We start from the raw sequence: 72,089 nt of genomic DNA, 5'->3' as shown, positions 1-72,089 counted from the left end.
TGTCCAATTAAAAGATAATTGTCAAAGTTTCAAGATTTGTATTAGTTTATATGATTAGCTAATTTCTTGAAAATTGTTGATGTGAATTATCTTTGCTCGTGAGTTTAGCTAGATCATAGATATTATTTGACACTCCTTGTTAGTTTAATTGTTGATCTAAATGCCTTTTAATGGACTCCATAACTTGTCCTCAAGTTATGGAAAACCAAAAGTTTTTTTTTCCATAAAAGCTATTAAAGTCATAAGATAAGAAAATGAAAAGTTTTGAATATATAGTGTCAAAACTTGTCCTCAAGTTTTGGAATTTGTAAAGTCACACTTAAGAATACTTTAATTCCAAACCCTAGAATTTTAAAAGTTTAAAATTCAACCCTTATACAATTATAATATTGCAAGTTTAATAATTATATATATGTATAAGACAAGTCAGTCTTACCGTTAGTAGGCCTCATTCACGAAGCCGGTCTATAAGGGGGTATAAGGTTACTGGCTATAAAATTGTGGTTTAATGGGTGTCCACTCTCACCCACCACTTCCTTGACTGGTGGAGGTTCATTAGCCGAACGCGTAGGATAGGACATTAATTCTCGTTAAAAGTATAATGAAAATTATAAAGTAACTAAATGTTTTATTAAATCCCCAATCTTAGTTACTTTAGGAAAATGTGAAATTGATGTTAATCCATGAAATTGCACTTTGCACCTTGCCAAGTCGTTAATGGAGCGTGTGTGGTTAACCGGCACATTAATTTGGACTAGTAAGGGTGGCAAAGGGTAGCTTGATGTTTATCATAGATCGGTTGAGGGTGTGTGGTTAACCGGCACATCGATTAGGTGATAAATGACATCGAGTGTACCAAGTTAATTTGCATGGTTATTCACACCTTGTTTGTGATCCTCGGTATCCCAGTCACAAACCTGAAGGGCATAATCGAGATTTAAGCATGCCATTGAATTGTTCAATGAATCTCAAAGGATCTAGGAATTTCAATCCAATTAAAACTAAATAATCAATTTTGTTTTTAATGGTGGAAATTGGTAAATCATCATTTACCTACCTTCAGATATTTTGCAAATTGGATTACGGCATCCCTCTTCCAAATTGTAAAATATTGTGTTGGGTCCTAACCTTAATATTTTATATGGGTGTTATATTAAGGACTCTTATCTAATCTAAACTTTGTCTTTCTTTCTTTTCAGATGTCTTCCAACACTGCTTCTGGCTCATACCCTACTGGCTCCTTCTCTCCCATGAACTTGTGTGGGAGAGTCATCTTTGATGGTTCCAACTTCAATGACTGGATTAGGAACATCAGGATGGTCACTCGCTATGAGGACAAGGAATATGTCCTAGACAAGGAGCTTAAGGAAATCGACGAGTCTTCTACTACTCCTGAGGAGATCGCTGAGTTTAGGACTCATGAGAAGGATGCCACCAAGGTGTCTTGTATCATGTTGGCCACCATGACAGCTGAACTCCAAAAGTCCTATGAGGACTTCTACCCTTTTGAGATGCACCATGACCTGATGGAAAGATACCATCAGAGTGCTCGTCAAGAGAGGTATGAAATCATATCTTCCATGATAACAACAAGGATGAAGGATGGTGAACCCATCACGGGCCACTTGCAGAAAATGCAAAGGTTTGTGGACCGGTTACTAAAGTTAAATGTGGACTTCCCTGAGGATCTGGCTATAGATATCATTCTACACTCCTTACCTCCATGTTATGATCAGTTCCGCATGACCTATCATATGAAAAAGGAGGAGGTCACACTTAGCAAACTTCAAGGGCTTTTGAGGACTACCGAAAGTGGTCTCAAAGGTAAAAATGTTGTTTCTACTCCTACCACAACTGCCCCTGTTCTGGAAATTGGACAAGGGAAGGGGAAGAAGAGGAAGGCTCCCTCAAAGAGTTGCAAGGGAAATTCTCTTGATGGATCCTCTTCAAGTGGGACCAAGGCTGGTTCTGCTGCTCCCTCTTCCATTCCTAAGGAAGTAGAGTGTTTCGACTGTCATGAGAAAGGGCACTGGAAGCTAAGCGGCCCCAAATACTTGCAGGATGTCAAGGATGGGAAGGTTAAACCCACCCATGCATGTATTTATACTATTCTATCTAAAAACTCATCACATTCTAACTCTTGGGTCCTTGATACAGGTTGTGGATTTCACATTTGTTCTGATGTACAGGGCCTAAAAGGAAGTAAGGATGTGGAGCACGGGAAGATAAACTTGATCATGGGGAATAGGAAGGTTTCACCTATCACCAAGATTGGAGTTTACTCTTTATTGCTTAGTAGTGGGTTAGAAATAGATTTGAATAATTGTTGCTACTCGTCTGATATGGCGAGAAATATTATTTCCTTTCATGGTTTGTACAAAAAAGGTTTTAGTTTTTCATTTGATAATGAAATTGGTGCTATTAATGCTTATTATAATGGGTTTTTTATTTTAAAGCATTACCTTGTAATGGTGTATATGAAACTGTGATGGTTGTAGACAACTTAGGAAATAATGTGTTGCACATTGATTCTTCCAATGAATTGGATAAGGCATGCTTGTGGCATTATCGTCGTGGACATGTCAGCAAGAAGCGCATAGGCCAACTCCAAAAGGCTGGAGTTTTGGAATCATTTGACTTAAGGTCGGATGACACTTGCAAATCTTGCTTACTTGGAAAGATGACCAAGTCACCCTTCACTGGTACTTGTGAAAGGGGTGAAGGTTTGTTGGATCTCATACACACAAATGTGTGTGGGCCCTTCAGAACCGCCATAAGGGATGCTAACCGCTTCTATGTGACTTTTACTGATGATTACAATAGATATGGCTATGTCTACTTAATCAAACATAAGTCAGAACCCTTTGAGAAATTCATAGAGTTTAAACAAGAAGTAGAGAATCAGTTGGGCAGGAAGATAAAGATGCTCCGATCCGATCGGGGTGGTGAGTATCTTAGTATCGAGTTCCTTGACTATCTTAAGGAATGTGGGATTGTTTCACAATTGACGCCACCTAGGACACCACAGCTTAATGGTGTGGCTGAGAGGCGCAATCGAACCTTGTTGGACATGGTTCGTTCCATGATGAGTCGAGCTTCGTTACCTATCTCGTTCTGGGGGTATGCCTTAGAGACTGCCGCCCATATCCTTAATCTTGTCCCAATCAAGAAGGTTGCCAAAACACCTCACGAGATGTGGACAGGGAAGGCTCCCTCGTTAGCACACATCAAGGTTTGGGGTTGCGAGGCTTTCGTGAGACGTGAGACTCACGACAAGCTCGAACCTCGAAGTAAGCGGTGTATTTTCATCGGCTACCCACAGCAATCCTTTGGTTATCTCTTCTACAGGCCGAGTGACAATTAGGGATGGCAAAAAAACCCGAAACCAACGGGGAAACCCGAATCCCGAAGATTTCGGGTCGGGTCGGGTCCCTTTTATCAGGTTTTGGGTCGGGTAACAGGTCATTATTGGGTATTTTATTCGGGTTCGGGGTAGGGAGTGGGATATACATGCCCCGACCCGCCCCGCCCCGAAATATATATATATATATATATATATATATATATATATATATATATATATATATATATATATATATATATATATATATATATATATATATATATATATATATATATATATATATATATATATATATATATATATATATATATATATATTGCATTTCAGCCCCTGAAAGACTAACCCTAAAATCACGAGAGTCTCTTCAAGCCGTCATTGACTCATTCCGTCTAATCTTGTTCATTTTCATCGAAGTCGAGTCCATGTTCGTTTTCCTCTGTGGCAGGCAGGCACCATCAATAGCAAGCAGCGACCAGCAAGGCAGCAACCACCGTTTGGCACTTTGGCTCATTGCATATTTGGAGCTGCAGGTCAGAATCGGCGAGAATCACAGTCCCAAAATCGACGAGAATCACAGCAACCACAGCTCTCCTTGCGTACCTTCTTCATGTGCTTGCTTCAAACGATCACAACCCCAAAATCGTACATTCTTCGTCGTAAATCCCTCTAATTCTTTGCTAGTTTAATCGCATACTCACTGGTTAGTCCTTCCTCTTTGTTCACGTATGATTCTTCCCACAAAATCTGCTCAAATACGCAAGGAATTGATGTTTTGCACTACTAGGGTTTTTCAATTGTGGGTTCTGATGACACTAGTTGTTTCATTGATCCATTGTTTACTTACTTGGTCGTTTTCTCAAAATACGTATTAGAAAGATCGGAATTCCGAAGCTATGTTTTGCTTATTGATTAATTTGATGATGAAAATATCATTTGTTTGTCGATGGAATATGGTTTACATTAGGAGAACGTTTATCTGGAATTTTCTCTGCTAAGTTGTAGTTGGTAGACAGGCGTTTGTGTGTTGGGACTACATTGTGAAATTGAAACAAAGTGTTAGGACAACAAGTGATGGAGCGAGCAGAAAGCCGTGAGGACAATGGGCATGTGATTGATATAACAACTGAACCTACTTCATTATCTACCTCAACACAAGATTACAGTCCATATATCTTTTAAGCTGCTGATTAGTTTGTTATACGTTTCTGATTTAAAACCATGTATATGATATATTGTGTTGAAGACTTACTGTGTATCTGATTGCAGAAGTATGATTAGTTTATTTTCAGGGGAAATGAGTACAAATAGTCCAAATCCTGCTCCAACTGTAAGTAGTCAAGGTGTAGGAGGTTCATCATCTACACAAAGCGGGACAACAAGTTTGGATAATTTGGTTTGATTTTGAGCTTGTTTTAATGGTTAAGTGTAATGCACTTTATCTTATTCTTGTTCAAATACACATATGGTTACTGATTCTTGATTCAGATGGACATATAATTATTGATTCTAATTCAAGCCTGTATCTGATATTCTGTTGATTAGTTTATTGCATCTATGTATCTATTTATCTGTTGGTTCAAACTTGTTTGTTGATTCAAACTTTTTGTTGATCCACACCTGTTGCATTCCACCTGTACCTTTGATTTGAACCTCAAATCTAATTAGTTTGTTATATGTTTCTGATTTAAGACTATGTATATGATATTCTAATTCAAACTTGTTGTGCTCCATGTATATGCTTTTGATTTAAAATCTAAAACCATTTATATGTGTTATTGACTTATTGTGTATCCGATTGCATAAATATGGTTTGTTTATTTTCAGGGTATATGAGTGAAAACAATCCTCATACTAGTCGACTTCATGTAAAGATATTGGAGGCTTTAATGTGTGCTCATAGTTTGTTGCTGAATGAAATTCCAGGGATGATATTTAGATGATTCTGAGAGTTTTAATGTTTATATGTAGTATACTATCATGATGAATTTAGTTTTTCATATTTTATACCTTTGTTTCCTTGGTTGGTTGTTTTTGTTATGATATTAGACTATTATTAATTTCTATTTGGTTCAATGATGATAAGAACTTATTTGGTATTGTAAGTTTATGTAATGTTTTAATTTCTCATTGTTCAGTTGTAGTTTTTTGCAAAAAAAAAAGCATAGATTTTGGTTTTTGGGTCGGGTTTTCGGGGCTATGTCGGGTTTCGGGTTTTGGGTCGGGTTCGGGGAAAGTTTCAGACCCGACGGGGCGCCCCGATAAGAAACCCGTCGGGTATCGGGTTGGGGTCGGGAATAAACTTAGATATCGGTTTCGGGGATGGGATTCTCTGACCCGCCCGAACCCGCCCCGTTGCCATTCCTAGTGACAATGTTGTCTTCGTGGCGAGAAAAGGAGTCTTTCGAAAGAGAGAGCTTATAAGCCAAGGAGACAGTGGGAGGCAAATTGACCTTGAAGAGCTTCAAGAGTCAAGCGGTGAAGGAACCTCAAACACTAGCGATCAACCTGAGGAGGAAACTCCTGTTGAGCCGATTGACGAGTCTGTACCTCTGTGGCGTTCCAGTAGAGTTAGAGTTCCACCTGAGTTTTATGGCTTTCATATTACTGTAGAGGGTGATACATTTATCAGTGATAGCACACTGGTAAATTTGGATGAACCTAACAACTACAAGGAAGCCATGGCAGGCCCTGAGTCTACTAAATGGAAAGAGGCGATGGACAACGATATTCAGTCCATGTATGACAATCAAGTTTGGAACTTGGTTGACAATGTACCGGGTCGTAAGACAGTCGGGTGCAAATGGATCTTCAAGAAGAAGACCGACATGGATGGAAAGGTACACACTTATAAGGCGCGACTGGTTGCGAAGGGCTTTACTCAAACTCCGGGAGTTGAATATGATGAGACCTTCTCACCAGTAGCGAAGATTAAGTCTATTAGGGTTATGTTGGCCATAGCTGCATTTCATGATTATGAAATATGGCAAATGGATGTCAAAACCGCTTTCCTTAATGGAAAGTTGGCTGAGGATGTTTACATGAGTCAGCCAGAGGGTTTTGTCGATGCAAAGTACCCTAATAGAGTGTGTAAGCTTGAGAAATCCATTTATGGATTGAAACAAGCATCTCGCAGATGGAATCTTTGTTTCGATGATAAAGTCAAAGAGTTTGACTTTTCGAGAAGCGAGGATGAGTCCTGTGTATATGTCAAGGCTATTGGGAGCATAGTTAGCTTTCTGGTGTTGTATGTGGACGACATACTACTCATAGGAAATGACATCCCAACCTTGTAGGAGATTAAGTTCTGGCTTGGGAAGTGTTTCGCTATGAAGGACCTCGGAGAAGTTGCCTATATTCTGGGGATAAGGATATTGAGAGACAGGAGTAAGAGACTAATTAGACTTAGTCAAAGTACCTACTTCGAAAAGGTATTGAAAAGATTCAGCATGATGGATTCCAAGAAAGGTGACTTACCGATCCAGAGCAATGCCAAACTGAGTAAAACTCAGAGTCCGAGTACAGAGGCTGAGATAGCTGAGATGAGTCGAATACCATATGCTTCCGCGGTTGGGTCGATCATGTATGCTATGACTTGTACTCGCCCTGATATGGTCTTTGCTTTGAGCATGGTCAACAGATATCAAGGGAATCCTGTTAAGGCTCACTGGACTGTGGTAAAGAACATTCTCAAGTACCTGCGCAGGACTAAGGACTGGGTCCTTACCCTCGGTGGGAGTGATGACTTTAGAGTGGTGGGGTATAGTGACGCCAGCTTTCAGACCGACAGAGATAATTTCCGCTCTCATTCGGGCTGGGTCTTTACCCTGAATGGAGGATCAATAGCTTTGAAAAGTTCCAAGCAGGAGACAGTAGCTGATTCAAAGTGCGAATCATAGTACATAGCAGCAAGCGAGGCGGCGAAGGAGGCAATATGGCTGAAGAACTTCATCGGAGATCTTGGAGTTGTACCAGCTATAAAGGAGCCTATGGAGATTTTCTGTGACAACGAGAGTGCGGTTGCCTTAGCCAAGGAACCAAGAGATCATGGCAGATCCAGGCACATCGACAGAAAATATCACTTCATAAGACATCGGATAGAAGAAGGACTCCTCGTAGCAAAGAGGGTATCGTCAGAGGAGAACCCAGCAGATCCCCTCACAAAGGGACTGAGTAGGGTTAAGCACTTACAGCATGCGAGGCGCATCTGTCTGAGGGACGATATTAGTTTTAATGATTAGATAGTTTTGAAACTTGTAATAGTTGAAATGTAATTGACATTTGATGATTAAATAAAAGGTGTTTTTTATTTATAAGTAATGTTACTATCATGTGTCAATCATTTACTATTGTTTCACTTTGCATGTTTTGACTTCCAGAATAATTATATTATTCAAACTATCCACAGTCGATCATACGTTGGAAGTAGGTATTGAGGCAAGACTGTCATGAATTTGGCTTGTAGATTGTGTGAATTGTATTAGACATAGCAAAGTTTGCTACAACATTCATGAGTGCTCATAAGGTCTGAGTATTAGATTAAACTCACGCTCACTTGTATCACTTCATGGAATTTATCTCGAGTGATCGTGAGACGATAATATCATATAAGTCTTCAAACCAAGAGATGTGAGTTGTTGACTATGAGTTGGTTGTGCATTGATAGTACGAAACCGCTTCAGTAACTTGATGCTATAAAACGTGTTGTTGCGTACAATTTAACGAGTAGTTAGTACAAGCATATGAGTCGAAGTTTATATGTTCCTTTTAGTCCTTGGAGGATTGAAAGCGATATCTTGGGCCCCTCGATGATTTTGTTTTGACTTATGTGTCGGGCCCGGTCAGAACTAAATTTATGTGTTCGATTAAGTTCTATGTCAAACAAATTGGAAATCGGGAAACAAACTGCTGGACAATAAGTATGACGTTGTTCCATGTATTTGTCCGGCTGATATCTTGAGAACAGAGGATTATATGATCACTTATCTAAAATGGTGCGTCTAAGTTCGACAAAGGATTTTTAAGAGCTATGATTGCTAGTCGGTGTTTTAGGTCATACTTGCAGCTATAGTTATTAGACTTATCCAATTGGGAGACTGTTGAATAAGGTGTCTATGTCCATAACTATAATTGGTATGTACTTGACCCGAGAGTAGCATGGTCCATTTGGGTTGCATGGCACCAGAACAATTTGAAGGATGGACATTTGAGAAGAGTTATTTATGATTTATTACTATATTATATATTAATATGAAATCATACTATTTAATTAGTATTGATCAAGAATTAATTTGGAATTAATTTAGTGATCAAAAGAGACTAATTAAATATATGGGGATTGATTGTGTAAATCATTGATTCTTATAATGTGGGCCAATGATCCATAATTCTTTAGGTTGGGCTAAACCAATGTGACAACCCATGGATGATCCATGGAGGTATAATGTGACATCCCCATTTTCACGGCCAAAAAAGATTGATTTCGTTTATGCTTTGTTTGAAAATCAGAGTAGCATTTCAAATAAAAGTGTTGCGGAATTTGTTCCCAAAATAAAATATGATAAAGATTTATCAAAGCATTTTCGAAGAAATGTATTTCACTAAAAACATCGGGATGTCATGTTCGATACAGATCAAAAGCATAAACAGTACAATATAAGCCTTACAACATTTTTTTATATCTACAGGCCTATAATCTGTAATCCCTCATCCAAAACATCACATCTATGGTCGAGTGCCACTACCTGTAATACAAGAAACTAAGTGGGTCAGGCTTGGGAGCCTGGTGAGCACATTGGGTTTTCAACCCACAATAAATAAGTTTATTAATTTCATCAACCAACAATAACCCGATTACCCGTTCCCGTTATCCTCACTTTACATCCCTAAACACCTATCATAAGGGACCTAGCCTAAGCATCATTATCGGGATGGACACTACTGCTAAGGGGATTCCTCAACAATGAATATCCTAAAGGCAACCATGAGGGGGATGGAGTACACCGGTGAACACATCGTTCACAAACACCTACAGGTTGCGAGCCTGCTAGCGTTCCACTGGACTGTCTAGCAAATTCTGTGGTCGTCATCTATACTCTGCTAGATGATTGGAAACATCGTCAACATCGAGGCCTCTCGTCATTTTATTTCATCACACCCAACTATTACATCTACCCATGTTTTACCCAACACATTGTGTAGATATAAAATACATATACAGTTTAAATCATTTAAAACATGTATAAAATCTTTCATCCAGCATAGACAGCAAGTATTCAGACAATACGCACACATAGCACGTAATTTATATAAAATACTTCATATCTATGTGTAAGATGAAATTAACTATGCACTCACTTGTTAAAGTGACGACTCGAAATTCGAGCAGCGCTTCGCTTCTTAACAATATGATTTCCTTCGACGAAACCTAGTATTATTACCACTAGATTTTAGTCTAATATTTATTGCGACTAATTATTAGTCTAGATTCGTCATTAACTCAGAGTCTACTTCATGATCTATCAAGTAAGGATCAGCCATGCAGGACAGTTGGGAGGCAGGACCATTTCGGCATGTAGCTTTTCTGAAATCCAACAACCAAACCCAACGTGACCATTCTAGACACCTCTCCCGTAAGTAGTTCAATCAGTATAACGACTTTGAATCACCGATAAATCTTATTTATAGGTTCATAATAACGATATTATATTTATATATATGCTATATTTAAAGTATGGTAGGCGTATCTCACTTACAATGGGTTTTTATTAAAAATCGGGCTTCGCTGGAGCAGTGTTTCCGAGCCGAAACGCTCTTTTTCTCGGAGCCGTCGGGGGCTCCGGGGCTTCCTTCTCGTGCTAGGGAGTTACCCTAGGCTGTGGGGGGTGGTTGGGGGTGTTAGAGAGTGTTTAGAGAGAGAAAGAAGTGGGAAAAGGTGTGCAGAATGAGGCAGCCCCGCACCTCTATTTATAGGCTTCCTGGAGCGACTCCACGCCGTGGTCTTGCGTAGGCTCCAAGGCTTCGTCCTGGTGCTGACACGTGGCACTAGGCGCAGGTAAAACAGTCAATCTTTAAAAATTCGTAACTTTCGCATCCGAGCTCCGTTTTCGACGTTCTTTATATCCACACGTAGGTAAGGACAAGATCTACAACTCCCCTCTGACTCAGTCAGCTAATTCTCGTCCGATTCTAAATTTAACAGTATGAGAATATTATATACTGTTAAATGACTGCGTAAAATTCATAACTCCTTCATACGGACTCCGTTTTCGTCTGTCTTTTTATCGTTGAGCCTATTAATGAGATCTTTAATTCTCATTTAGGTTATGTAGGCCAAAAATCGATCGAATTAAAATTCGAATTTCGGGTTGTGCACTGTTATGCCAAATCTTAGAAAAATCATAACTTCCTCATACGAAGTCAGATTTGGGCGTTCTTTTTATGTATCTTCTCGGTTTAACGTACAATACAACTTTCATTTAAAACTCTAAGGCTAAAAAGTATTTTATAAAAAAAATCACTTTTTACGATTCTCGGTGTTGTGCCGGTTTTGCCGTAAAACTTCGACAGGTCATAACTTCTTCGTTATAACTCGGATTTCGGCGTTCTTTATGAAGGGTTTTGAGCATTCTAACAATCCTATGGTGTACATGCAACCCTATAAACATAGGATCTATGTTTTCTCTAAAATACATGCAAATAAGAATTTCCAAGGTTTACATCCTAACTAGCATGGCATGGGGAACTTGAATCATAAAATTACTAGTAGAATGACATACCTTTTAGTGGTGGTTGATTGCTTGGAGTTTGAGAGCCTAGCACCAATAGTGTGGATGCCTCAAATGGAAATCACAAATCACCACAAACTTTGGAAAACTCTTGAGAGAATAATGCACACTCTTGAAATCGGCCACCACTCTTGTTCACACACAACTAGTGCCAAATCAAGTGCCAAAGAGTCCTTTATATAGTGTGGAGGATTATGATTACATCCATGTAAACCCTAATACCCATGACTCTTCCTTTCCAAGGATCCATGGGTTAAAAGCTCCATGGACCATCTATGGACTCCCATGCAAGCCTAGCCCATACTAAATAAGCATTAGCCCACACTATATAAATACAAGAGCCCATATTTAATTAGTCACCTTTTGATCACTAAATTAATTCTCAATTAATTTAAGATCAATACTAATTACATAATATGATTTCATATTAATATATTATATCTTATAATATATTAATAAATCATAAACATACTATTCTCAAAAGATTATCCATATAATTTGTTCGGGTGAAGTGCAACCCAAATGGATTATGCCGGGTCGGGTCAAGTGCATCTCAAATACTGTTATGGACTTAGACACCTTATCCAACAGTCTCCCACTTGGATAAGTCCAATAACTATATTTGCAGATATGACTTCAGGAGCCAACCGGCAATCGTAGCTCTCAAAACTCTGTTGAACTATGAAGTGCCATTTTAGATAAGTGATCATATAATCCTCTGTTCTCAAGATATCAGTCGGACAAATACATGGAACAACGGCGTACTTATTGTCCAGCAGTTTGTTTCCCGATTTCCGATTTGTTTGACATAGAACTAAATTGAACACATCAATTAGGTTCTGACCGGGCCCGGTACATAGGTCAAAACAAAATCATCGAGGGGCCCATATATCGCTTCTAATCCTCTAAGGACTAGAAGGAACAGATAAACTTCGACTCATATACTTGTTTTACTACTTGTTGAATTATACACAAAGGCATGTTTTATAAAATCAAGTCACTTGCATCACTTCATGGAATTTATCTCTAGGGTTGAAGACTTATATGATATTACCGTCTCACGATCACTCGAGATAAATTCCATGAAGTGATGCAAGTGAGCGTGGGTTTATTCCAATACTTAGAACTTATGAGCACTCATGAATGTTGTAGCAACTATTGCTATGGCTAAACACCTTTAGTCATCTACAAGCCCAATTCATGACAGTCTTAATTCATACCTACTTCCGACGTATGACCGACTGTGGAAGTTTGAATAAAGTAATTTATTCTGGAAGTCAAAACATGCAAAGTGAAACACAAGAATAATCGAATCCAATATGGTCTCAGAACTTATGAATATAAATAGAACACCTTTTATTAATCACCATATTGATTACACATTATTCATTACATAATGTTTCAAATAATCAACTTAATACTTGAACTAAAACAACAACTGTCCCATGCTCTAAGCATGTACACTATGTTTTCTAAACAATAGTCATGCCATACTCCAAGTATGCAAACTATGTTTGTCTATGATCCTTACCTTGTGAAGTAGATCAATTGAACATGATTCCAATGATGCTCATTTCACAATCCCAAATCCTTACCGTAAATGTAAGAATATCAAATTCTTGTCATTTACTGTAATCTGTTAGATTTTAAACTCATATGCATTGATCCTCTTGCAATGACTATGCACAAAAGTCACAAAGACCCGAAAACAGACATTACAAAGTATTCCAGTGGATATCAATTCCATGGAAACGAAGTCTCACATTCAAAGTACATTCCTTTGAATATCCTTCTTGCATAAAATTTCTAACTTTCTCATAGATTCTTAAAATCCAACTCCCAATATGGAAAACATTTACATATTCCCATTTTGACTATCACTTCTGAACAAGAGCTACCTCTATTCAGAATATGTCAATATGGCCCTTCCAAAATTTAACATCATACTTCCAACTGTCCATGAGAAACCAATCTTAGGTAAACCTCAGATTGTTCTCGACAATTGCTTAATCATTTCAGTCATATCCGGTTCTATTCCTTTTTCCCTCTTAATGCTCTAGGCATTTTGAAAATTTAGAACGGATAAATATTATAGCACATGTGATCGACCCTATACCCGAAGCATATGGGACACGATTCATGATGTCTCACATAAAGACATGATACTAGATCAGTCTTTTGCTACAAAAAATTTTATTTGCCATGTTTTCAAAAATCGACTATGAAGAGGGATGCCGTAATCATAATCGAATTTTGAGAACGCAATATATATAGAATACCCTTATGTTGAACCATTCCAACATAAAATTCATATATATATCCTTGACTAAAGATGATTTGAAATCTCAATCTAAACTTTTAGGATTGAAATGAAGTATAATCTTCTCTCCCTTAATTATAGCAAAACAACCTTTTCCAAGGGGAACTTTTGTTTTCTATAATTAACAATACTTATCATAATTGATTATGCTCCCACTAGCATAATAATTATTTAGCATAACAATTATGCTCCCACTAGCTTTGACATATACTCAGAAATCGACTTCTAGAAATCAATACTTTATTGACTTTCATCACCAAAGTTCAGACTTCTGATACGAGATGCTTCGACAAAACTTTATCTAAGCTTCTCATACTCATACATCTTTCCTTAGATAGATCACATGTATGTCTAAACAATTATGAAGAGGGATGCCGTAATCATAATGTTTAGACCTTTTTTCCATTTCTCACAAGTCCATGTTAGTGTGTCGGTTAACCACACACGCTCCACTAACGACTTTGAGAATGCAAATATCACAATTGCTATCTACTTAAAATATTCTTAGTGAAAGCGTTTCCTCACCATAATTTCCATGAATCGAAAAGAAACCTTATGACACTTAGATTTTATGGTGTATGTGTTCCCATACATAGGAATTTGTCACAACCATAATTACAAGACAAGGTTAGTGACAAACTCAAAACCATATGGGTTAAACTTGTTCAATCTTGATTTCTTGTCTCTTGGTAGCACAAGGGTCCCACCATTGCTTCCAAGTTGTTATGCACACAATTGATAACTTTGAACAGATGTGGGTAGTGACTCATCATGTCACTCTCTATTTCCCAGGTGAGATTCGGCCCATTCGTATGTTTCCAGCGCACAAGCACTAAGTCGACCATCTTGCGTCGTAACTTCTTAGTCTTATGGTCAACGATTGTCTCGGGCTCTTCGATTAGCCTCTTATTTTCACCCATCCTTAACTCTGAAATTGAAATTATGTCGGGAACGTCTCCCGTGAACTTCCTCAAATAACACACATTGAACGTGTTATGAATACCATCTAGTTCTTTGGGTAATTCAAGCTTGTAAGCTTGATTCCCAATCTTCTGAAGAACTTTGAACGGTCCTATAAACCTTGGACACAACTTTCCTCGTTTCCCGAATCTTATAAGTCCCTTCCATGGTGAGACTTTAAGCAAAACTGAATCTCCAACTTCAAATGTCATCGGTCGTCTTTTCTTGTCAGCATAGCTCTTTTTACGATCCTGAGCTGCTAACATTCTTTCCCTAATCACCTTCAGCTTTTCAGCAGTCTGATGGACTATCTCGGGACCCATAAACTGCTTTTCTCCAGCCTCAAGCCAACAAGACGGCGTACGACACTTCTGTCCATACAAGGCTTGATAAGGTGCCATCTCGATGCTCGAGTGGAAACTGTTATTGTAGGAAAACTATACCAGAGGTAAGTGCTCATCCCAGTTACCTTGGAATTCCAGGGTACATGCTCTTAGCATATCTTCAAGTGTTTGAATCGTTCTTTCGCTCTGACCATCAGTCTGTGGATGGTAAGTTGTACTTAAACACAATTTCGTACCCAATTCCTCTTGTAGACTTCTCCAAAACCTTGACGTGAAACGACTATCACGATTTGATACAATCGTTAGAGGAACACCATGAAGTCTTACTACCTCCTTCACGTAAGCGTTTGCGAGCTTATCCATAGACCATCTCTCATTGGCTGCTATGAAGTGTGCACTCTTAGTGAAACGATCCACGACCACCCATATCATGTCGTGACCGTTCTTCGTCCTGGGCAGTTTAGTCACAAAATCCATGGTGATGTTTTCCCATTTACCCATGGGTACAGGTAAAGGTTCTAAACTCCCATACGGTTTCTGATGTTGTGCCTTAACCCTTGCACAAGTTACACACTCGGCCACATACTTTGCAACATCAACCTTCATCGTCGGCCACCAGTAGTAGGGTTTTAGATCCCTATACATTTTAGTGCTGCCGGGATGAATCGAGTACATGGACTTGTGGGCTTCTTCCATCAGAAGATCTCTTACTACTCCTGTCTTAGGTACCCAAGTCCTATCTTGGAATACCTTTAATCCTTGACTGTTTGTACCGAACACTAACGTTTTGCCTAAATGTTCTTCCTTTCGGTCATTTTTCTCTTAAGCATCTTCCTGAGCTTTATTGATACTTTCCACAATAGTAGAGACAACTTCTATTCTCAACGCTCTTGGCCTTTTTCTTTCAAGGTTGACTTTTCGACTTAGAGCATCAGCGACAACATTTGCTTTACCAGGGTGGCAAAGTATCTCACAGTCGTAGTCCTTGAGTAACTCTAGCCAGCGTCGTTGTCTCATGTTCAATTCCTTCTGATTAAAGAGATACTGGAGACTCTTATGATCAGTAAAAAGTTTGCACTTCGTGTCATAGAGATAATGTCTCCATATCTTTAGGGCAAATACTATCGCTGCCAACTCCAGATCATGAGTGGGGTAGTTCTTTTCATGCTCTTTCAATTGTCGAGATGCATATGCTATCACCTTCTCTCTTTGGGCCAGAACACAACCCAACCCGACTCCAGATGCGTCACTATAGACTGTGAAGTCTTCAACTCCATCGGGTAGAGAAAGAATCGGTGCTTCACATAATTTCTTCTTTAACTTCTTGAATGTTTCTTCGTGCTTCTCACCCCATGTATAAGTAGATCCCTTATGGGTCAAAGCTGTTAATGGAGCAGATATCGAAGAAAAGCCTTGGATAAACCTTCGGTAATATCCAGCTAATCCCAGAAAGCTTCGAATCTCCGTGGGACTTTTCGGTCGTTACCACTTCATCACAGCTTCGATCTTTGTTGGGTCAACCATTATCCCTTCTTGGTTAACCACCTGACCCAAGAATTGGACTTCTCGGATCCAAAAATAGCATTTGGAGAATTTTGCATATAGCTTCTCCCTCTTCAACACTTCCAACACTTCTCATAGATGCTAGCCATGCTCCTCCTGGATTTTTGAGTAAATCAGAATGTCATCTATGAACACGATCACATATTTATCGAGTAATGGCTTACAAACCCTGTTCATCAAATCCATGAATGTTGTTGGAGCATTGGTTAGTGTAAATGACATAATCAAGAACTCGTAGTGTCCATATCTTGTTCTGAATGCACTCTTCTCAATATCCTGCTCTCTCACCTTTATCTGATGATATCCTGACCTAAGATCGATCTTTGACAAATAGTTCGAACCTTGCAGCTGATCGAATAGGTCATCAATCCTTGGCAATGGATACTTGTTCTTCACCGTTGCCTTGTTCAGCTCTCGGTAGTCTATACACATTCTCATGCGTCTGTCCTTCTTTTTCACGAATAACACCGGAGCTCCCCAAGGTGATGAACTAGGTCGAATGAAACCATTGTCCAACAACTCCTGAAGCTGCGTCATGAGCTCCTTCATCTCCGTCGGTACTAATCGGTATGGTGCTTTCGCTATTGGTGTCGTTCCTGGTAACAAGTCTATTCGGAACTCCACTTGTCTATTAGGCGGTAATCCGGGAAGATCTTCGGGAAAGACTTCCGGATAATCACACACCACTGGTATACTCTGCACCTCCTTTTTATCCTTCTTTGCATCAATCATGAATGCCAAATATGATGTGCATCCCTTGGACAAACATTTCTTGGCTTTCATCAGGGAGATGATTCCAGAATTCACTGTGTATTTGTCCCCATACACCATAAATGACTCTTTTCCGGGTGGGTTTACTCTTACTATCTTCTTTCTGCAAAGTATCTCGACATCGTTGGCGCTAAGCCAATCCATTCCTAGAACGATGTCAAAACCGTTCAACTCTATGGGTAACAACTCTTCGTGGAATTCGTTTCCGTTTAAGTCGATGACGATGTTCTTAATATGATCACTAACAGGTACGAACTTGCCACTGGAAACTTCCACAACTAGGGCATTATCAAGTTTTTCTACAGGCAATGCTAGTTTCTCACCAAATTTATGTGATACAAAGGAGTAGTTTGCTCCCGAATCAAATAGTATATTGGCAGGTAATCCATTTACAAGAAAGGTACCTGAAGCGACATCTGTTGCCTCCTTCGCAGCTTCTAGCATCATCTGGAAGGCTCTCGCCTTCGGCTTTGGTGGAACGTTGGGCTTTACTGCCTCTTTCTTCTTCGCGCAGTCCCTCGAGACGTGCCCTTCTTCGTCGCACCCATAACAGACCTTCTTGTTGAACGTGCACTCGTTGGCATAGTGTCCGGGCTTTCCACACTTAAAACAAGTGACTTATCCGTCACATTTCCCAGAGTGTTTCTTCTTGCACTTGTCGCACCACTTCGCTTCGGCTCCTCCTCCTCCAAACTTCCTTGAACTGGAATTGCTCTTCTTATTGGGCCTTTCAAACCCTTCAAATTTCCTCTTTTCGCCAACTTCAACCTTGTTGGCGGCTCTTCCCTTGATCATCTCCTCAACAGACTTGGAAGCCCAGATAGCTGCCTCTAGAGTAGGTGCCTGACGTACTAGCACCGCATACTCCCACGGAAGTCCCTTTGCATACTTGTCAATTTTTGTCAGCTCGTCTGGAACAAGGCGCAAAGCAAACTCCATTTTGTATGTGAAGTTGTTGGTGTATTCATCAATGGACATGCTTCCTTTCTTCAAACTTAAGAATTGGTTCTCTAGCTCGAGGAGGTTTTGGGCTGAGCAGTACTTGCGCTTGAATTGCACCAAAAACTCTTCCCATGTTAGTTTCAGGGGATCATTGGGGCTCAAAGTCTTCCCCAAGGTGTTCCACCAATGAACCGCGCCTCCCCTGAACTGGCGTACTTCAAATGTGGTCTGTAACTTGCCTCTACAACCACACGTCATGAAGGCCAACTCCATCTCCGAGATCCAATCCATAACTCCGATCGGATCTTCCTTCCCAGTGAAGGTCGATGGCTTGCAAGTTATAAAATCTTTGTATTTGCATCCATTCCTTTCGTCTCCGTCATCTTGGTTGTTTCGTCGAACTATTGGTGGGTTGGCTTGACCAACGGTCCCACTGTAATTCCCTCCTTCTGACTGCCCATCGTTCAATTTGGGTTGTTCAACTGACATCGTAGGTTCGTCCCTATTTTCATGCAACATCTGCCTCATCTCTTCCCGTTGTTCAGCCAACATAGCCCGTATCATGGCTTGTACTCCGGCCATTGTGATTGGTTTAGGTGCAGCGGCTGCTACAGGCACTTTCTCAATTACTTGGGGTTGAGGTTGTTGATTTCTATTACCATTCGCGTTTCCACTTCGGGTTCTTGCCATATTGATCTATACACCGAATAGGGTGAATTTAGATCTTTAGGATAGACGTTTAAATCATCCTTATCTCTCCGAAACGTTTACATGTTAGTTCTAATATCGTAGTCGTACGTTTAGAATCCTGAACACATAAGGTTTCCAGATCCGGTCGGCAACAGACCATAGATCCGAACAAATAATAACATATAGCACATAAAAGCATTTTAGGCATCTTTCCTAAAATAAACTAGTGCTTGTGTCTAAAATATAGTAGACACTCATCTTACAATAATCGCTTAGCATTCTAAGTTTAAGTCTAGAAATTCTACAAATTCCTAGTTCGCTTAAACTAATGCTCTGATACCAACTATGACATCCCCATTTTCACGGCCAGAAAAGACTAATTTTGTTTATGCTTTGTTTGAAAATCAGAGTAACATTTCAAATAAAAGTGTTGCGGATTTTGTTCCCAAAATAAAATATGATAAATATTTATCAAAGCATTTCCGAAGAAATGTATTTCATTAAAAACCTCGGGATGTCATGTTCGATACATATCAAAAGCATAAATAATACAATATAAGCCTTACAACAGTTATTCATATCTACAGGCCTATAATCCGTAATCCCTTTAAACATCACATCTATGCTCGAGTGCCACTACCTGTAATACAAGAAACTGAGTGGGTCAGGCTTGGGAGCCTGGTGAGCACATAGGGTTTTCAACCCACAATACATAAGTTTATTAATTTCATCAACCAACAATAACCCAATTACCCATTCCCGTTATCCTCACTTTACGTCCCTAAACACCTATAATAAGAGACCTAGCCTAAAGATCATCATTGGGATGGACATTACTGCTAAGGGGATTCCTCAGCAATGAATGTCCTAAAGGCAACCATGAGGGGGATGGAGTACACCGGTGAACACATCGTTCACAAACACCTACAGGTTGCGAGCCTGCTAGCGTTCCACTGGACTGTCTAGCAAATTCTATGGTCGTCATCTATACTCTGCTAGATGATTGGAAACATCGTCAACATCGAGGCCTCTCGTCATTTTATTTCATCACACCCAACTATTACATCTACCCATGTTTTACCCAACACATTGTGTAGATATAAAATACATATACAGTTTAAATCATTTAAAACATGTATAAAATCTTTCATCCAGCATAGACAGCAAGTATTCAGACAATACGCACACATAGCACGTAATTTATATAAAATACTTCATATCTATGTGTAAGATGAAATTAACTATGCACTCACTTGTTAAAGTGACGACTCGAAATTCGAGCAGCGCTTCGCTTCTTAACAATATGATTTCCTTCAACGAAACCTAGTATTATTACCTCTAGATTTTAGTCTAATATTTATTGCGACTAATTATTAGTCTAGATTCGTCATTAACTCAGAGTCTACTTCATGATCTATCAAGTAAGGATCAGCCATGCAGGACAGTTGGGAGGCAGGACCATTTCGGCATGTAGCTTTTCTGAAATCCAACAACCAAACCCAACGTGACCATTCTAGACACCTCTCCCGTAAGTAGTTCAATCAGTATAACGACTTTGAATCACTGATAAATCTTATTTATAGGTTCATAATAACGATATTATATTTATATATATGCTATATTTAAAGTATGGTAGGCGTATCTCACTTACAACGGGTTTTTATTAAAAATCGGGCTTCGCTGGAGCAGCGTTTCCGAGCCGAAACGCTCTTTTTCTCGGAGCCGTCGGGAGCTCCTGGGCTTCCTTCTCGTGCTAGGGAGTTACCCTAGGCTTTGGGGGGGGGGGGGAGGAGTTTAGGGGTGTTAGAGAGTGTTTAGAGAGAGAAAGAAGTGGGAAAAGGTGTGAGGAATGAGGCAGCGCCCGCACCTCTATTTATAGGCTTCCTGGAGCGACTCCACGTCGTGGTCTTGCGTAGGCTCCAAGGCTTCGCTTGGTGCTGACACGTGGCACTAGGCGCAGGTAAAACATCCAATCTTTAAAAATTCATAACTTTCGCATACGAGCTCCATTTTCGACGTTCTTTATATCCACGCGTAGGTAAGGACAAGATATACAACTCTTATTTTGACTACGTCGGCTAATTCTCGACTGATTTTAGATTTAATAGTGTGAGAATATTATACTGTTAAATGACTGCGTAAAATTCATAACTCCTTCATACGGACTCCATTTTCGTCTGTCTCTTTATCGTTGAGTTCCTATTAATGAGATCTCCAATTCTCATTTAGGTTGCGTAGGCCAATAATCGATCGATCTAAAATTCGAATTTCGGGTTGTGCACTGCTATGCCAAATCTTAGAAAAATCATAACTTCCTCATACGAAGTCAGATTTGGGCGTTCTTTTTATGTATCGTCTCGGTTTAACGTACACTACAACTTTCATTTAGATCTCTAAGGCTAAAAAGTAGTTTATCAAAAAATCACTTTTTACGATTCCCGATGTCGTGCCGGTTTTGCCGTAAAACTTCGACAGGTCATAACTTCTTCGTTATAACTCGGATTTCGGCGTTCTTTATATATCCGGAATCCTTGTTTCGACCACTAAAACTTTATGTATAGATATTGGGTTTATATAACACTTTATTTTCGACGCTTATTTTTATTATATCTTTATAAACCAATATATAAGCACATAAAATCACATAATTCACATAATATTCAAGTAATTCATATTTATTACTTCAAAATAGATTACAATGGTTGACCTTGACTATTACATCATTATACTAATGCGTAGCCCAGAAACACGGGCGTTACATTTAAACCCATGGAGCTTAAGGAATATGGAAGGTCATGCACATTAGGGTTTACATGGAGTAACCCTAGTTTTGCCACACTATATAAGAACCCCCTTGGCTCCTAAAATCGGCACCTATTAGTCTTTGGAAGAGCTATAGTCGATTTTGTGTGCAAGACAATCTCTCTCAAGTCCTCCATTGTTGGTGGTGTTGTGTGAAGCATTTGAGGCATCACATTTAGGGTGCTAGGATCTTAAAGGTCCAAGGAATCAAGCTACAAGAAAAGGTATGTCATCTAACTAGTTTTTTGTTATACAAGTACCCATGTTTGTATGCTAGTTAGGGTAATGCTTTGGAAAATCAAATTGCATGTATAATTAGAGAAAACATAGATCCAAAGCATTTAGGATTGTATGTGCACCTTAAGGTTGTTAGGATGCTCAAAACCCTTCAAGATGTACCCGAATCAATGCCAATTTCGGATGAACCTCCTCAGACAGGTGAAAAAGCTAAAGGAGATGTTCCCTTCACCAATATGGTTTCGGATGATCCTCCTCATGATGATAATTTTAATACTAATGTTCAGATTAAGTTTACAAAAACTCAAGTCGATCCTTCGAGTCTTCTTCCTTCAAGGACAATATTTTAATTCCTTCAAGCCTCTTCCTCCAAACCACAGATTGATCTCGACTTTCAATCGTCTTCAGAGGAGATGGATTTTGGAGATTGTGATGATGATCTAAACAAAAGTGGTGATGATGTCAAAGGAGCTGATGATTCTGATGATAATGAAGAACAATCTTAAAGTGAATCCAGTTCGGACATTGGATCTTCCGATGAGATAGCAGATCCTTTTACTTTGCTTGACATGCAAGACAAAATCAACAAAGTTGATGCTAAAGTAGAAAACGTCAATGATCATGTCAATGCACTTGATGCTAAATTAGATTTGGTTCTCAAATCTCGTTCTAAAATCAAGTCAGCTACTCCATCACTACAATAACGAGAGCAGCAGTTGGATCAACTCATCTCCTTGCGTCTCAAACATACTCTTGAAGAATCTAACCGTCGATACTCGGACAATTTGGATACTTATGTTGAAACAATGATTAAAATGCTCAAAGTTCATGACGACTTAGTGACTGCTACAAATGAACTCATTAAGTAGACACATGTGTGTCATGAAAAACAAACCCAACATCTTGAAAAGGAGATCCGAGCGAAGGATAACATGAATCCAATTATGTAACAATTGTTAATCAAGGTGATTCAGTCTGCCCAACACTTTGTGGACATTCCGATAAACAAGTTTAATGAAGTCCTTCTGTCATGGAAGAAACCCTTGACACTCTCAAGGCTCATGATCAAACTATTGATGCGTATGACAAGCTCTCCAAACAGATCAATATCAGCTTTCAAAGGGTGTTCGAGAAGATATGCGATCTGAAATATGATGCGTTGATTGCATCGAAAGCAGGGCTTGCCCATGCAAGAGGGGGAGAAATGGTGATTGGGTGGAAACAAAGCTCGGAATTCAAGCTCAAAGTTGAGTCGACTGATGAAGAATAAGATAATTTTATGGTTATTGGTGAAAGGAGAGATGGTGAACAAGAAGAAAGTGATGAAGATGTTGCGAGTGATAAAGTGGTGCTTTCCTTTTCATCTGGAAAAGAACAACCTTCGTTCGGAAGAACCTTTTCCAAAGAAGAGAAGAAAAAAATGGTCTTCCTATGCCTGGCCATCCAATCTTGCCGACTCATTTAAAGAAAGCATGGAAATGGCTAAGTTAAAGATGAAACTGAATGTTGATGCATTTCAAGACACTCAATAGAAGTCTATTTCGATTCCTTCTCTGATGATTACAAAGATTGATCAGGGATTCTCCTATCAACAAAGATGATGATCTCCCGACACCATAAATGGTTCTCCCAAGTTCCGAGGGATTTGTGACCCCTGCTATTCAAAAATTCTTCCAAGTCACTCCCGGAGCACCTATCAAAGAAAAAGACAAAGGAATCTCGTTCGAGCCAATAAGCCCGATGAAGTCGTTGGAAAAGTCTGAGTATTGGCTACAAAATCAAATCAACCAAGCAATTGAAAAGAGTCTTAGAATTCAAGCTCAAAAGGGTTCTCCTAACCCTTTGCTCGGAATTTATCCACTCTACCCCGATGGAATCCTGCATGAACATTACATAGTGACTTGCATGATTTATGATCTTCCTAGTTCAGATGATGATCAACTTGACTTGACGAGATCTCTATATGCAAGATTCTATGTCAAGTTATCTCTACTATATCTGAACGACGATATGGAGATCATCATCCAAACAGAACGTGAACGTCTAAACACCTTCTACGCTATCAATTCCCTTCCAGAAAAATAGGTGTGGTCTAAACGAAGGATCACTCAAATCAGTGGTTGCGGTATGAAAGTGTTGAGCAAGTTTGGACATGATTGCCTCCTACATAACTACCATATCTTTTAGAATTCCTAGGAGCAGTTTACCATTTCGGATGTTGATTTTCTGACAATAAATCAAAATGATGTTCTTATGATTGCAGCTCATCTCAAGGACAAAAAGGATAGTGAAACAAGCATGGAAGGACTACATTGTTGAGTTTGGACGATCAAAAGTTGAGTTTGCTCCTCTATTCAAGACCGACAAGCTCTTTGATCCAATTGACACCTCATTGGAAATCGACTTGCTAGATGAAGGTCCAGTTTCCGAACCAGAACTTGGATATATTTACAAGAAGAAGAATTCAGAGAAGAAAAAGTTCTTTAGAGATGGGCAAATCAATTTGTTCACACCAGTGTGCTTTAGAAGATAATCGCCAAGACAGTCAAGTCTGAAGCTTCCGAGCAAGTAAAGGAACAATTGATCAAACAACTTAGCTGGTGGATCAAAGTCTGGAACTGGCTGCAAAATGTCTACCTATTCGTTTCTGGAGATCAAGTGTAAAAGCTCGTCCATTGTCAAGATCACTTAGGGGGGATTGTTGATTCATAACAAGTGATCTTTGTCAATCTGAAGTTCCCAATCTGAGCTGATGTATGTCCGAGATGATGACGATTCTGAGATGATAAACATTCTGAAGTAGCCAACGAAATTTGTTGTCATGAGATTGAATGATTCTATTGTACTATTTTATCATGTTATGTTTGTATGTTTGCATGAAGTCGATAAAGTCAAACCTTCATGTGTCAGCTTTATAGTACACTTGTCGTAGTATTTGATTGGTCCTAGGTTTGTATAAATAAGACCAACCCGTGTATTTTGGTTGACAACCTTTTTCACCTTTTACCTTGTGATATCAAATCAAGAATCATTCAGTCAAATCTCAACATTCTTCTTGTTCTTATTTTATAACTTATCATATCATCTTGAATACTTTGTTGAGTTATCATCTTCAAGACTTGACTGGTTTACCAGACTTGATTGAAACTTTATTATCAACAACGATTTTGTTGTGTTTAATTCAAGATTTGAGTTCTCAAACATTGCCCGCGCAATCCTTGTTCTCTCACATCTGAATCTCGAAATTCAAGATTCTAAAAATGATGTTTTTAGTGAAGAACAAATGGTAAATATGTTTTCATAAAAAGATGAAAAATTAAAGATTACGTTTTAAATATTTTAATGTAAATGAGTTGAAATCGACTCGTATACAAATAAAAAAAATATAGATTTGGGATCACTCCACTGCATATAAAGAATTTTGTCTTGATAGGTCTTTTGTGGAAAGTTTAGTACGTTATCACACTAACAAATCGTCCTTGTGGCTAGTAGTCAAACAAGATACAAGTTGCTCCCACTAAAAACTAATGAAGGATATATCCCATACAAATGGACCATCTCTATCCAAATGTACGGAGTATAATACAAGTACAAAATGCATGTTCCTTTGTCATGCCATGCGTCTTAGGACCTTGTAGTTGGTTTGGAAATATGGTGAAAGGGATAAAGTATCCAAATTTTCATCTTTTTTGGCCAACTAATCACCAAGGTTTTAGTCATAATAGAATGTATCGAACTTTAACAGGATGCCTTTGGATGGAAACATTTGTCCTCACTTAAGAGAACTAGACGGAATTCAAATGATTGTGGGATTTCTCGTTCTATTTTCATAAAAACTTGGCAAGCCAGACTTAAAGACCAAAAAGACTTTTTTTTAATTAAATTCATACAACCCATATATGGAAGTCGTAAAGGAATGAACATAATATGTTATTAGAATGGTTTTGAAACTAGACTGGAACATTTATTCTATTATTTTGTTATGTTACGTTATATGTAAAGCGTTTCACACGACATTCACTCCTACGAATAAAATATAACAGTAATCAAATAAGTAATCAATCTCCTAACAAAATAAATTGGAAAAAATTTGTATACCATAATCAATCTTAAATCTTATAAATATCTTGTAATTATCGTCAAATAATAAATTGGTAAATTCAGATTTTTTTTAATAAAAAATGATGCATTTGCTTATTGTAATTAAAAATGTATAGGTTTTTTTTCCAAATAAAACACTTGATAAAATACTAAAAGTAGTACTTATGTTATAGTCATCTTTGGCAAGGATGTAACATAGACCAACAAATAAAATATTTATAACATTCCATCAAAACTACAAAAATATCAAACAATAGGGACTAGTTATGCAAATTTTCAAGTCAAGCATAAAAGAACCGAATGCTTCGAGTCTGTAAAGTGTTCAACGGTGTTGTGTCTTCTTCTAGTTTCAAGATTTCAATTCATAGAAATCAGAATCAATCGTCATGCCGGAGCAAATGAATGATTCAAGCTATTTCATACCACCGGAGCTCGTAATCGACATATTCTTGAGATTACCAGTCAAAACACTAATTCGATGTACCTCTGTTTGTAAATCATGGTACGCTCTTATTAGAAACCCTAATTTCGTCGCTTTACATTTCAATTCAAATGGCAATTATCGTCCAGAGTGTCGCGATAATGGATATGTTCTATTGGGATGCACTAATTTCTGCCATATAGTTTGCGATAGAAGTTTTAAATCGCTCTACGCTGTTGAAACCCCTTTCGCTATTGGACCTAATCGAAAATCATCGTTAAACTTCATCGGTTCGTGTAACGGATTGCTATGCTTAGCACCTGGATTGGAGTATAATTTGGGGAACGATGTGTATATCTGGAATCCATCAATCAGAAGCCATAAAAAGCTTCCACCATCACAATTTTCCGATGAGTTCACCGACGAAAGGTGGATGGTTTCTCGTTTGGGATTCGGGTTTCATGAATCGACAAACGACTACAAAGTTATCAGACTGATTTACTTTCCAGAGTGCCGTAATTTCACCTCTGTGGATGCCGCACCTTTGGTTGAAGTTTACAGTTTGAAAACAGATTCATGGAGGATAATTCGCACTGAAGTTCCACCCATTGTTACTCAAAGTGTAGTGACATTTCACAAGGGTTTTTTTTACTGGATGGGTTTCAAGAGCATTCGTGATGATCCAATGGAGAATTACATCATGTCATTTGATCTTGACAATGAGAAATTCAAAGAGATTGAACAGCCTTCTGTTGATTTTCCATTTTCTCTTTTGTCAGTGAGGGGATCATCTGGTTCTTTATTTGCTATCTACTCAAAGTTCTTTGGTGGACAAAATGACATCTTGGTGTTATGGAAGATGAATGAATATAGCAAAAGTTGGACAAAAGCGTACACAATTCAGTGTAACAGAGGTGTGTGGTGGACTATAGGATTTACAAAAAGTGGGAAATTTCTTTATGCTAATTTGGAGAAAAAGCTTGTTTCTTTTGATCTTGAAAGCCTGGAAACTCAAGTTCATGATCTTGGAATCTCTTTTAGTCGATCTGCAGTTGATATTAATTATATGGAAAGTCTTCTGTTATTTGATCATTAATGTCATGTTATTCGAGGACACAGGTAAGTTTGCTAATTTACTTCTTTAACCCTGTGCAGTCATGTTAGTTATCTTACAAAAAAGAAAAATAGTCATGTAAGGTTTTTTATATGTTTAGTGTTGATAAATACGATGTATATAGTCAAAAATTGATACTTATTGTTATATGTAATCTACAATTTGGAAATAATATGATTTACTTGAAATGTGTTGTGGCAATTAACTTTATTCTTGACCGGAACTTTAAGCTAAAATTTACAATATAATTATAACCTATGTAATTTTAATGACAAATCTTTTTAAGAAAAGTCATAATTTTATTTAATTTACAGTTTTATTCTCTAAAAATAACTAGAAATATATTTTTCTATTATGATCTCTTTTGGGTTTTAATGAACTTAAAGCTTATATTATGATCTTGGAATGTAATGAGTTATTTCATTATCCTATGTATTCCATTATTTTGTTTATTTCATTCCTTTTGCCATTTAATTCCATCCAATCAAGCAGATGCTAAGTTTAGGAGGAGAGGGTATGAATCATTATATTTGGTTTTTTTTTTTTTTTTTTTGTGTGTGCGTGTGCAAAAACTTTTTGTAATAATGCCAAAATGACAATAAAGTTTGGAAAAGTAAGTAAGTTTGGACAAATAAGGTGAATTATCTTGGTTTTTTTTTTTTTTTTTTTTTGGCATTTTGAATTAGATACGTCGTTTTAGATAAAGACGCTACAAGGATCACATTAAGAAAGGAAAAGTACATTGCGTGCAAATGAAGTTATGCCTCAATTTTGTTATCCTCTTTCTTGCTCCAGAAATTTTGTCAACAAAGTTGATTTTTCATTTTTTTTTTAAGATAAAGTTGCCAAATTAACATATGTCACTAATTGATGATTTACGAAACCTATAAGAACATATTGGCACCAATATGATATCAAATTAGTTGTAGCAGTTGAAAGTTGAAACATGGTTGATCCACAAGAATTCGGTATTAATCTAAGTAAAACATGTTTTTTTTAATTAATTTACTGCTCTAAATTAAACAAACTTTGAATTTAGAATGCAAATTGTGACGCCTCAATCCGGCGGGTGCCATCATTTATCCTTAGTACTCTTTATTTCACTAGAATAAATCCAATAAATCCTTTTATTCCATTATGATTTAACAAAGTTACATAAGCGGCAATGCATAAAAGAATGTATTTTAACATATTATAATACATCCAAAACTTATGTTCAAATAATAACTACTTCTTGTGGTCCATTCTCATTCTTTTCTCCTGAGATACATACATGAAAATGTATGCTTTAAATTTATTGAGTAACTACTTCTTGTGGTCCATATGGTTTACTTGGTCACTACTCTTTGTAGTACTATGCCGAGGTGGCTTGTTGCTTGTGTTGTGGTAATTTTAAGCACCTTTGTAAGCATGATATAAGTATATGGTAAGCTACTTGTGTTCTTGTTTTCTTATTTTGAACTTTTCTTGAAAAGACGATTTATATTATTTTTCCATAACAAAAACTTTCAAATGGCCCCCATTGTTGTCAATGTCATTATATTGTCAAGTAAAGCTTTAGACTTCTTTAGCTCTATTAATATGCAAATATATACATTTATTTCTCTCTCTCTCTCTCTCTCTCTCTCTCTCTCTCTATATATATATATATATATATATATATATATATATATATATATATATATATATATATATATATATATATATATATATATATATGAGAACACCTAAAAGGTTGAGAACGCGAGAACAAGTATATTCATTTGTGATTTTATGTATCAATTTGTAGATAAATGATAAATTTTTACGCACAATCAACATGAATATGCTTTTTCTCTTCAGTTGAAATTAAAGGCGTAAAAATTTATCATTTCTCCACAAATGAATACATGGAATCGCAAATGAATATACTTTGTTTCGCGTTCTCAACCTTTTTGGTGTTCTCATTTGATCAAACTCATATATATATATATATATATATATATATATATATATATATATATATATATATATATATATATATATATATATATATATATATATATATATAGGGGATAGGGAATATACATTATAGCCCCACCTAAGCTTAGGTACTAAACCTCTAAAATATATCGTTTTAACTTGGTAATTATATTCGATTTGGTTTTCACTTGGTAAATATATCGTCCCCAATAACATTTCTTCCCTCCATTATTGTTTTATCATCCTTGTTTTCTTTCCTCCATTATCGTTTATCACTTCACCCTAGTAAATAGTATTGTTTTCCATCGCCACGAAGGTCGAAGATAATCAATGTTCTTGCTTCCTTATCAAAACTATTGTGTACATAATGAATCTACATCTTCAAGTGTTAATCGTGAATCGCCTAATTGCAATCTTTATATAGTAAAACAATGTATTTTCATAAGGTTTAGTACATAAGCTTAGGTGGGGCTGTAATGTATATTCACTTTTCCCATATATATATATATATATATATATATATATATATATATATATATATATATATATATATATAGAGAGAGAGAGTGTGTGTGTGTGTGTGTGTTGGGTTCATGTATAAACCTTAGTTACAGACTGTATGACCAAAACTCAACCATATATCTTATATAATCTTCCGAGGGTATGATCGACATTTCCCTTTTATCTGATTAGCCTACCTAAATTAAAATTGGTGATATATATGGAAGCAATTCAACTAAATGTTTCAAACCATGTTATAGGTTTTAATCATCATCTTCGTGGAATTAGGTTTTAGGTCGGTATCGTCATTCTTTTTAATCCTTGCATAATTTTTTTTACAAAATCATTAAATAATCACATGAAAGAGTCTGTATATACATATTTTCAATTCCGAATTGACCATATGAATAATCAATTTTTCACATCAGTTTGTGTGAAGTTATCGTATACGCCCATTTTCGAATTTGCTATCAAGATGCTTCTCGATGCTGAAGAAATTAACACAAGTATCAATGATGGATTTTCTCGATTAAAGTTTGGAAGCAATGTATGTTTTTTCTTTTATATTTTTTTATATTACGATAACTTAAAATGGTTTTTCTTTCTGATTATTGAAGTGTCATAGATATTCTCAAATAATGGTGTACTAAATCGTTTTTTTCAAATGCGTTCGATTTTTTGACGGTCTACCCCACTTTCTAGATTAACTGATAGCTTCTTAGGTGGAATTAGTAGTGTCTTCCTTGAAGAACTTCAAAGAGCTTAGGAAACTACCCACAAGGTGTCTATGAGTCATGGGATAATTTCTTGGTAACTTTGTAGGCCAAGATTTCACTAAACCTAAGTTCTTTATTTTTTTTAAGAACAAAAAGTGATTGATAAAATTCTCCAATAAAATAACTATGGAACAATTTATATGTGAGAGATAATTATGAGCAATAGTTTAAAATTCTAGTTTTAATTAATTTTATGCTATGACAATTAAATCTTCAAATCTATTTTGCAGTTGTTTAAAGTTGAATGGGAGGACCTACAGTGCGATTATCAAAAGGAAGTTGCTAACGCTAATCTTTAAGAATACCTATTGCGATAATCTTTAAGAATGCATATTGTGATATTCTCTAAGACTGCATGTTGCAATATCCTTTAAGAATGCATACTACGATATCTGTCAAGAATTTTTCCAGTTATATAAAACATTTGTGGTGTTTTAGAGCTAGAACACTTCAAATTCTTCAAGAATTCTTCATTTGTATAATGCATGAAATATGTTAAATTATTTGTAGTTCATGTGTTATTCTTTAAGAATGTTAGTTATATATTTGTAATTTATGTTTTATTCTTTCATTCTCATAAAATAAGTGAAAATGTTAATATTAACTGTTCAATTCTTCAAGAATATTAAGTTGTATAAAAAAATGGGTAGTGTTACGGAGCTATAAATAACTTTTATTCATCAATTCTAAGAATGCTTAAATTCTCCAAACCTACAAAGTGGTCCTGGCTCTAAAACATTTATCAAAAACGTCTTATGAGAATATCAATATTAACTATTCTAATCATCACGCATCAATATGTCAACCTTGCAATAAGAATTATTTTTATTTTGATGAAAATTGTATATTCTTTAAGAATGTAAATTCTTAAACAATCACTTGACCATAGTCATTTTTTTAAGAATGAAATGGCGTGTTCAATATTATATGATTTGAAACTGTTTTTCTTTTGAAAAAGTAAAAAAAATAATAATAATAATAAAATGTTAGCTTATATGGATTTGAAAAATAAAAAAGTGTAACCGTCCAAATAATAGCAGCTTCCTTGCTTAATGTTTAATAAGAATGTCTATAATATCCTTAGATACAAGTTTTTTTTAATAAAGCAATGTTAACATTTGATGCATAACACCATAACTATGGCATACCATAACAATCTTATCAATTTTAAGAGGTACAAGTTTTTATACAATATGTACAATAACTTTATGCATTAAAAATAGTTCCGTCAACATCTTATCTAAATACCTCAAACTATCAAAACTATTTTGTGGCCAACTGAATCGTTCAAACGTTTGACCCAGGTGGCTCACCTATCTATTTCATTTCTCTTCTTATCTTTGACCTTTTCTTTCCCCTTTATCCGCCCAATTTGTAGTTTATAATACACAGAACATTGGAGAATGGCAATTTGAATTCCATAAACTGAAAATATACTCTCTCCAAACTCATTCAACGCTCTGTAAACCTAACCCCTTTCACCATCGCCGACACCATCCTTACCGGCCACTCTCATCCATGGATCACTTCTTCGAATTGTCTTTAAAGACAACACCTGTGTCGTAACTCATCCCGATCCATTGATTCCTTTTCAATTCAAAGAAATAATACCGGTTTCTTATGCAATTGATGCTCGGAGGGTTACCCATTCCACCACCAGAAGATTATGACTTTTATGGGGGTTAAAAGGGAGAACGATCAAACATGTGGAGACGTTTTTTTTTCTTTCGATCCCATCGCCGCTCTAGATTTGAACTACTAACAACTTCAATACTTTCTTATCCTTCACTCTCTCTTTCTCTAAGAAGTAGGTAAAACTCGATCTGAACCCTCTAGGACTTTTACATCACCATCGGATCAAAACCACCAGGACTTTGGTGTGTTTTCTTTTGCGGCCAAACACAAAGAAAAAAACAGACGCCTACTTCTTCTTATTTTCTTCTTTGTTGGTCCGATAAAGGTTATGGTTTTGGTTCTCGATGGTGCTGCGGTGTTCATCGGCTGGAAAGTGAGGTTCACGGAGGTGACAACGGTAGTTTAAGGAGGCTGTAATAGATTGCGATTTTCAGTAGTGGAGGATTGTGGTTGGCGGTGATTAAGGCGTGCATCTAATGTCTCAAAATTGATGTCTCCATAAACACTTTCACCATCGATTACATCCTCATCTCCACACCATTGATGTGCTGAAAACGAAGAGCCCTAACCTTTTATTTGGATTTTTGAATATTGGTAATATAGCTTCGATTTTTATTTTTATATCTGGTTCTATAGCTTTGACTGAAGGTAATATAGCTTTCCTGTATTTGAATGTATGATTTATATTGTAGACTCTGATATGTAGGATTGTCTTTCTTATTAGGCTCCATAGGATTTAACAATTTTGATTAAATGTGTTGATATAACTAAAATGTAAGGTTGTTTATGTATGCTCATATGTTTTTTGCAGGCTTTCCAATATAACCTTACAAAAAAGATACGCTTTCTTCATCATCCTTTCTATTCCTAGGCTTTCTTCTTCATCTAGGGTTTTTGTGAGTTCTGTTTTCTATGTAGGTAGAAACAACCCACTCTAATGTTTCTCTTTATTTCTGTTTTTTTTATAGTTTTCTTATTTTTATGTGATAATTGGTGTTTTCTTATCAGGTTATTCTACATTGCGAGTCTCTGTGTGAAACACACATAAGTCGATCTTGAAACAGGTCTTTGTCAGGAGATGAACCTGAGATGTATTTGAGTTTTTTTCATTTTTGTGCAAGTAGTTGTTTGTTCATTTATTTTCAATTTCAGGTTAAGTAAATCAGATTTTAAGTTTGAAGCACTTACTAATTGTATTTTGTTTGGGAAAAATTAAAAACTAATTTGTTAGTTATGGTTGAATGGATTTTTTTGCTGTTTTTCCTTAGTTTTATATGCTATAGTTCAAGAGATGATGTTGGGTTCTGGTTCATTTTGACTTTTGTGATTTGTCACAGGCTCTTTTTTACAGAAATATTTAAAAAGACGATACAAAAGCATGGTCTAAGTGGTGGTGTAATTTCTCTCAGGGAAGGTAAATCGAGAGAGTTTCCACAGGATGTGTTTTAACTTTTCTAGAATCATAAAGATTGTGAGATTCTTTTATATATTTTTTGTTTGTTTTTGGCATTTTTTTGGTTATTTGTTTCATTCTAATCCATATTTTGTGATATATCATTTTTTATTTCAAAAACAAATGTTAATATAGCTATATATTTTGTTGTTTTTTAATAGAGTACTCTTTTAAAGAGTCGAGGATGGCTGCTAGATCAAGAAACACCTGTTGTACATATGCAATTAGAAAATTGAAGAGATTGTCTATTACAATCCTATCATATGCTTTTTGTTATATAGGTATAGGGTTATCAGGTTATGAGCTTCTCCTTTATCTTTTTACATTTTTGGGTGCTTGTAAATTATAGCATTATTGTTTTCAAAATCTACACTTGATACTCATAAACCCTTCCAACAATCTAACCATGTCGGCTAAAACATGATTAATGGATTTTGATCTTGGCTTGAAATTGTTAATTATCAAGTCTTTTCTTTATAGGACGATGCAAATCTTGTAGTCTCTTAACATGACAATAATAAAAAGGTACATTTTAAAGGTTATTCATGTGATATATGTTACTATAAACAGGTACAATGGCAGGATAGTTACCTAAAACTGATGTTTTCTTGGCTACAAGAAATTTTGGATCAATGTATTTCTTACATCAGCTACAAGGTATTTCCTAATAAACTTGGTACTTCCTTTAAATATTTAAGAGCATGTACTTTGGATTAAAAGACTGCCATGCTTCCACCTTGTGGATAAAAAAACCAACATTTTAGGTCAAAATAACATGTACTCTCAATTCTTTTCTTATTTACACTACACAGGTAAAAGAATCTACTTAGCATTAACATTGTAGTTTTAGTTCTTTTCTTATTTGGACATTATACTTTGAAAAATCTACCCAAGTATAGCATCACTAAATGTTTTGTATATGGATGAAGTTACGTGTGGCTAGATCTTCTAAACGGTTGCAATAATAAGAAATAAAAGTAGGGCGCTATAATGATAAAACTAATGAAAGTGATATTAATTATTGAATTTAACCTTTGGCTTTTGACTTTTCAGCTTAAACATATACCGTGCATTTTGACTTTTCAGGTTGATTGGTTGAACATAGACCATAAAAATTTCCTATGGAAAATAGATCCCTTGCAAATGAAACATCGGGTGGAATTGGTTTCTCTATTAGTTGGTTAAACGAGGTCTAATGTTCTTTTACTTAACTGGTGTTGGGGTCAGGTTTCCTATTAATCATTGTGTAGATATGTGATATAACAATAATGTATTTAATTTTCTTTTCATTTTATGTGTGTTTTTGTTGTTTATTATTCAATATTAAATTATATTGGAAGAAGAGAATAGAACATTGTCAAAATCATGTTTCTTTTGGGTAAGTTGTCACTGAATAACAGAAAAAGATAATGTGAGCATTTTGTTTTATATTGATTTTTTGTTTTCATGTTTTGCTTATTAAGTATTGTTAGTAATACGTGTTATTTGTGAAAGTATTTTTTTTTAAATATTTGATGTATACGTTAGTTTATTACTTATACATTATAATCATGTATGTAATAGGATCACAATCGTTCACCGATTACTTATATCTAATTAGTATAACTTTTAAATTGAAACAAATAGATAAATACAATTTTTTTTTTCTAATAAGAATGACAAAGCATGGCTTCCAGTTTATAGACATTATAAGAGTTAAAACAAAATGTCTATGAAATATCTTCATATAATGAAAACATAAATATGTTTCATAGTCCTCAAATTTTGACTTGGAAACATGAATGTAAAATAATAAATCGGAATATGTATATTTGTATTTTTACTTTACACATACAATTTAGAAATTATGTATCATTAAACATGACAATGGATTTAATATTATCATTTAAGTTATATAACTCAATTTACACATGAAATTTAAAAAATAGTAACATTTCTTGATAAAATATTATATTTTTATTATATATCAATTTATAAGAGAAGTTCAAGTCCAACCATTTTTTTCAATGAGATTATAAAAACATAAAATTATGAAATAAAAAATACGAGAAATATAAATAATCACCATATATTTTCGATCAAAATTGAAACAATACATCACATTGAATGTTTTCCAAAAAAACGACATATTTCTAAAAAAAGAAAAAAAAAACAATAAATGACGAAAGCAAACTATTTCCTGGCATGCAACTATTCACCAAACAAAACTATTAATTGTCTACCTTATTTTCGGATTCATATGTTTTGAGCACCTCCATTACATATGTTGCAATTCCTTTAATCATTTGTCTATCACTCTGTATTGCATGGCTATCACAATATTGCATATAAACTATTCACATAATCGATCCCCAACGCAAGTTGTAATCACTAAAACGAAAATATTCGCCGAAATAAAACTAATAGTGCCGAGAGAGTAGACTGCATAGATTACAAGTGTAAGGTAAACAAGTGTAGAAAATAATTTATGAAAAACTATTTGCATCCGTCGCTTGGCGCGGGTAAATGACTAGTATATATATATATATATATATATATATATATATATATATATATATATATATATATATATATATATATATATATATATTTGTGAAAACAGTACCTGTTTTGAAAACAGGATTGTTACAACTTCTCCACCCTTATAAGAATTTCTTCCTCGAAATTTTACTTGAAAAGGTGTGGATATTTATTCTGTATTTCTGACTCTACTTCCCATGTTGCCTAGGGATGGCAAAAAACCCCATACCCGATGGGGAACCTGAAACCCGCACCCGTTTTGACTGGGGAATCCCCAAGTTGACAGGGGATGGGGATGGGGACGGGGATGGGGAATCCCCGAATAAAAAAGTGGGGATGGGGATGGGGATGGGGATACCCCTAATCCCCGACCCTGGACCCGCCCCTGATATATATTAATATATATATATATAAATAATACAAAACATATATTTATAGTACAATTTACAATACATAAAATTTGATCCAAGTAACATAACTCATTAGTAATTACCTGGTTGAAATTAAATTTTTTCTTTTTCTTTTATCTAATCTAAACTCGTATATAATTTTTTTACTATTTAGTTTATCTATTTTTCCTCAAATATCACTCTGATAATTTTTTTCTACTTGATTTTTCATGTGTTTATTTGAATTTGGTAGGAAATTTGTTAATATTTTTTATGCAATCTATGGATATTTTTATATTTTGTAAAATCTTTAAACTTATGCTGGTAAAATTGAAATTTAGAGTTTTCTTTTACATACAACTTTTCATATTAAATGAGGAAAAGAAATCCCCGATTCCCCGATGGGTATCCCCAGTCCCCGTTGGGGGTGGGGATGGGGGTTTATTTATATTCCCCGATGGGGATGGGGATGAGGATGAGGATTCGAATGAGAATTTGGGGATGGGGATGGGGATGGGGATGGGGATGGGGATTGGGGTCCCCTGTATTCCCCGCCCCCGTTGCCATCTCTAATGTTGCCTCTAATCCATGATAACAGTTCCAATGAATTAATACCAATGATACCTCCTTGTTTTAAAGCTTTCTCACTTTATGTAATGTGACGGCTATCGGCTATCAGGTTTTCTATAGAATTGAGTTTGTCATCAACTAGGATTACATCTTCATCAACAAGGCATTTCTTTAAATATGACACATTGTGTATCCCACTCAATTCTTCTGATAATTCAAGTTGATACGCCACTACTCCTATCTTTTTAATTATCTTGTATAGTCTGATATATTGTGGTCCTAGATTACCCGTTTTCCCAAAACGTAGGACTTCTTTCATAGATGATACCTTCAGTACCACCCTATCACCAACTTGGAATTCAATAGGCTTCCTTCTTTTATATTAGCTTTAGTAGAGTTTTGTACCATATTTTATTCATTCGTGTTTGTTTTAGTGTAAATATTGGTTTGCTCATGTTTTTCACTAGAATTTCCGTACTGCTAACATTTTTATGTCGTTTCAGGTTTTTGAGTGGAGCATATTACAGATAAAATGTTTTAAGGTGTATCCGTATATCTATATATGTTTATTTATATTTCTTTGAAAAAAAACTATTCAGATTGCCACTTTTCATTATTCTCTTTTGTTTTCACATGGAATGGCCAAGGGGTATCATGGAGGTCAGGTGCCTTTCGGTATATGTATATGAAATCCAATGACCTTTCGAAAAATCCACAATCGCCTCAACTTTCTGGACACCATCTCATATGGTTACGTAAAAGATTAATTATCAATGAAATCATCATATTTTTTTTAACTTAGTGTTCTCAGTTTAAGTCTAAGTTATTTTATGGGAAAATGACACTGTAGCCCTACAACGTATTACACATTTGCTCATTCAGTCTCTTATGTTATTTATGTTCCTTTTAAGGGAATAAAGTTTTTTTTGTCGGGTCGATTTGGTCCTTTTCGAAGAACTTAAGGGGTCAGTCGGTGACTTCCTCATCCAAAACGCTGACTAGTTAACCAATGACCAATCTTTGCAACAGATTCCTTCTGCAACGGCTTCATTGAGAAATTTTCCTTCCTTCCTTTTCTCAACCTCCTTCCTTCCTTCTTTTTCTCGTCTTCTTCTTCATTTCCTTCGTTTTTCTTCTTTTGATGCATCCGAACAGGAAAATTATGGTGAGGTGTGATTGTGGAAGCATGGAAATCATAAGGACTTCCACCACTAAGAAGAATCTTGGTAGGGAATACTATGTTTGCCCGAATATGGTACTCCGTTCTCAAGAAATATTTGGGCTTTTTCAATTCTAACCTAATTTTGCTAATTGATGACATCGAAATCTGCACGGACCTAGGAATGGGTTTCTTTTGTGGGTTGATGAGGCTGAAAATCATGTGCATGCTGTTGAAGTCCAAAATCAAAGCTTGAGGGAAGTGGTAATCCAAAATCAGAGCCCGAATATCTGCTTGAAGGAGGTGGTAAGCCAAAATTGGTAGTTGAAGCAATTGGGTTTTGTTTTTTGGCATAATTTTTTACAAGTTGTAATTTGATGTATCTTAGAACTGAACTTGCTATGGATCAACGATAATTGTATTTAGGTTTTTGGAAAAATCGGAACCTTTCGTCTTCCTCCTCCCTCCATCATCATTAACATTCTGTTTCACATCGCCTTTTTCATCGAGATTCATATCCATCTCCATTGAAGTTGTCATATTACAATTACAAAACAACAAAGAATATCATTTTGTAGAAATAGAAAGCATTCGAAGTCCATACAACAGTTGAAGTCGATAGACGGAACGATCGGAGATATTCGATTGCAAAAGTTACAGTATCGATAGCATAAGTCGATCCACTCCAACTCGATACAGTCCAACGATGTTTTTCCTGTTTACATTATGATTTTGACTTTTACTATCCGATTTTTACTTTGAAATGGCAAGAAAACTATATACTATATGAAGAGGTCCCAAATGTGACAGTTCACTACCTACTTTGTTCCCTTAAGGAACGGAAATAACATACGAGACTAAATGGGCAAATGTGGAATACATTCTAGGGCTTCAATGTCATTTTTCCTTATTTTATTTAAGGAAAACTTACTTCATTTAAGCTAATGCTTTGATACCAACTTGTGATTCCCCAATCATGTGGGTACCATCATTTATCCTTAGTACTCTTTATTTTAGTAGGATAAAACCTTTTATTTCATTATGGTTTAACAAAATTACATAAGCGGAAGTACATAAAAGAAAATCTATATTAACAGCTTATAACACATCCAAAACTTCTGTTAAAATAGTAACTACTTCTTGTGGTCCCTATTCCTTCTTTCTTCTTGAGATACATACATGAATAGGTTTTAAACATATCCCGTACTAGGGGTGAGCATGGGTCAGTTTATGTCGATTTTGACCTAAAACTGAACCCAAAGTGACAAGCTTCGGTTTCAAAAAATTAAAGCAAACCCAAACCGAAACCAATGGGTTCGGTTTCCCGATTTTTGGTTTTTCTCGGTTCGGTTTCAGATTTAAACTCACTCAAATTAATTTATGGGTTTTAGGCTTATACTCTTAGCAATGAAAGATCAAACCAACTTTTTACTATATAGATAATGAGGTGTGGGACTCTGGAGAGAGGAGTTGAGAGGTAGAGGAATGTGTCAGCTGCACAAAGCGCCAACGCCTTAACCATCAGATTAGAGCACTTTTTGTGATTATAAGTCGCATAATACCAATATAAACATGTATAATTCACTAAATACATATATACTATATAAAATCGGTTTGGTTCAGTTTTTCTCGATGTGTACATTCCTAAAAACCGAAACCGACCCCATATTTTTGGTTTCTAAAAAATACAAACCCTAACCGTCGGTTTTGTTTTAGTTTTGGTTTTGTCGGCTTTTAGTTTTCAATTTCAGTTTTGCTCACCCTACCTCGTATGACGGGTATTTAAATGGCCATACTTGGCATGTATGCATCCCATTAAGATTACATAAGTACTCACCTTGTTTTAGCTTGCTAGAGTTCAGAACCATTATACTTCTAAAATCTCCAAGTTAATATTAAGCAACTGATAGTGTTTCTTGTTTTGGAATGGAGAATAATGTTTAACATTGCCTGCTATTCATAGGATAAGTATGAGTATTAGTGTGTTTGTCTTTTAGGCATAGAAAGTTATTCGAAAATAAATTGATTAACAAATTGTTAATTCAACTGGAAACCACGTTGATAAATCATGATGGTTGATTTGTAAAAATGTTTCCAAACATGGCATAAAATTGAGTGTTTTTTTTGTAATTTGCCTCAACAAGACACGAGCAAATAGAAGAAAGCAAAACAAAAAGATATTTATTTCCAAGCATCAAAGAAATAGCAACCAATATATACCTAATAAGCATCATAAGTTGTAAAAAAAAAAAATACAAATCCACCCCTCATCGTCCAAAACAACTCTTAAAAAAATAAAAATTAAACAAAACCACCGAATCACCAAGGGTATTTCCGTCATATCAAATATCTATCTACAATAAATGTGTTCTACAGAATGTACCGTAACAAGAATGCATGAATGAATCATAATTCATAAGTTCCAAATTCTTTCAACTATAATCTAGTATCTATAACCAGAAGCGCCAGGTGGCGCTGGCGGCAGTCGGTTGGGCGTGCGGCGGCCGGTGGAGTTTGATCTGGGGGCAGGACCATCATCACCGTTTTGAGACGGGTCACTGTACCTTCGACTATGCCCGTTGGATGATCCATATCGGGAATCAAGACCCGATGGGCTGCCGCCATTGGCTGCAGAATCAAAAGCAGATCTCCAGTCACCACCACCACCTGATGATGCTCCACTACTTCTTGGACTTTCTGTTCATTTCTCATATCATAAAAATCATTAAACACCCAAAATAGCAATAATGTATGAAAAATAAATATATGAAAGTAGGTTGGTATTACCTGCAGGGCTACTACCATTGGAGATGGTTGAGGCTGCAGCTGCTCGGTTATCATGAATGCTGAGTTGCCTGGTGAGTTTGGAGAGCAAGGTGGATTGCATCTGTACTTTCTCCCTTTTCCGCTTTACATTCCCATCCTCTTGAAGCAGCTCCTCAATCCGAGCTGTACTCTGGGAGCTTTTCCACCAAACAAATACAAAAGGGCAAATCCGTCATTTCTCGTTCCAAATCCTTTCAAACCATACGGAAATATATACATAGGAACCGAATACTGACCTTACAGAACTATACAGCTTATTCAGCATGTCTTCTTTAGCCTTTTCCACTTGGCATAGCACAACAGCCTGCATAACAAATTAAAAATAAATAAATAAAAATAAGAAGATGAAGACAGACAGTTAGTTAGTTAGTTAAACAGACCTTTGGGACATTTGCTGCAAGGCTGTTGAGAACTGCTTCAACATAACCACGCACTTCCTGAGCCATCCAACGAAGTTCTTCCTCTGGATCTGCAGGTTTTCTAGCCATTGTATCCTATAATTTGCAACAAATCAGTTACGACTGATATTTAATTTAAAAATAAAAAATAAAAAAATAAAAAATCTCGAGTAACTTACAAGAGAGCCATCTGAATGAGTATGGCGAATGGGAGGACCATCTGGCTTCATAACCACTTCACCACCTTTGATACCCATGACAGCTCTTAATTTGTTTAACCATTCAGCCTTATCTACACCACTCTCAGCCTTCAACAGAACAGCACTATGAGCTGCACAACCACTTATTATTAAACTTTACGTCTGCTGTCTGTCTGCATTTGAAATATCTTTACACAGTAAGAATGAAAAAGAATTACCTTTTAAAACAGTCTTATATGCAACTTTGCTTGTTATTTTGAAGACCAGACTCGGTGGTTTTTCCTCCACCTTTGACTTTTTGTCCTTGGAGCTTTTGGTCAGGGGTTCTTCCTCTTCAACTTCTTCCACAACACATTCCTGATCACACATGGCACATGCATCATTACTGATTTGCTTGTTTATTGTTAATTGTTACTATTACTTAGGGTTTGTTGAAAATCAAATTGTTAATTCATAAGGTTGTTTTATATATTTTGCAAATGAAATGAACACCAAAATTACACAAGGATGGTTGCCCACACATACCTCTAAAGTGATGACACCACGGAAATTTCTCTCTTCTTGTTTTTTAGTGTATCCAAGCTGCAAAAAAAAAAAAGCATTTCAAAGCAAAGGGACATGAAAACATGTATATTAAAGTTCATGCCATGTCACTAACCTTCCCAGTTTTCTCATTTAAAACAAACCATCTCCTACTCCACCCGTTAGTTTTTGCACTTTTCTTCAACAAGAATCCTGCATGAAGAGATATTGATAATTAAACATCCTTAAAAGGAAGTAAATAATACAATATAGGCATGAAATAATGATTATATGTTTAATACAAGAAATGATGAGACAAAATAAAAGTGAAGGAAGATGTGAAAGTGTAAACCTGCTGTTATCTCCCCATCAGGTCCTGCAGTCTTTAAAGTGGGCCCCTCTTTTTCATCCTTATCTTGCTTGGTATCTTTCATTGATTTTAAGTTCCCACCTTTTTGGGGACTACTTGCCTAAACAAAGCAAAAACAACAATTAAAAAAATTAGCGAAAATAAAATTACTAAGTTTATTTCAAGCCTCTCAATGTACCCTATTTAGTAAGGATTGTTCTGCATCAACAGCCTTCTTGGAAGATTTGGTTTTAATCTCTTCTTCTTTTCTCTGTCTATCCATCCTGATAAGAAAAAAAAAAAACAGATAACTTGAGAATTAATGAATCCAAAATTGATCTAATACAATTTTAACAGAAAAACAAAAACGATAGAAATAAATCAAAGGACTAAATACATGAAATAGAAACGTACTTTCATTTACTTGTTGAATATAGCATCTAACTTCCATTTTTTCTATTAAAGCATTGTGCTTTAAATAAAAATTCTTACAAGGCACTACTATACTTTGAAAAATCTAGAATATTTATAGTACGTTGATATTTCTTGAATTTAACCCTAAATGAAATTTAGCATACCTTCTTTGCACCAAACGGATGAAATGTTGTGGTGGAACAAACACTCTCTCCATGTCAACAAGTGCAGTCACCATGGTCTTTGCATCATTCTTAAACCCCTCCAGAGCTGTTGTAGCAATTGCCACCACCTAGTCAAAACAATAGTCAGCATTATCAAATTGCTATCATGAGTAAAAACAAGTACATTTCCCATATCAGTAAAAAAAAAAATAATAATAATAAAAAAAAAAAAAAAAGGCAAAGTACCTCTCTTTTGAATGGAGGATATCTCCCAAGTCCTGGTGTAGCATTAGCTGAAGCTGAAACTATGTCAGCAAGTACACGATGAACCTGTACTCATTACAATTGAAATGAAAATATGAAATTAACAGAATAATAATATTAATAAGATTAAGAGAAAAGGGGAATTAATCAAAAATGAAAAACAAAAGAATGTGTAGTTTTACCTCATCAACACAGAGACGTGAGGGCTCCTTTGCAAGGTCCAATACACCTTTTATTAAAGAGCGTAATCCTTTCTCTGGAGATATGAGATAAGGTTGATAACCATCTGCTTCTAGAACAATCTGATACCAATTCCATTTGTCATTATAGAAAGTATTGAATATAAATTTAAGTGAACCAAATTTTGAGGAAAATATATATATAATATACCCTCTTCACGTTTTTTATGTCAAAATGTCTATCAAGAGGAAGCTGTTTGATCCTATTAGGGAAGTTACCCTCAAAACTTGCAACAACTTTCCAACCACTTCCCTGAAAAACAAGCATTCAAGTAGGTTAAAATAATAATAATAATAATAATAATAATAATAATAATAATATGCATAACTACTTGTTCTTACCTCCCCAGTCATAATATGTTGAAGAAATTTGTCCTCAAATTCACGACAAAGTTCCAAAGCCAAAGCTCTTGTACCTTCAGAACTAGTCACCATTGATTCCCCAAGCCTTACCAATTCATCTTGCACAATTTGTGACTTACCCTGAAGCCTGCATGAGTTTTAAAAAAACAATATGATTAGAGGCCTAACAGATTGCATAAAATATGATTAAAAAAAAAGAGAAATTAAATATCCTCCTACTTTTCTTCCTAATTATCTTCCTACCCATTTGAAATGATGACAAAATATGACACTTTTCACAATTTCAAATGGGTAGGAAGATAAATGTAGGAGGATATTTAATTTCTGAAAAAGGAACTTTTGCTAGTGTGGTATACAATTATCTATGAAAGGCATAAAAAAATCAACGATAAAAGACAAGGATAAACACCAGAGTATAGTACCGCTCGATTCTTTTTTTACTGTAGTTATAGAGTAAATTACAATAATGGTCCCTGTGCTTTCTGATTTTTACCGCTTTAGTCCAAAACGAAAACATTTTTTAGTTTTGGTTCTTATTTCAAGGTTCCATATTGCTTTTTCTCCCCAAGACTTTCTGATACTAGTACTCATTTCAGAATTTCATATCAATTTTGGTCCTCATTTCAAGGTTCCAGGGACCAAAATCGACATGAAACCTTGAAATAACGACCAAAATTTAAAAAAGTTTCAATTTTGGACCAAATGCGGTGAAAAGCAGAAATCACAGGGACCATTTTGTAATTTATTCTTAATCTGATACATAGCAACTCAAATTACATAAACCAAGTAATAGCAAAATAATCGATCACAGACATACCCTGATAAAAGACTTGGAAGCCTGATTTTCATTCTGCTACGAACTTGATGAGCAAGGGTCTCCACTAGAGCTAATCTACCAAGCTTGCTCTGAGGGACACCTGTCAATATAGATTTCAAACTTTCACTTTCAGCCCTCCAAGCAGTTTCTAACGAGTTATCTGACCCCACATTTCCAGATTGAGCTGAAGCAATGGAAACTGATTGCCCAATAAGAGCAACCCATGGGATATCAGCTGAACTCCTTGGTCCTTGACCCAACAGAAGTGCCTGAACAGCAGCAAGAACTTTGGGATCTGAAGATGCTTGATCGATTTTACTGATCACACCAATGGTTCTTGTTGCTACAGTATAAATATTATAATTTAATAATTTATAAGAAGCTGAGAGTAAAACTGAAAAAGTGGATAAGAAGATGAATAGTAAAAGTAAGCCCACATTCTCCATCATATTCTTTTGCAATTCTGAGGGCTTTTGCAGAGGCAATTTCTGGTGCCTGGGCAGCAGGTATTATGACCAAGAGAATTGCATCGTTGTGTTGAGCATATTCACTCTGCAAAAAAAGAATAAATAAATAAATAATTTAAAATAAGAACAACAAATTTTGCAGCCACTCACCAAAGAATCATCAAGATTTCCCTTATCGACTCCAGGCAAATCAATTAATTTCAAAGGAGGAGCTGGAAACAATATGATTAAATTAGCAAACGAAAAGAATAACAAATGAAGACAATAAGCAATAAATGAGGGTATTTTGGTCTTTTAATAAAAAAGAATGGAATTGAATTCCTTCACCCTCCCCTTGGAATGGTGAAATACATCACAAGGAATTAAATTGTATCTCGGATATGTCAAAAACATAGAATTTTTTTTTTAAATGAAGCAAACAAACAATCAAGCTTAAGTGGTATAAAAAGAATCCGAAGTAGTGTGATGCATTTGCCAATTTCTTGATATTTTTAAGCAAACAGACTCACCTGTACTTGTTTTAAGCTTCAAAAATATTTCATCCCGACTCTTGCTTGAAACTTTACTAAGCCTATCCTGTAATGAGTGTCGAAGAGCACCTGTTGGTGGACAAAAAAAAAAGAGCATACAAATTCAATAATCACATATATAGAATCCTATTACTGAATGTGTGTGGTGTGTGTATGTGTGTGTTGAATTGGCTTAAGCCCTTAAGTATGACATGAGGACTCACTTGCAGACACAGGTTGGGATTTACTATCAATCTGCAGTACAATTGATTTGCTGCTTAAGTTACCATCCCTCTTTAATTCAATACATATAGGCGCGCGAGTTGCACCACCTTCACCAGTTGGCTGCTCAAGTTAATTTGCAAATTGAAATGACTTGTTTTGTTATCATAATGAATTAGAAAAACATAAAGTGAATATATATGTCCAGATTGAAGATGAGAATAAAGAAAAATGAAGGTCTTACCAAAGCAGGATGTCCTATCAAACTGTTCAAAACTGCTGATTTACCTGCACTCTGAACAATTGGTAGCCCATAATTAGAAATTAGCTAACATCCTTTAATTTTACAAAAGGGACATCGAACTAAAGAACTGTCAGATAAGATACAGAACAAATTTGCCCACAAATCCATAATGTGACTGCACTATCAAAGTTCTTTGATTCCATATTCTTTTCTAAAGTATGTAAGTGTGCTAGGTTGAGTGCATTCACTTCTTAAAGGAGTATTGTTCTTATTATCATAAAGAATCTAGTCTATCTTAACATACAAAACAACGTCAAGTAGATGCTAGATGCGATGACCATGTACTTGATTAGATAATAACCTTGTCTACGGAATAATCAGGAGCATCTATTGGTAAACCTAAAAAGAGCAAGGGGGAGGCTAGCAAGAAGAGGAGACTGGCTCCATGATTAGCTTAACAGGAGACCCCTGGCAGTTTATGAGTGGATCCTGATCTAGTGGAAAGCATACTGCAAATCCATACTGTGACATGTGGCATTAAGCAACAAGTAGATGAGTTTCTGTTGCAAGCAATAGTTTCGAATCATCTATATGCTAAAATGAAATCTGAGCAAAAAGACTTCCCAACTACATTTAGAAAAAGATCCATCAAAAATAGAGATCGCAACAAAACCATATCGAGAGATCCACTGACTTAGTCAATCAACACAAAAGCAAGTAGTCGGATCAAAAGAGCTCATGTAGAACAAACTTACGGTATTGCCAAGAGCAACAACGTTAAGAAATGTGGAAGGGCGTTTTGAAGAAGACGATGAATTTGCATCAACATCTTCATCGTTAAGCAAAGCCGCAGCCTGCCGCATCGAATCCGCAAGTTGAGCCAATTCTTCAATCGCCTCCATTTTTGTATCTTTCAAGTCGAAAAAGACTTACACGATAACAGATCGAAACCAAGAAAAATACAGATCGAGTAGTGAATGGAGATGAAACCCCCCAGACACCGAATCCAGAGGTAGAAAAGAATTTAAAAAGAGTATAAACCCAAGGTTTGTGATGGAAAACAATGATGGATCGAGTGATATTTTTAGGGTTCTACAGTGAGATTTGAAACCTTTTTTGAAATTTAAACTGGCTGTGTGCGTCCAGGCAGGATGATGGAAATGGGCAGGAGAACATAAAGAGGAATCATTTATTTACAAGCGAAATTAAAGAGTTGATAGATGAGATGTGATCCGTCACCATTCACCACAATGGAGCACCGTCAAATTAGTAGTTTGTAACAAAGAGTGTAGTTACTAGTTACATAACTTATTTTTAATTTTTAATTCAACAACAAATCTCACATCATAGTAAGTTAGTAGTTTTGTTATTTGAGCATCTCCGAATGGTTAAATTATCTTATAACTTAAAGTTATTGTCAATTCACAATTCTATTAATTTTAAGCTCTAATTAAGTTACATCTTCAATAGTTAACCTCAACGTAGATTTTTTTTAAAGTTTAGCTAATTGATGCACATGTATATAAATTGTTTCTTAAAACCCCTTCATTTAATTAGTTGTTTTTAAACACATCATATTTTTATTAAAATATGGTTTGTATTATAGTTTATTGTAGTTATAATATATAAACATTTGTAACATCTGATAGAAATAATTTTTTATAAAAGAAATAAATACTATTTCAACTAAAATAAAATAATGTAGGTAAAATGAAATATTTTTAAAGATAAAGGGCTAGATTGGAAAAACTTTTATACTATATTGACCACTCAATATATATTGAGTGGTCAATACAAAAAAAAGTAAAAAAGCTATCATTTCCAATGGTGTTTAATAATACTAAGTGGTCAAGCAAATAGTAAAAAGCTATAAATAAGCTTGCATTGGAGATACGCTTACTCAAGAGAGCAAGTTAGATTTAGTAATTTTATTTAGGTGAATTTCATATATATTTTTATTGAAAATCAAAAATATTATATTTGATGAGTTTAATGTTTAAATATTACATTTATTGTTTTTAATATTTTAAAATATTATATTTGCTTAAATCTAGTTTTTAATACTTTTTAATAATTTGTTATATTTTAAAATCATTATAATTGGAAAAAAATGAATTGACCATATTGTCCCTAGCCTTAATCTCAGGAATATGGTGAAGCAATATCACAAACACAGTCCGTCGTCTTCATTTATCCCTTTGGGGGTCTTATTTTTTTACATTCGTCGATAAGCATCAACTAATATGGTTTTAACATCTTGAATTTTAGTGATTTTCGGTATTCGATTATGTTTAATTATAAAAGAAAGAATGGAGAAGGGGATAATGAATGTAGTGGTGGTGACATGGTTTGAGAATAGGTAATAGTAAATAAACATTGGAAGCTTCTCTTATTTTCATCAATGAGATATCCCTATTGATGTTTATGTCGTTAATCGTGAGAACTCCGATCTAGGTATGATTGGGGTGATAGTAGATAATCATTGGTAAACAATCATTGAATCGAAATTGAAGTAACACTAGATATTCGTCGGTCGTAAAATGGTTCAACGACTCATATACCGTAACGAAATAGTTATGTCATCACCTTGAATCAACATTTGGTTGTTAAACTGTTACACCCCCGGCCGAGGCGGCAGAACATGTCGGGTTGTGCGACTAAGTTCATGGATCACATGTAAACTGAATATATAGCACAAGTACAACAATAAACAAAACAGCATTTGTATTTCATCTTTAAGTTTGAATACAGAGTTCTTATAGATAATAATAATACATGAATTGTCTTAACATGTAGGCAAACTTAACAAAAACTAGTAAACTAGGTTGCCTGAAATCTATGATTATCTGCCGTCTGAATGCTTGAATTACTAATTCCCTGATAATATATGTAGTTTTGAGGGTCAACACAAGGTTGGTGAGAGTTACAGGTTTTCTGCTAACAGTAGTGATACTTTTAAAAAGTCTATAAAGTATTTTATTTGTAAGTATAACCATACTTAAAACAGTGTTTGTAAAGAGTCATTAAAAGATATAACATGCTCAAGAATCATATTAAAGTGATATATTGATATTACTAATTAACATATGATACTAAATGGTCACACTAACCACAACTTGATATAATTGATTATTTACTAGAAACTGATTTTAATAAATATTCAGTAAACTCTTATAATTAAATTGGAAATTATTTATTTATAGGAAATAATAATTTTCATTAGTAAGTAACATTATATATAATTCATATGGTATGAATTAATAAGTCATGCACAGCATTTTTGACTAGATAAATTCTTTTGTCTTTTACCAAAAAGTTAAAGTTTATATTTTATAAACTTGGTTTATAAAATATAAAAGGATTTTGTCTTCTTTTGCCTTTATAATAATCAAATCTTTGCTAGACAAAAGAGAGTATGGGCTTTTCATTTGTTTAATGAAAAGAACACTCCTCTAAAAAGACAAGCATGGACAATGTGATTAAAATAAGGAGTGATGATATTTTGATTAATTTATTCAAAAGAAATGCATGGCTTGAAGTATAGGAACACATAGGCTTTAGAGGCATGGGTTCTTAAAGTGTTAAGAACTTATGGACCAAAGATTTTCTATATAAAATGAGGCTTTCATTCTCTTGTCAAAAACTCATGCAAAAATTCGAAATTTGTTCTCTTTATCTCACTCTCTCTAGTTTTGTTAAGAACACATGAAGATTACTTGCTTCTTGATGCTCTCTTTATGTTCTTATTTTGATAAGAACATAAAGTTTAAGAGTCTTGAGAGTTTTATACAAAAGAACTAGCATTATGCATCAAGTTGATTCATTATTGGTGTCTCTAAAGTTCATCATTCTTCATCAACTTCCAAGCCTCCCAAGAGGATCCAAAGAACTACAAAGGTTGTTATTTGTTCATCTTCTTCTTTGGTTGTGTATGTTTTCTTTCCAAACTTTGCAAGATGATCCTTGATGGATTTAACTTGTTTATGTTATTCAAAATATTATAAGTCGTTCGTTGCTAAAAATCATGTTTTTGAAACTAGTTTTTATATAAAAACCCAACAATTGGTATCAGAGCCACCTTGCAAGTTTGGTTAAATCTTAGTTTTTGGAGAATATAGATAACTTGGTTTTGTATAAAAACAAGTTCATACATATTTTCTATGACAACTTTATAATTGTTATTTTATATGACAAAAGTTTTCATGCATCTTTTGTCAACGCCTCGCGACCACAACAATCCAAAATAGACAAGTTTTCTTCCCAGGCTTCGCACCACAACTAAGGGGTTGATGTGCCGCGTCTATTGGGCGATCCAACAACTCCAAAAAGTGATTAATATTATAAATCATGGGCTATAACTTTCCAGACACCTACATGGAAGGTGTATAATGGATAAAAATCCAACCTTACTGATATGCAAGCCCTAAACATCTCAAACACTAACACTGGATCCAAAAACAATTCCAAAGAGGATAGGGCTTTCATGCATGGATCAAAGAGAGTTTAAACATGCACTCTTTTTCACCTTAATGAGTCTAGAAAAGTCACCCAAATAACTTACAAACTTGGAGTTTCCAAAATCCATTGAATAACATAGAAAAGACGGACTAAAATGACCAAAACATTAGATCTTGAAGTAAAAAGCCATAAAATGTAAAGTTTATCACTTACAGAGGAAGATTTGATGACAATAAGGCTTATTCTCTCTGGATCTTTCTTCCTTTTCACCAAGAACACCTGCTTCTCTTTCAAGCTTTCGCTATAATGGCTCCAAGGCTCTTTAATCAATGAAAAGATGCTAGGGTTTGTTGCTTCTAGGGTTTCTGGAAGTTTACAACTGTCATGAGAGAAACCCCTGGGGTTAGTGCCATTTAAATAGTGTTTAAAACCCGATATTTGGGGTTTTGGAATATTGGCGGCGACACGTCATGATGGACATATGGCAGTGTCATGAACAACACATAGACGCGTTGCGAAGTCACTTCTCGCCCAAAACCATTTTTCCTTTTTTTAAATTAATAAATTGTCGTTTAAAAACATACCTGGAAATAAGCGTTACAAAGTAACAAGATGGAGAAAAGCTTATGTGATAGTAAGGTGACAAGTATGTTGGAACTTGGAAGGGGTGAGAGGGATGAACTCCCTCCACCCTAACCTTGTTCTTAAGTTCTTAGAAGAAAAAGGAGAGGAAAAAAGAGGATTAGGAGGGAAAATGGTGTTCTTAAGTTTTTTTTTTTGGGGGGAGCGAAATGAAAGGATTAGGAATGCTTACTTTAGGCTTTGTTGCCCTCAAAATCTTCCGCCCATATTTGGGGTGAAGGGGAAAATAAAAACTTTCCCAGGTTATCCTTGCATGTCCCACTCCACTGAAAAGGAAAAAACCCTTGTTGCAACCAAAACAACTCGTACGCCTGTTGTAGCAGAAACAATACAACCATCGTTATGTTTTACTTCATCGATCTTTATCAACAAAAAATCATTGTGAAACAATCAAACTACATGTATGTATTTTGCTTCACTATGTTCTCGTTTTCATTTTCTTCGTTGTGTTTTATTGCATCAAATCAAACCTTCATGGGTAAACCTAATCAATTTATCCTTCGATGCTCCAACTTGCATCTACGACTTCATCCTTGCATTTTTTTTGTTTGATTACACAATTATAGCGTTTTTTGGTCTTATTACATTGAGTTCATGAATAATTTGATTTTATCTCAGATACGGTTCTTATATGTAGTACATTGATAAGTGATAGTGATACATGTTACCTAAATGTGTATGCCTATGACTTGCTGAATGTTTTTAGTTGAATGATGTAACAGTTTACTCAGAATACCGAGAGTTGTTGGGAAATAATGAGATTAACTTGATTAGTTTAACTCTTTAGTTGTTTAATGGGAAAATAATGATATTAACTTGATTCTTTTATACATTAACAAATGTAGCAAAATCATAAAAATGTTATTTTCTTTTCTTTTCCTTTCAATTGAGAACATAACCTTCCTTCAATTTTCTTATATTTCCTTCAACATAACTTTCCTTCGATTTACTTCCAACTTGAAAAAACAACTAATTAATTTATTTCTTTCCATTTTTCCTTTTTCTTTTCCTCTCCTTTACTTCCCTCCTTTTTCTTAAATTTTAAAAGGCTAATATCACAAAAGTCACTAAGTTTAGACGAAAATTCGATTTTGACACTGCGTTATTTATTTTTTGTCTTGAATTAGACATTACGTTTTCAATTTGTTACAATTCTGACCACTTGATCGGTCAACCCGGTTGCCTGCTACGTGACATGATAACGTCCCGGTTTTGATGAAGTGGCATGCTGACATAACATGTTGATGTGTAAAAATTGAAAAAAAAATGTACAAAAGACGCTAAGTTTTCACTTTTTTCAATTTTGACACTAATTTTTTTTTTACACTTCTTTTTTTTATTCCAAATCGAACATCATTTTTTTCAATTTTGTTTAATGTTGATCATGTTCCATTTGAAATTGTATAAATATATTTTTCTCATTTAAAAACCACATTTAGTTTGGTTCTTGCAGATATACTGTAACACTTAAATCTTGGTATGTTTCTTTATTACCCTTGTTAATATAAAAGTTGCATTTTGGTCCTTGGGGAGTATGTGGGGCGTACCACATGGTACGCTTAGCTTACAAGCCTTAAAGCGAGTATGCGGGGCGTATCACTTGGTTCGCTTAGCATACTGATGCGAAGTTGAGATGGGACTCCGGACACGTACGTTGGGCGTACATTTATGTACGCGGGGCGTACATGATATATTTTGAAACCCTAATTTATGGTGTTGTGTCTTATATAAAGGCCTTAATTCCTCATGTTTGGCCTCTTTACCAGCCTCCATTGCCATAAAAACCCTAAATCGACCCTTAAGCCTTTTTGTGGTGTTCTTGAGCTATTAAGAAAACTTTGGTGCCCATTTTTGACTTTGTTAAGGAAGTCGAGAAGCTTGAAGTTGCCTTGATTTGTGAGAAGGTTTTAGATCTAGAATCATCATCTTTTGAGCAAGCTTTCCGAGGTATCAAGTTTTAATGTAACATCCCAAAATTCAAGACCAAAAATTTCATTTTTAATTTAATAATTCATAAAACAGATTATTGAAAACATCATGAAATTATCTCATATCATAAAAACCCATACGTCATATGTCTTAAAACATGTCATAATATAATAATGTCAGAGTACAAAATCCCAAGAACATCATAGTGCGGAAAATCGTGGTGTGATGCACTGCTATCGTGTCGACTCCTTTCCCTTCGAAGAAGAAGGACCTGAAACAAAAACTGAAAACCATAAGCACAAAGATTAGTGAGTTCCCCCCATCATACCACATATCATACAATAAACATACTGTCTAACATATCTGGGTACTGACCTACCCCTTCGGTCTCTTTCAATCGGTAACTTGCCTAGTATATCAGGGTGTTGGCCTACCCTTCGGTCTCTTTCAACTAGTAACTTGCCTAGCATATCAGGGTGCTGGCCTACCCCTTCGGTCCTTTCGACGGGTACCTTGCCTAGCATATCAGGGTGCTGCCTACCCCTTCGACCCTTTCGACCGGTACCGGGGACTATTTCACCCCTACTTCTACCATGTAATCTCCTAGTACATAAACACATAAGTCACATATTGCCTAGCATATCAGGGTGCTGGCCTACCCCTTTGATAGTTTCATTTTATTTACTTTTATAGTTTATTTTAGCACATTCCATCTCATTTTAGTTAATCTTCATGCATATTTTCTCTTTTTGTTATTTTTCTCCTTTACCGGGTGCTTTCCAGTTTTTTGAGCTTATTTGCAGGATTTATCGAAGACTATTTGTCATTGGAGGTATGGAAGGAGTGCGGGACTATTACGGGCTTGCAAATTGTTCGTGAACTTGAAGTGTGGCGATTGGGCTCGGTGTCAGTACAAGCGGGATGCGCGTTGGATTTTATATTGGACGAGGACTCGAGTTGAGGAAGATTAAGGAGCATTGGATCAATCAAAGAAGGCTTTGGAATGGCACAAATGGGCTCTAAAGAGTTATGCATGTGGGCTGAAGTGTAAATGAGAAGATTGGGCTAGATTGCATGTTAAATGGCCCAAGTCCCACATTCAGCGTGACCCACACGGTCCGCGTGGACCCATACGCGGTCCGCGTGAAATGTGCTGACTTGATTCCGAGTTTTGACTTGTTGACTCTACTTGTGGAAAGTTGATGGGTAGCTTTTGGGCAACTTTTTGAATCGGGAAATGAACCTTATATGCTGGAGTTTGGGAGCATTCTTGAGGATTATCACTTGAAGAACACACACAATTCTCTCTCAAGAGGGCTTTGGAAGATTTGAAGATTTTTTGAAGATTAGTGTAATTTCTTTCCATCTTGCAACTAGAACAATGTATGGTACCACTAAACTATATTGTCTTTCTTTTACTTTGGTCATGCTTTGCTAAACTTTCATTTGGTTGATTAGGGTTTAATCCCATGGATGATTGGTTGTTTTGAAGACTATTATTATCTTGTGTTGAAATTTATGGAAATGTTTTCTAGTTAAACATCTTGTTGTGTTTATTTATCTTTGATCATGAGCTTAGATGAATGAATGCTTATTTTTGTTGACTAATTTCTTGGTTAAGTAATGGACTTTCAAATTAGTAAGCAACAAATGGTTTATATGTTTGTTTTCATTTCATTTAGACCATGGCAATGTTTCCTCCATAATGATAATGTAAGCATTTGATTATCTTTTGGACTTGGTAACTCTTACAACTTAAAGCTAATTGATTTTCACAAGATTTTATGCTTCATTGATTTTGTGACTTCAATTAAGGAAATGTGTTAAGAGCTCCTCTAGCCATTTTAATATCTAAGAAGAGTTGAGGCAATTTGTGCTTATGAATTGCTATAGCCAAGTTAAACCAATTCACAAGTGTTATTCTATTTAGTCTAATGATAAGTCAACCATGTCATCCATGTGGTGTACCCAAAATCAACCAATTTCACTTCATTGAATTTAATCAAATCTTTTACTTGTTTACTTGTCATATTTACATTCTGGTTAGTTTTAATTTTGTCAAGCAATCAAAAAGAACTAACCCCCCCCCCCCCATTTTTATTTTATTGTCATTTTACAAGTACTTTTGCAAAGAGATTTTCCATAGAGTTATAAATTGAACCAATCTCCGTGGATCGACCCCTTTACCATTATACACTATTTTAGTGTAAAAGATTTAGGGTTATTTATTTTTGTTGGCCTCGACAACCACCAAATTTTGGCGCCGTTGCCGGGGATTGGTTTATTTTTAATCAATTTGTTTCTCTATGCCCAGATCTCAGCGTACAGGTGACTTGATTTACAACCCAGAAATTAAAAAAGAAGTAAGGCGTTTGGCAAAGGTAAAGCGAATTGAACGTGGTCAAACTTCTAATCCTCACGGGGATCCGGAGGTTGAACCCGCTTCATCAAGTGACACGGAACCCGATTCTAGTCCCGACCCTCGCCAAGAAATTCCCGAAACACCACCTCTACAACAAAATCCACCCATTATTGAACCAATTGCAATGGCGGACGGAGGAGAAGTTCCCGAAAGAACTTTGAGGCAAATGATGGAAACTGATGTTACACAAACTCCAACCGGTATCAATTACCCGATTTTAGAAGGAGGTTCGGAATTGAAGTCAAGTTTAGTCCATCACCTCCCAACTTTTCATGGATTGGAGAATGAAGACCCACATAAGCATTTGAAGATGTTCCACATTATTTGCACTAGTATGAAGCCACAAGGGTCAACCGATGACCAAATCAAGCTAAGGGCATTCCCCTTTTCATTGCCCGATAGAGCAAAAGATTGGTTATTCTATCTTCCCCCGGGGTCGATCAACTCATGGACCGACATGGCAAAGCTTTTCTTGATAAGTTCTATCCCGCTTCAAGAGTCTCAAGTCTTAGAAATGAGATTTGTGGAATTCGCCAAGGTCAAAATGAGACTTTTCATGATTATTGGGAGATATTCAACAATTTGTGTTATAGTTGCCCACAACACCAAATTCCGGAACAACTCCTCATTCAACACTTCTATGAGGGATTGTTGCCAATGGAGAGGAGACTAGTTGATGCCTCAAGTGGTGGTGATGTCTTTAGTAAAACTCCACAACAAACAAGACAACTTTTCAACAACATTGCCGCGAATTCCCAACACTTTGGCCCGCGCCAAGATATGAAAAGAGACACACAACACAAAGTCAATGAAGTGGGACATCGAACCTCGAGTCTCAAATCAAAGATCTAACCTCCGTTGTCCAAAAGCTAGCCATGGGACAAACGCCAAAAGTGATGGTTTGTGGGATACGTGCAACAATGGGACATCCTACGGATATGTGTCCAATTCTTCAAGAAGATGCGGAACATGTAAATGCCACGGGAGAGTTCCAAAATTACCACAACAAGCCATCCGGTTACCAAAATGCTTACAATTCAAGTTGGAAGCCAAATCCCAACATGAGCTACAACCCAAGACCATTGCCTCAAAATGCATTGGTTAGACCTTCCTATCCACCACCACAACCTCATTACCAACATCCACAACCACACTATCAATCCAAACCACACCCTCCGCACCACCAACAACCTCCTTAATCCCAACCAAGTAGCTCCGGAATGTCCCTTGAAGACATTGTCAAATCCCTAGCCACTAGTACCCAACAATTCCAAAAAGAGACAAGAACTAGTATCTCCAACCTTGAAGCACAAATGGGAGATATAGTTACATCCATAAGCAAGTTGGAGTCTCATGGTAAACTCCCTTCTCAAACCGAAAAGATTCCAAATGTCAATGTGGTGACCTTGAGAAGTGGCAAACAAACCGGAGAAAGTAGTTCAAAGAAGAAGCCAAGGGATAAAGAGGAAGAAATAGAAGTCATTCCCATTGAAGAACCTATAGTCAAGAATGATGCACAAGCCGGAGCCCCAAAGAAGACAACCCCTCTAGTGACTCCAATAGCCACTCAACCGCCATTCCCCTCCCGACTTGCAACTTCGAAGAAGAAAATGGAGGAAAAAGAGATTTTGGACACCTTCCGAAAGGTAGAAGTAAACATCCCTCTACTTGATGCAATCAAGCAAATCCCGAGATATGTAAAGTTTTTGAAAGAACTTTGTACCAACTAGAGGAAGTTGAAGGGAAATGAGAAAATTTCGATGAATGAAAACGCATCCGCGGTTTTACAAAGGAAGCTTCCACCCAAGTGCAAAGATCCGGGAATGTTTACCGTTCCTTGCAAGATAGGAGATGTCACTTTTAGTAGTGCCATGCTTGACCTTGGTGCTTCTATTAACGTCATGCCCTATTCGGTGTATGAATCATTGAATGTTGGACCTTTAAGTGAAACCGGTGTCATAATCTCTCTTGCGGATAAATCAAGTGTCTTTCCTAGAGGTGTTTTGGAGGATGTCCTAGTGCAAGTAAACCAATTGGTCTTCCCGGCAGATTTCTATGTGATTGATCTAGATGAACAAGTGTCCTCAAAGTCGGGTATAATTTTACTTGGGAGACCATTCTTGAAGACGGCTAGAACAAAGATTGATGTGTATGCGGGAAGCTTAACAATGGAGTTTGATGGTGAAACAATAAGTTTTAACATTTATGATGCTATGAGATATCCTAGTGATGTTTCATCCTTGTGTTTTGTTGATGTTATTGAACCATTAACCCAAGAGTTGTTCGAGTTGTCTAATGGTGACACGTTGGAGATGGTTTTGAGCAAAGGGTTTGATTGTGGAAAGTTAGCCAAGAAGTTGAAGCTCTACTCACTAGACCCCGAAGTTGAAAGATTGGTTAACAATTTGGAGATCAAGAAGACCACTCAATTTAGTGTGAAGCAAATTGAATTACCTCAAACTCACACAAGATTGCCACCCTCCCTTGTTCAACCTCCGGAATTATAATTGAAGGTCCTTCCTCAACATTTGAAATATGCGTACTTAGGAAACAACGAGACTCTTCCGGTCATCATTTCAACTCACTTAACCGAATGTGAAGAAGAGCAACTCCTCAAGGTGTTGAGGGAGCATAAAGAAGCCATGGGTTGGACGATTGCGGATATCAAAGGGTTGAGCCCCTCCACTTGCATGCACAAAATTCTAATGGAGGATGAATGCAAGCCAAGTAGAGACGCGCAAAGAAGGTTGAATCCGCCAATGATGGAAGTGGTCAAGAAAGAGATTTTGAAGCTCTTAGATGCGGGAATGATCTATCCAATCTCGGATAGCAAGTGGGTGAGCCCGGTGCAATTCGTTCCAAAGAAGACGGGAATCACGGTAGTCGAGAACAACAAAGGTATGATGGTCCCCACCCGTGTGCAAAACGGGTGGAGAGTATGTATTGACTACCGCAAACTCAATGCAAGCACAAGAAAAGATCACTTCCCATTACCTTTCATTGATCAAATGTTAGAAAGGTTGGCCGGGAAATCACATTATTTTTGTCTAGACGGGTACTCCGGTTTTCACCAAATCCCGGTGGCACCGGAAGACCAAGAAAAGACAACATTTACATGTCCATTTGCCACTTTCGCATACCGGAGAATGCCATTTGGATTATGTAACTCCCCGACCACTTTCCAACGTTGCATGGTTAGTATCTTTTCCGAATATGTCGAAAACATAATTGAGGTTTTATGGACGATTTTACGGTATATGGAAATTCCTTTCAAGAGTGTTTGACCAATCTCACCAAAATTTTGAAAAAATGTATTGAAACAAATTTGGTTTTAAATTTTGAGAAGTGTCATTTCATGGTGAGTCAAGGTCTCATTTTGGGTCACATTGTGTCAAAGAAAGGAATTGAGGTAGATAAGGCCAAAATTGATGTTATTCAAAGCTTACCTTACCCGACTTGTGTTCGGGAAGTTCGTTCTTTTTTGGGTCATGCAGGTTTCTACCGACGATTCATCAAGGACTTTTCAAAGATAACAAGACCAATGTGACAACTCTTGCAAAAGGATGTTGATTTCGAGTTCAATGAGGCGTGCAAAGAAGCTTTCAATAAGCTCAAGGAGTTGCTTACATCCGCCCCCATCATGCAAGCACCAAATTGGGATCTCCCCTTTGAGATCATGTGTGATGCAAGCAACTATGCAATAGGCGCCGTTTTGGGTCAAAAGAATGGACGAGCCTCCCATGTGATCTACTATGCATCGAGAACACTAGACAATGCTCAAAGCAACTACTCTACTACGGAGAAGGAGCTATTGGCCATAGTGTTCGCCTTGGAGAAATTTAGACAATACCTACTTGGTACCAAGGTCATTGTGTATTCGGATCACGCAGCTCTTAAGTACTTGATGACGAAGAAAGATGCAAAGCCTAGAATCATCCGGTGGATTTTATTGTTACAAGAATTTGATTTGGAAATCCGGGACAAGAGTGGATGCGAGAACCTTGTTGCCGACCACCTAAGCCGGATCACTTCAAATGAAACTCCTCTCCCTTTGCATGACGAGTTTCCGGATGAGCATCTCTTTTCCCTTACTCAATCTACTCCTTGGTATGCCGATATCGTTAACTTTTTGGTCACGAAAAGGTATCCCGACACATTCACACGTGCTCAAAAAGACAAGCTCAAAAGTGATGTAAAATACTATGTGTGGGATGAACCTTATTTGTGGAAACATTGTCCCGATCAAATTATTAGGCGATGTGTGCCCCAACAAGAGCATCAATCCATTTTACAATTTTGTCATGAACTTGCTTGTGGGGGACACTTCGGACCTAGCCGGACCTTGAGAAAGGTCCTTGAGTGTGGACTATTTTGGCCAACCATGTCACGCGATTGTTACTTGTTTTGCAAAAGTTGTGAACGGTGCCAAAGGACGGGGAACAATTCACAAAAGAATAAAATGCCACAAAATCCCATCCTTGTTTGTGAAGTTTTTGACGTATGGGGGATTGATTTCATGGGCCCATTCCCCGTTTCGTTTGGCAACATTTACATCTTGCTCGCGGTTAACTATGTTTCTAAGTGGATTGAAGCCAAAGCTACACGATCGGACGATGCCAAAACAGTTATCGAGTTTTTGAAGTCTAATGTTTTTGTGAGGTTTGGTGTGCCTAGGGCTTTGATTAGTGATAGGGGACACACTTTTGCAACAAGATGATGGAGGCTTTATTGAAGAAGTACAACGTGACCCACCGTGTTTTAACCGCCTACCACCCTCAAACGAACGGTAAAGCGGTAGTTTCGAATCATGAGGTGAAGAGTATCCTTGAGAAAACGGTAAATCCCTCAAGGAAAGATTGGAGTTTAAGGCTTGATGATGCCTTGTGGGCCTATCGGACCGCGTATAAGACCTCGATAGCAATGTCTCCATTTAGGTTGGTTTTTGGAAAACCTTGTCATCTTCCCGTGGAATTGGAACACCGTGCATTTTGGGCGGTCAAGCAATGCAACTTCAACATCGATGAAGCGGGAAGGAATAGGAAGCTTCAACTTCAAGAGTTAGAGGAGTTGAGAAATGACTCCTATGAAAACTCAAGAATTTACAAGGAGAAGACGAAGCTTTTCCATGACAAGTCCATTACCCGCAAGCATTTCAAGCCAGGACATAGGGTTTTGCTTTACCATTCGCGATTGAAATTATTTCCTGGAAAGTTGAGGTCAAGATGGATGGGTCCATTTGTTGTGCTAAAAGTCTTTGAGCATGGAGCGGTTGAGATTCAAAGTGAAGAAACGAGGCAAATCTTTAAAGTCAATGGGCATCGATTGAAACCTTTCTATGAAGGTTTTAACGCAAATGTCCTAGATGTCATCCAATTGGATGCCCCGGTGTACTGAAATCAAGAGGGAAGCACGTCTCGTCAAAGACGTTAAAGAGGGGCATTTTTGGAAAACTAAAAGTTTTCATCTTTTCTAGTTCCGAATAAATGTCGTAGATGGACCATTTTTGCGTTTAACATCTCTTCTTCTTCCTTCTTGCGGTAAAAGAATGTTGGATTTGAAGGCCCGGTGTTCGTATTGGTCAAAGAGCAAAAATTGAGAAAAATGGCAACAGCACTCACGCGGTTCGCGTGTACTCCAAGGTCCGTCCGCGTTAATAAACAAATGGACCGCGTGTGGTCCCCTAAACTGTCCGCGTCCATTTTCAGAAGACTGAAGACTTTCAAGCCAATTCACGCGGTCCGCGTGTACTCCAAGGTCCGTCCGCGTGTTTATTAAAACGGACCGCGTATACTCCAGCATTTGACCGCGTGTAAATGATGTTGACCGCGTGAGTTGTTGACCAACATTGACTCGTTTTTTACCAGTGTTGACCGCGTTTTTTTGGTTAATAAGCATCAGCCGACCCTTTCTTCCCTTTTTCTTCTCCATTCTTCTCCCTTAACCTCCATTAGAACACCTCCTTCTCCTCCACTAAAACTCAGTTTCCCGTCAAACCGCCGGTCGAAATTCCGCGAGACCACCGCCATTCTTCACCAATTTCCGAGCTCTACAAACCCCACTAAAAAACCGGTCCGATCTATTGCTGTAACTCTGGGCGCCACCACCACTCAACCGCCACTTTCCGGCCGTTTTCCGGCAAACTCCGGCCACCTCTCGCGATTCCGACACCACCATTGTGCTCCCCTTGGACAAGGCTACAAACCCCACCAAAAATATCTCTCAAAGCTCGCCGGAAAATTTCGCCGGAATTTCAAGCCATTGTCGGATTCATCGGGTTTTCGCGGTAAATTGCTTCTCACGGGATATTGAACAAAGCTTAAAGCTTGGGGTGGAGAGTTGCAAGATTTTCAAATCCCGAATTTTCGCGCGCAAATTTTGAACTTTCAACAAAAACGGTGGTTATTTTTCGTGCAGGTAGTCCATGTCCACATCTAGGAAGCGCCCGGATGCTGCCCGAGGCAAAGCCCCGGCTAGAAATCAAGATGATGCTCCCGATATTCCAAGATTTCGGGATGCCAAGGCGGCCGAAAATTACACGAAGAGCTTGCCTAGAAAGGTTGCATCCACCAAGTTTGTGTGCAAACCCACACTTATCTCATTAGGGTTCTTGAGGGGGTCACCCAATTGTTCTGTAACATTGGGTGGGAAAACCTTCTCAATCTCATGGCACATACATACGAGCTCCCTACTAGAGAGTTTCTGGCCGATTGCGGGTATGATAGCGAAAGAAAACAAGCCGCATTCCAACTTCTGGGGGACCAAAGGTTTATTGATTTTGATACAATAAACGACATCTTGGGCTTACCTTCTTCGAGCACATCCACGATTTTCGACGTCCTGCCTGCTGAGTTCAACCACGAGACGTTTTGGACGGAGATCACCAGGGGTATCTTTTCATGTGCCGGTCGAGATAAAGCAACCTCCATCATTCACCCGTGCCTCTGCATTGCCCATCGCATCTTGGTATGTACAGTTTTTGTCCGCAAAGAAGCAGGCCAGGTCACAAAAAATGAGCTCTTCTTCCTTTGGTGTATGATGCGGCGTGCAAACCCGCCAATCCCGGACTTTGCTTCGTTCTTTTTCCATAAATGCGCACACATGAGAATCAAAACGTCCGGTGATATTTGCACTGGGGGATTTGTCACACTTTTGGCTCGCGGTCTTGACATCGAGCTCCCAGACGAATACCAGCCTGTTGAGAACAAAAATCTTTTGGATGAGCGCGCTCTCATAAACATGCACCACATCCGCTGAAGGAACAGGAGCAGCTTCACATGGTATTGTCCTCAAGGGGTCGGATATCTCATTCTTCCCGACCCTCGAGTCACCAACTTCACCTTCCACGATCGCACTCAGTGGATACTCGCGAGGACCATCACTCAGTCAGTCAACGAGGATGTGCTCCAGGATCAAGATGATGACGAGATGCATGTGGATGACGAGCCCGACGATGAGCCCACCCATGGTCCACATCACGCCCAGCCCCAAGCACCTCCCGGATATTACCCGCTTCCCCCCAATTTTGCCGAATGGTTCGAGACTCTTTGCATCTCCAACCAAATCATGTCCCAGCAGATGCACCATATGTGGGGGTGGCACCAATCCCAAAACCATTTCGAGAACATCCCACTTCCACCTCCCTATCCATACCCTCCACCCACCCACCCTTATGCCCCTCCACCTTACCCCTACCCTTACCCCCAATACCCATATCCTCCTCCAGATCCCCCGGTCTAGGTACTTTCGCCTCTCCCCAAGCATTGAGGACAATGCTTATTTCTAAGCTTGGGGTGGGGTATTCCCTTTTCTTTTTAATTTATCATGCATTTTAATTAGGTTGCATAGCATTTTAGTATAAATTGCATTTATTTTTTTTATATATATATAAAACTCCAAAAAGATTTTATTTTTCTTCTTTTTCACTTTTATTTTTGCATGGCATTTAGCCTAGGGCATAAGCATTCATGCACTTTTGTTATCTCTTTATTCTCATCTCCAAACATCTTTACTTGAAAGACACGACGCACCTTAATTACAATTCTTTTGGAAACTCACATAACAAATAAGAATCGCTCTTAGGGACTTTCAGTTGTTGCTTCTTCTCTTATATATACGTGGGGAGAGAGTGCAAGTCGTTGTGCATATGAATCAACCCATGTCAAGTGTGGCATAAGTAGGGGGACAACTTAGCCCCGTGTCGACCAGTCCCTCACCTGAATTCTCCGTGCAAGCCACAATCAAACCCCAAAGAAAGGAATAAAAACTAGATTGTGCTATTTTGAGATCTTTAGTGTCTAACTGCTACAATTCACATCATATCTCACTACTTTATGATTTAGACACATTTTTCCCACTTGATCTCGAATTAGCCTTAGTGTAGTTGTGCTCGTTTGGCCTCTTGTTTGGGTTAGACTTAGACTCTGCTTATAGTTGTATATAGTTTTGTATTTTTATTTTCAGGCTTTACTTGTAAAACTCCTGTGGTAAACCAAAAAAGTGAGTCTAAAAAAAATTTATTAAAGGAGAGACAACTACCCCCTTTTCTAGTTTTGTTTTGTTTTATGAGTCAAAAGTAACTGTTTCAAAAGTATCGTTCGAAAAGTTTTGCGTCAATTTACTAAAAATAAATAAATAAATAAAAGGGGTTCAATAAAGTCTAGTATTTAGTTCGTGCACTTGAAATTTCATATGTAACCAATTTGTTTGGAGAAGTCAAACTTTTGATATTTTGTGGAATTTGAACCTTATGTTTGTTGGTTCTAGTCTTTAGAAGTTAAAAAATAAAAAAAATAAAAATTAGTTTTGAAAAGTCGGATATTATCGCAATCATAAAATGCGAGTGTAGTTATATATTTTTAGTATTTTCTTCTTTGTGTCTTAAGTATTTGTATTTGTTTTTGTAACATGTCTTTGGGGTTTTGTTGTCCAAAAAAAAAAAAAAAAAGGTCGGGCCACGGAGTTGTATCCATTTGTTTGCTTTTGTAAATGTTTAGTTTTTTCGGATTCTAGCTCATGTAATTAGTTTCTAGTTGATGTTTTTCTAGTTAGATATCATTTGTGTTGGCAACTACCAAGGCGTCCTTCACTCATCGCGTGCTCGACTCTTCGCTCTACATGGATCATATTTTGGTGGAAGCACTTACTCTTCTAGATGATTGTAGTTTTCCAACTTTTGTACATAGCTCGCTTCTTGCCATTTTTGGCCCGAGTTGTCTTTCTCTAGGTTTTATTTCTTGATGTGGGGTTGAAGTTGTGAGGAGTGAGGAACATTGTAACCGAGGGACACTTTCTCATGGCTAGTGGGCTAGATCGGACCACGAAACAATGTCACATAAACCATACTAGTGAAGTATGCATGCTCGTTTTGCATCTTGATCAACATGTATCCCTTGCTAGAAAGGTAACAAAGGCTCGTCCCTCAAAGTGATTCTTACCCCTAAAAATGGATTATATGTTTTTATTTTAAGGGCGTGTTGTGAATTTCCACCTAAGATGTTCATTCTTTATTTCTTTCTAGGATAGTTCATCCCAAGTTCATTTTAGTCTTGTCTTACTTGAAGACAAGTAAGGTTTAAGCTTGGGGTGATTTGATAGTTTCATTTTATTTACTTCTTTTTATTGTTTATTTTAGCACATTCCATCTCATTTTAGTTAATCTTCATGCATATTTTCTCTTTTTGTTATTTTTCTCCTTTACCGGGCTCTTTCCAGTCTTTTGAGCTTATTTGCAAGATTTATCGAAAACTATTTGTCATTGGATGTATGGAAGGAGTGCGGGACTATTAGGGGCTTGCAAATTGTTCGTGAACTTGAAGTGTGGCGATTGGACTCGGTGTCAGTACAAGCGGGATGCGCGTTGGATTTTATATTGGACGAGGACTCGAGTTGAGGAAGATTAAGGAGCATTGGATCAATCAAAGAAGGCTTTGGAATGGCACAAATGGGCTCTAAAGAGTTATGCATGTGGGCTGAAGTGTGAATGAGAAGATTGGGCTAGATTGCATATTAAATGGCCCAAGTCCCACATTCAGCGTGACCTACGCGGTCCGCGTGGACCCATACGCGGTCCGCGTGAAATGTGCTGACTTGATTCCGAGTTTTGACTTGTTGACTCTACTTGTGGAAAGTTGGTGGGTAGCTTTTGGGCAACTTTTTGAATCGGGAAATGAACCTTATATGCTGGAGTTTGGGAGCATTCTTGAGGATTATCACTTGAAGAACACACACAATTCTCTCTCAAGAGGGCTTTGGAAGATTTGAAGATTAGTGTAATTTCTTTCCATCTTGCAACTAGAACAATGTTTGGTACCACTAAACTATATTGTCTTTCTTTTACTTTGGTCATGCTTTGCTAAACTTTCATTTGGTTGATTAGGGTTTAATCCCATGGATGATTGGTTGTTTTGAAGACTATTATTATCTTGTGTTGAAATTTATGGAAATGTTTTCTAGTTAAACATCTTGTTGTGTTTATTTATCTTTGATCATGAGCTTAGATGAATGAATGCTTATTTTTGTTGACTAATTTCTTGGTTAAGTAATGGACTTTCAAATTAGTAAGCAACAAATGGTTTATATGTTTGTTTTCATTTCATTTAGACCATGGAAATGTTTCCTCCATAATGATAATGTAAGCATTTGATTATCTTTTGGACTTGGTAACTCTTACAACTTAAAGCTAATTGATTTTCACAAGATTTTATGCTTCATTGATTTTGTGACTTCAATTAAGGAAATGTGTTAAGAGCTCCTCTAGCCATTTTAATATCTAAGAAGAGTTGAGGCAATTTGTGCTTATGAATTGCTATAGCCAAGTTAAACCAATTCACAAGTGTTATTCTATTTAGTCTAATGATAAGTCAACCATGTCATCCATGTGGTGTACCCAAAATCAACCAATTTCACTTCATTGAATTTAATCAAATCTTTTACTTGTTTACTTGTCATATTTACATTCTGGTTAGTTTTAATTTTGTCAAGCAATCAAAAAGAACTAACCCCCCCCCCCCCCCATTTTTATTTTATTGTCATTTTACAAGTACTTTTGCAAAGAGATTTTCCATAGAGTTATAGATTGAACCAATATTCGTGGATCGACCCCTTTACCACTATACACTATTTTAGTGTAAAAGATTTAGGGTTATTTATTTTTGTTGGCCTCGACAACCACCACCCTTCAGTCCTTTCGACCGGTACTGGGGCCTATCCTACCCTTCCTACTACTTTCACATAATAGCATAGCATACTAGCACATAAAAGCATAACAGATAGTGGCATACCAGATAATTATCACAAAGACAATCATCTCTACTATAACTCTTACTAGTGGGCCGACATTGGTGCCTTCGACCCACTTCTACTGGAAGGTAACTCACCTCAAATGTTGTGAAGTAGTTGAACTGTCATCGGCTCTGAAATCTGCCCCACTCAAACTCCTGCACATAAAGATTTCCTTTAGTTACCCCTTTTCATGCTCATAACCCTTAAGGGTCAACTTTGGTCAAAGTCAAAGTCAAGGTCAACACCCTGGTCAAAGTCAACATTTGGTCAAAGTCAACGTTCCGAGTTGACTCCATCAACTGGTCGAGTTCCATAAATCTGAAAACTCTGAACTCACGATCCAACTCGTCAAGTTCTTTCATAACTCGTCGAGTTCCTCCTATCCATGGTATTAGGACTTTCCCATTCTACTCGTCGAGTCATCCTTGAACTCGTCGAGTTTCCTCTTTTACAGAATCGGGACATTTTAACCCAACTCGTCGAGTTCCTTTATGGACTCGACTAGTTCTTCAGTCTGTTGAGCCATCTTAATAGATTAAGCTCATATCCTTCAGATCTGGACTCCACACTTCTTCTACACACTGAAAATGTCCTTTTAAGGGTAAAGTTTCCAACATTACCCGTTAATAGCTTCCTTTAATGGGTTTAGCTCAAACCCTAATTCTTCAAGATCAAGATCTTGATCCAAAAGCCATATATACTTCGAACTAAGGCATACAAACTGAGATCTAGACCCTAGATATCATTTGAACACGTAAATTTTCTGCCTTTATCTCCATGCATGGCCTTTTGGGGCTTAAAAGGCCAAAATGACATCTTAGAGCTTGCATGGGGGATCCAATGGCCATAAAGTTTGCACCTTTATGCCATAACAGCCCTTCAAGGTCCTAGATCTGGAAGTACACATACTTGGGATGTCTATTTCCCAAAAGCTAACATTCTTGGACCAAAAACCCCCCATAAAAGTGAAATGAAGAGATCTAAGAAATCATTAAGCAAGTTTGAGACTTGCTTACCCGAAAATGCTGCAAATTGAGTGAAGTTTCTGGATCTACTCTCTTCTTATTGAGTCCTATGGCTTGCTCTTCTTCCACAAGCAGGAACCGGGAGTTACATTTAATCTTGGCTTGTAAATGTTTAGACCTCTTCATGGTTTGTTTTGTTATGCTTTTGGTCCCTTTGTGGGTTGATAGAAGAGTTTAGACTTTTTAAGGGTTTGTTCTTTTAGATCCGAGCTTGTTATGGACTCCTTAAGCATAAAGGTGCAAGCTTTATGGGATTTTTGGTCAGATGCATGCATTAAGTCACTTGTTAAGTCTTTTTTATGTAATTCCTGGTTCCTGGTACGTATTTAACTTAAATTTATTCCATTTTATAGAGCAACTCGACGAGTTAGGAGCCCCAAACTCGTCAAGTAGAGATCATAAGGGCCGCGTAATTTAAGTAACCTACTCGACGAGTTGGGAGGCCTCAACTCAACGAGTAAGCCGGCAGGGACGAAACCCTAATTTTCGGGGTTTGCACCCTATTTAAGCATCTTAAACCTTTCATGTTGGCCTCATTTCCAGCCTCCAAGTCCCAAACCCTAAATCTTGAAACCCTAATGCTATTGTGAGTGTTTGTGAGCTATTTCAAGTGTTTTAGTGTGTGTTTTTGTAACGTCCGGGCTCTGGTACATATTTATTTACAAATTATTCATTTTTGAAAAGCTACTCGACGAGTTGGAAGCCCCAGACTTGTCGAGTAGAAGTTAGTCTTAGACGCGGGATTTTTAGCCACCTACTCGACGAGTCAAGAGCCCTAGACTCGGCGAGTAGGCCTGACATAGTGAAACCCTAATTTTAGGGTTTTGCACCCTATATAAGCATCTTAATCCCCACCCCCTTGGCCTCATTTACAGCCTCCTTGTCCCAAAACCTAATCCACAAAACCCTATAGCTTTCCTTGAGTGTATGAGCCATTTTGAGTGATCTTTGTGCACTTTTGAAGCTTGTGGAAGAAGAAGAAGATAGAAGGCTCAAGTGGGAAGGAGTAGATCCAGGAACTACACTCCATTTGCTACATTTTCTGGTAATCAAGTCTCTAACTTGATCATTCTTTTCTTAGATCTATTTACTTCCATTTTATGAGGGTTTTGGTTCAAGAACCTTGGTCTTTGGGATTTGGACGTCCCAAGTGACTTATATTTCAGATCTGGGATCTAAAAGGGGCTCCATGGCGTAAAGGTGCAAACATTATGACCATGGAGGCCCCAAGCAAGCTTATAAGCATTAATATGGCCTTTTTAGCCCTAAGAGGCCATGCATGGAACGAAAGCTAGGAACTTTACGTGTCCAACTAATGTTCAGAGCCTAGATCTAGTATAGTGTGCCTTGGTTTAGGGTATTATGGCTCATGGACCAAGATCTATGTTCTAGAGAGTTAGGGTTTGAGCTAAACCCATTAAGAAGGACTAAGAGTGGGTAAAGTTGGAAAATTTACCCTTAAAAGTGTATTCCCAGTGTGTAGATGAAGTTTGGAGCTTGGATCTGAAGGGTAGGAGCTTAATCAATTGAGATGGCTCAATTAGACAGGGGAACTCGGCGAGTCCATAGGGGGACTCGACGAGTTGATTTGGTTTGTCCTGTTTTAGCTTAAGGTAGAACTCGACGAGTCGGTGAAGGGACTCGGCGAGTTAAATCGATGGATCGCGACTGTGAGTAGCCTGGAAACTCGACGAGTTAGATCGCGATTTCAGGATCTAGGACTCGGCGAGTTGATGAAGCAACTCGACGAGTTGGGTCAACCAGAAGGTTGACTTTGACCCAAGCGTTGACTTTGACCAGGGGTAAAATGGTCATTTTACCCTAGGAAGGATTATCAGATTTTGACTAAGTGTTATTATGAAATTGATAGGTGGGAAGTCGTAGAGGCAGCAGTCAGAGATTCCTCATTCGAGTTTTCAGCAGTCAGCCTTGCGAGGTGAGTTTCCTTCGGTAGGAACAGGTCTAAAGCACCAAGGTCGGCCCGTAGTATGATATGTTACTAGCTGAGTGTAGGCGAGGCTCGTATCTCATAATAGCCTAGTGTGGGCTGGGCCCGTATCTCATAACTTAGTTTGATTATGGATATATGTTTGACTGATAGACTTAGTTATAGTTGTTGTCCGTGTGATGCTTGTATGTATGTTTATGTAACATCCTGCAATTTTCCACTTGTAAAGTCAACCCTAGTCAACCAAAGTCAAACTTTGGTCAACTAAAGTCCTCTTTATTATTTGGATTTTTATTAAGGTTAGTATAATAACCTTTGCATGTTAAAACCCTAGGAATATTAGGTGTTTAAGAAAGGAATAAGTCGGAACTTCGCTTCATCTTTTCTTCTTTCTTCCCTTCGGACCGCATACTTCGGGCCGCAAAAGGTTCACGACCGTGAACTCCTCGGACCGTGAACCCTCGTAGTCGTGATCAACTTCGGGCCGTGATCTTTTAGCCGACTTCGGTGGTGAACCCCTCGGCTGTGAACTCCTCTCTATATATATAATATTGGCTGATTTTGTCTCATTCTTTCATTTCTGGCCGTGAATCCAAGGATTTTCTCTCAAGTATCATTAAACAAGAACATCATCTCTCCTCAAGAACATGCTAAACTCATCCTTTCTCATCATATTCAAGCAATAATCACTAGTTCTTCAAAGGATCTAACAGGTATCATTTCTTGATCTTGTTATCATTTCAAAAACATTCTTCAATCTTCTTATACTAGTCTGAAACCTGTAAATTTCACTAGTTTTCGCGAAGAACACGAAGAACACCCGCCCGAAAACCTTTGAATCTTCTTAGAAACTTGCTTAGGATCTTCAGGTGTTCTTCATTCATCAAGAACACTGGGCCGTGAACACTCATCTGGGCCGTGAACCCTTCTTGGGTCGTGAACACATATCAACTTTCCATTTTCCTTTCTAACACTTCTTTGGTAAGTGTTTCCTACACCATAGGCTATTTCCTATACACCTTTATGATTATAAACACTAAATCTGTACATATTTATATCATAATATGCTAAATAGGACTCGTTTGTGCTTCGGGGTTTCACTCGAGAAACTTGCCATCCTATATCTATTTATCAATCGTACCACTCACAAAAGGTGAGTTCAAACTCCCCGTATTTTCATAGTTTTTACAGTTTTAAGGGGGGAATACAAGTCTAACACAAGGATTTTGTGTTGCAACAAATGGTTTCAAAATATCTCACTAAAATGGATTTCAATTATCTTTAAATCAAATGGTTTCAAATTGTGTTAAAATGACATCAAGTCACCAAAAGTATTTCAAAATGTTAAACACTTTAAATTATTTTATAAACTTATGCTTTTCCCCAAAAATCATATATATATATATATATATATATATATATATATATATATATATATATATATATATATATATATAAGATTTAAAGGGATTAGGAGTGATAACTCACTTTATTTCCTTTTCCTTGTTTGGATGTGGGCTTAGAGTATCGGTTATTTGTCCGAATGTCGTTTAAATTTATTTATATATATTTGTATATGTATATAAATATAAAAGTTATTTCATTCAGTTTCAATACCCTTTGTAACATGTCGAGCAAGGGGTTGCACTCATGAACAGTTAGTATCAATTCAGAAAGTACATATAAATTATAATAGGTATAACTTATGACTCAAAGAACAGTAACTCACAATTCAAGTATACTAGAGTACACAATTTTTACAAGAACAAGGGTTCGATTAAAAACTAATCAAGGGTATACATTTTACAAATACATTTCAAGAATACTAAATCAGGAGCATACTATCAATCATTTATTTCAGAATGATTGGGTTTTCACTGCTATTATACACGCGTAACGTCTATATGCTTTTTATGAGTCAATAGATTCAGGTTGTTTATTCATTTAAATAACACATTTAAAGTCCTGACATTATAACCAGAATCTCTAGTAGGGATCGAAACAAGTGT

General features: G+C 36.8%; 4 protein-coding genes and 1 long non-coding RNA gene across 14 annotated transcripts; 4 read left to right on the top strand and 1 right to left on the bottom strand.

Annotated features, from left to right (window-relative positions):
* The first annotated feature begins 26,207 nt into the window (after positions 1 to 26,207).
* On the top strand, positions 26,208 to 31,050 carry LOC145126046 (F-box protein CPR1-like). Its single transcript, XM_079061444.1, has 2 exons — positions 26,208 to 27,418; positions 30,883 to 31,050. Exon 1 carries the CDS (start codon positions 26,265 to 26,267, stop codon positions 27,393 to 27,395), a length of 1,131 nt encoding a protein of 376 aa, XP_078917570.1. The 5' UTR covers positions 26,208 to 26,264; the 3' UTR covers positions 27,396 to 27,418; positions 30,883 to 31,050.
* Positions 31,051 to 32,000: 950 nt separating this feature from the next.
* On the top strand, positions 32,001 to 35,053 carry LOC145124726 (uncharacterized). Of its 10 annotated transcripts, none has more exons than XR_013715701.1 (6): positions 32,004 to 32,935; positions 33,099 to 33,183; positions 33,296 to 33,701; positions 33,902 to 34,036; positions 34,311 to 34,397; positions 34,827 to 35,053. It is a non-coding gene; the product is annotated as an uncharacterized LOC145124726 (long non-coding RNA). The 10 variants fall into 10 exon arrangements; XR_013715695.1 differs by having other exon boundaries at positions 33,099 to 33,201; XR_013715700.1 differs by having other exon boundaries at positions 32,004 to 33,201; positions 33,296 to 33,351; positions 33,625 to 33,701.
* A 5,611-nt stretch (positions 35,054 to 40,664) lies between these two features.
* Positions 40,665 to 47,599, bottom strand: LOC145124035 (dynamin-2A-like). The gene is made up of 22 exons (XM_079059251.1): positions 47,132 to 47,599; positions 46,377 to 46,427; positions 46,135 to 46,255; positions 45,911 to 46,000; positions 45,552 to 45,613; positions 45,372 to 45,486; positions 44,935 to 45,277; positions 44,097 to 44,244; positions 43,906 to 44,007; positions 43,698 to 43,817; positions 43,498 to 43,581; positions 43,252 to 43,379; positions 42,873 to 42,957; positions 42,677 to 42,794; positions 42,461 to 42,537; positions 42,328 to 42,384; positions 42,021 to 42,159; positions 41,782 to 41,933; positions 41,585 to 41,698; positions 41,441 to 41,508; positions 41,166 to 41,341; positions 40,665 to 41,075 (listed from the first exon to the last, which is right to left on the bottom strand). The coding sequence occupies exons 1-22, from the start codon at positions 47,276 to 47,278 to the stop codon at positions 40,822 to 40,824; spliced, it is 2,751 nt and encodes a 916-aa protein (XP_078915377.1). The 5' UTR covers positions 47,279 to 47,599; the 3' UTR covers positions 40,665 to 40,821.
* Positions 47,600 to 57,140: 9,541 nt separating this feature from the next.
* On the top strand, positions 57,141 to 58,334 carry LOC145127689 (uncharacterized). The gene is made up of 3 exons (XM_079062838.1): positions 57,141 to 57,473; positions 57,558 to 58,008; positions 58,105 to 58,334. Exons 1-3 carry the CDS (start codon positions 57,141 to 57,143, stop codon positions 58,332 to 58,334), a joined length of 1,014 nt encoding a protein of 337 aa, XP_078918964.1.
* A 2,209-nt stretch (positions 58,335 to 60,543) lies between these two features.
* On the top strand, positions 60,544 to 61,221 carry LOC145127688 (uncharacterized). The gene has a single exon (XM_079062837.1). It carries the CDS (start codon positions 60,544 to 60,546, stop codon positions 61,219 to 61,221), a length of 678 nt encoding a protein of 225 aa, XP_078918963.1.
* Positions 61,222 to 72,089: the final 10,868 nt, after the last annotated feature.

The sequence above is a fragment of the Lactuca virosa genome, chromosome 7 (genome assembly GCF_052849685.1).
Source record: "Lactuca virosa cultivar CGN04683 chromosome 7, Lactuca_virosa_CGN04683_v6, whole genome shotgun sequence".
In the NCBI taxonomy this organism is placed as follows: domain Eukaryota; kingdom Viridiplantae; phylum Streptophyta; class Magnoliopsida; order Asterales; family Asteraceae; genus Lactuca; species Lactuca virosa.
This window is presented reverse-complemented; position numbering and strand designations above follow the sequence as displayed.

Excerpts from the sequence above, each read along its gene's own strand:
- LOC145126046 (XM_079061444.1), top strand. The coding sequence starts at position 26,265 with ATGCCGGAGCAAATGAATGATTCAAGCTATTTCATACCACCGGAGCTC.
- LOC145124035 (XM_079059251.1), bottom strand. The coding sequence starts at position 47,278 with ATGGAGGCGATTGAAGAATTGGCTCAACTTGCGGATTCGATGCGGCAG. Across the intron at positions 45,614-45,910 it reads GAAGCTTAAAACAAGTACAG|CTCCTCCTTTGAAATTAATT; the intron begins GTGAGTCTGTTT and ends TATTGTTTCCAG. Across the intron at positions 42,160-42,327 it reads GTGGTGTCATCACTTTAGAG|GAATGTGTTGTGGAAGAAGT; the intron begins GTATGTGTGGGC and ends ATGTGTGATCAG.
- LOC145127689 (XM_079062838.1), top strand. The coding sequence starts at position 57,141 with ATGGGAGATATAGTTACATCCATAAGCAAGTTGGAGTCTCATGGTAAA. Across the intron at positions 57,474-57,557 it reads TTTTGGACACCTTCCGAAAG|AGGAAGTTGAAGGGAAATGA; the intron begins GTAGAAGTAAAC and ends TGTACCAACTAG. Across the intron at positions 58,009-58,104 it reads CTTAACAATGGAGTTTGATG|AGTTGTTCGAGTTGTCTAAT; the intron begins GTGAAACAATAA and ends CATTAACCCAAG.
- LOC145127688 (XM_079062837.1), top strand. The coding sequence starts at position 60,544 with ATGGAGGCTTTATTGAAGAAGTACAACGTGACCCACCGTGTTTTAACC.